This window comes from Gracilinanus agilis, chromosome 1 (assembly GCF_016433145.1).
Source record: "Gracilinanus agilis isolate LMUSP501 chromosome 1, AgileGrace, whole genome shotgun sequence".
Classification (NCBI taxonomy): Eukaryota; Metazoa; Chordata; class Mammalia; order Didelphimorphia; family Didelphidae; genus Gracilinanus; species Gracilinanus agilis.
Window position 1 is genome coordinate 505703167 of NC_058130.1, and position 72089 is coordinate 505775255.

The 72089-nt window shown below is 35.7% G+C and overlaps 1 protein-coding gene across 2 annotated transcripts; it reads right to left on the minus strand.

Annotated features, from left to right (window-relative positions):
• Positions 1–4305: 4305 nt before the first annotated feature.
• YTHDF3 (YTH N6-methyladenosine RNA binding protein 3) lies at positions 4306–51769 on the minus strand. 2 transcript variants are annotated; one of them, XM_044666113.1, is made up of 5 exons: positions 51470–51769; positions 50956–50980; positions 44860–44945; positions 38205–39806; positions 4306–5288 (listed from the first exon to the last, which is right to left on the minus strand). In XM_044666113.1, exons 1-5 carry the CDS (start codon positions 51491–51493, stop codon positions 5265–5267), a joined length of 1761 nt encoding a protein of 586 aa, XP_044522048.1. In that variant the 5' UTR covers positions 51494–51769; the 3' UTR covers positions 4306–5264. The 2 variants fall into 2 exon arrangements, with proteins under 2 accessions (XP_044522048.1, XP_044522055.1); XM_044666120.1 differs by lacking the exons at positions 50956–50980; positions 51470–51769 and adding an exon at positions 47041–47076.
• Positions 51770–72089: the final 20320 nt, after the last annotated feature.

Here is a 72089-nt window from a genome sequence, read left to right on the forward strand (position 1 = left end):
AGTTTTGCTACATGCCATTCTTCAGAAAAAAAAAAAAAAAGATGGGGAACTGGATTTAAAGTTAGAAGATGGGTTCAAATTTCAGCTTTCCCAATGAATTAACTTTAATTAATTTGCCAAGTAATGCCTATATTTATGATAAACTCTCTCTCTGGGTTTCATCTTCCCTATCTTTAGAGTTTGGATTAGATAATCACTAAACTCTCTTCCAGGCTCTAAATTAATGATACTCCAAGGAGTTCTTAACTTGAAAATAAGAAGGATCATTTTAGGGCCCTAAAAACAGATTTACATTATATGCATACCTATGTCTATATCATGGCATATTTGATGAGTACTGCGCAGGTGTGTGTGTCCCTCTCCCCTTGTCTGCCTCTCTCTGTCCATTTGTGTGTGTGTGTGTGTGTGTGTGTCTCTCTCTCTCTGCAGGAGAGACATTGGGTACATCACTTACCTTTCCATATACTCAAGTTACTCCGGTTTTAAGGCCATCTACAGTGAAGAAAAAATGACCTAGCCTCTGGTAAACATGGAACAAGACTAGTTTTGGCAGTGAGCTAGATTCTGACTGCTGTTATGCTGGGAGGTGTGGGGAAAGACACGAATATTAACAGTTCTAAGTTACTCAAATCCTGATTTTTCTATCGCCAAAACAATTTTTTCTATCCCCCAAATAAATATGTTACATGGCTTAAAGAGGTAGAACATTATTACTTATAAATGTCAAAAGAGTTTCCAAATTAAGGCATAATGACTAGAAAGGGGGAAAAAATTAAGATCAAGATGGGGAAATTTTTGTCTTCAGTTAATAAGATTAAAGAATTTCATTAGAAAACAAGATCTTATACCTTTGTTTGCAAATTTAGTTTCTCAAAGTGCCTTAAGAAAAAATGGCCCTTAAGAAAACACTCTTAACGGACATCATGTTAGTTAAACTTGTTCTAACAAAATCTTACCTTTTCAAAGCTATCAAAACTGGGAAAGGCTAATATGATTATTAATAAAGTTTAGGCTAATATGATTATTAATAATGTTTATTCCCTCCAAGTCAAATTTCCATTTTTTGAATGCTTCTAATTATAAATGAAAGCATTAAAAATCAATAATATATTCAAATGACATATATCATCTTATTGAATTTGTAGTAAATAAGAAAACTAGCTTATTTGTACCATTTGCTACGATACATATCATAAACTGGCAAGTCATTTTACTGAGCAACAGTATGATTAGCAAAAGTGAGAGAAAGAAAACCAAATGTAACAAAAATCAATGGTGAATCTAAATAGTGCTCTTTAGGTAGTAACTGTTCTTGCTATCTGAATGGCATGTAACTAGTTACATCAACTGGAAATTAGCATTAGTGACTGCCCTTAATAATAAAGTAGAAGTTGCACTGAATACAAAAATATTCCATATCTGTGAACAGATGGAAATATATCAAGTATAATGTATTGAAAAGCATTCCATGGAACTAAAATATTCCCAATAAATGAAAGGGATGGGTTAGATTGGAAAGAAAGAGGCTACTTTGTGTCAACAGCACCACCCCCTTGCTCCCCACAATGTTTTCTTAAAATACCTATCCAGCACAACATAACTGCTATTTACATGTATATTCTTATCAGTATTTTGTCATCAGGGCATAGAAGTAAGTGTGAGATAGGACTGTAATTTTCAATGTCGGTATTATGTGGAAGAAAAAAGAGGTTGAAATATAAAAATGGGTACATTTTACAAGCATGTTAAAACTGGGAAAAGGCTAAGCTAATCATATCAGGTTTTCTTTACCAGATCCTTTGCTTAAAAGGAAGCAGTTATATGATGCTAAAGAACTGAGTTTGTACTCTGTTCAAGTAATATGAAAGAAATTATTCTAGCAAAATTCTCAAATTAATATCACCTGAAAAAGCTATTTTAAAACTAAAGTTCATACTAGATTGTATATAAACTATCTGTTCTCAGAGGGAAATGCATAAATCAAAAAGCCATAATTCCATAAGCAAAAAACATTGCAAAATTTATTCATTGGGCAGTATCTTATATATTAACAAAAGAGAATATAGAAAAAAAAAAAGGCAGATGTGAGTAAACAGTTTTTATTGAAACCCTCAAAGATTAAAGAGGACCAAATGGTGAGTTTTGGTACCATAACAGAAATCCTCACCCAACTGTACCATCATTCACATGAATGAACAAACCCAAACACGACAAAATTCAAAGTCCCATGTTTTTCTACAAGAGAATGTAAATGAACTAATCATTTTATCATAACCTTTTCTTTAATCATAAGAAAGAGAAGGGAATTTACATGGCATAACAAAAGATATGCAAAACTTAATGAAAACACAAATCTCTTAAATTTCTTAAACTTATTTTTAAAGGATGCAAAAATTCATTTGAAAGTATTAAATTATTTAAGCTGATTCTTTTTATTGCAAACCGTTTAACATCAGCCCCACCCCCATGCATGGTATTCAAAAAGAACATAGTTCTTGAGTTAGAATGACCATAAGTTAAAAAATGTGGAAACAAATACCAAAACTTAAAAAAAAAAAAAAAAAAAAAAAAAGGCTGGGGCTTCTTTTGGAAAGAATCTGCAAGTACCAGTATGTATAGAGAAAGAATACTAATTTTGGTTAGTTATTTCTTTACTTTTAAATATACAAACTAGAACACCTTCCAAAATAAAATACCCACAGAAGGTAATTTTAATAAGAAACATTCAAACCATAACTAGGCAAAACATTAAACAAGAAATTTACTGGGCCAATAATTTTTCTGTATGCTCTATTACTTCAAATATTTGGTAAGTGCACTCCCATCTCAATACCCAGGTTCTCTCCCATTTGGTCCTACAATTAAAAGAACATTCAGTTGTGCTGCTGAGACAATCATCTATTAGCTTCACTGAAGGAAAATAAATCTTATAAGTACTATGTTGATAGACCAAGAAGGAAGAGAAGACGAGTGCTTAGAAGAAAATTTAATGAAGAAAAACAATTACCAATTGGGAGAAAACCCTACATTATAAAATAGAAAATTCTTATTCCAAAGGACTATTGCACCTATTTCACTTAACATTAGCAATCCAGGTTGAAGGCACTGCAATGTATTTCTCACTGTGAATAAATCTTATTTCAAACTATTTAATTACATATGACATTTGAGTCTGCTATTGCAATCAGCTGGCTTGCTGAAAAGTGCTCCCATGCTGATTTGTCCCACAGAAGTCTATGTAAATTAAACAAATTTGAACTAGATGTAGTTTTAAAAAACAAAATTTGTATTAAAGTGCCAGAAAGAGAGGCCCTCTGGGGGTAGAGAAGGGCTCAGGCTGTCTCTGAAGCTCTGAAAGATCAGTTCCTCAGACCATGCAGAATAGCATCAACATCCTGATATGATATGATATGCCCTACAGTATTACTGATTAAAAAAAAATAACGTTTGGTACCTATACCCAAATGCCAATTGCAATTATAAACAACTATAGTAGACACATTAGAAAAGGTTTCATGGCTTACTTTTTTAAACACTTAAAATGGATAAAATAGGTGCAATTTCCCTTTAAGAAAAGTGATTTTTTTTTTTTGTTATATGCTACTGAGATTTGAATGTTCTCAACACACTGAAATAACTAGACTGACTACTAAGTAGCTGTGAAATAACTAGAGTTACTTGCAAGTACTGTATCATTTCACTTGGATACAGTATTTGCACAGGAAGGAGAACTGTGCAACATAAAAATATTTAAATGAAAGCCTAAGAGAAACCAATGTTATATTTATCATTAAGGTTCAGAATTGAAGTGATCACTTTGGATCACAGTAAATAAAAACTTTCCAAACATGATGTAAACATATGTGGAGTAATGAGAAACATCAAGGTATTCAGATCTACTGTATTGCTATTGTCAGCCTTAACAATATTTTCTTTCTACACAGTTTTCTTCTTTTAGGACAGTAATCTCTGGTGCCAGTATATGTCCATTATCATCATGTTATGCAGTCAAATTAATACAGATGCTTGATGTTTTAAATTGTTTAAATCAATTTCTTTGAAGATATAAAATTAATGCTGATATGTAGCTAAAATTATAGAAAAGGTAAGATGTTAAAAAAAAAAAGATAACTACAAGAATACCCAGATATGCTATATTCCCCACTTATATAGCTCTGATCAATAAAACATCAACACATTCACTTAGATACTGATTTAATTCATGGATCAAGGCCATATTTCAAAGTATTTTGAGGATGCTAGGACATTGCAAAAGCTGGAGGAAAAAAGGTGAGAAACGGTATATGCTTGCTAAACAAGAACTATGTTTATTTAGCTAGTGAATCATCTAGGAGTAAATTTTTTACTTCATGATAGCAATCTGTCAGGCTCGCAAAGACCCAGAAATAAGAATTAAGGATTATTTTAAATGTAGTTAGAAAGGTCATAAAAAGTCTGATTAGACTGAGGTACATTTACTCAAAACTTTTGAGATTCATCAAGTGGTAGCAAACAAAATAATTCCTCAGACAAATGCACATTTTTCAGTATACATGTTTTAAGTTGGGGGAAGGAAAAGGGAAGAGGAAGAAGAATGTGCATTAATTGGTGACATCCACCAAGCTGCATATCAATATTCTGTTACACCAAACAATTTGAGACAAGGGAAATATCATTCTAATATAATTTCAGATTATATTTCGTTTGGCTAAAATATAGCTTAAAGTTGCTTTGCCATATTGAAAGTTTACTACAATAATTTTCACATGAACATTTAGACTTGAGTTTTACTCCAGGACTAAATATGGCATGATTTTGCTTTTAATCTGTCAAGTAGCTAAAAATTGACAATTAAAAAACTACGACAAAGAAAAAGTTGAAGCAGTGTGAATCTTACATCATTGAACCACTTCTAATGGTTGTTAGTATTTAACAAATTCAAAGAGTTAATGAATCCTTGCATTCATTCAGTCTCCTGTGCCTTAGCTAGGATGCATAATTACAAAAGACAGCAGATACTGGTAAAAGCTTCAGGACAGAAAGTGCTTGACGAAGTTAACAGTTCTCAAGTGTGTTTGGTGAGAGAGTATAAGGGCAGATGCGCTGATGAGAACCAATACAAGAAGAGTCAATTTTGTGTTAAAGTGTTCAAAGATGTCACCGTAAGCAGAAAAAAAAAAGCTTTAATAACGTCTTCTTAGACAAAGGAGGCATTTCCAGAGTCTACATCATTAGTGTTGTAATTCTAGCGGGCATCTCCACAGTTATTGTTTGTTTCTATTTCTCTCCTGAAAAGAAAAACACAAAATCAAGTTATAATAAATGCTTTCCATTTCAGTATGTGTAGTAACTGTTATTTTTTCCCAATTCAGTAATTAACACATTAAAACTGGGGCAGCTAGGTAATTCAGTGGATCAAGAGCCAGACCTGAAGATGGGATGTCCTGGGTTCAAATGTGGCTTCAGACACTTTCTAGCTGTGTGAACCTAGGCAAGTCACTTAACCCCAATTGCCTAGCCCTTATCACTCTTCAGCCTTGGAACCAATTCTCTGGATTAAAAAACAAACATATAACCAAATCCCAAAGATATAATTGCCATGCAATAATATTTAAGTGCATCTGTTTAACTAAAAGAATAGATACTGATAACAAGAGACTACTGATTTTTAAAAGTTTGATAACTATACCCAAAAACATCAATAAAAACTTTTAAAAAAATAGTATAGATAACCAAATTTGGAATTAGAAAAAAAAAGGTAGGTTCAAGTCCAGCCCTGATTATTTGTGTGATCTCATCACTCATGCGATGTATTTGTGTGAACAAGTCACTTAAAGTGAGTCTCAAGTAACCCTCTAAGACTAAATTGTAGAAAAGGTACTGATCTGCAATATTAGAGAGAAAGTTCTCTCATCTAGGATCTCCCAACAATGATAAATTCACAAATCCTATAAAAAACAAAATCAAAAATCATCAAAGCCTTTAATGTTACATTTATAATATAGTTCCTAAAAAACTAAATGCTTACAAAGCACTGTTTTGCTAATGTACTTTTAAGAACAAAAATATACTTGGGGGGGGGGGGAGGGAGAGATGAAGGAGGTGTTCATAAAGGAAAAAATAATATAAAATTATCTTGTAACAAAGTTCTTTGAATAACAATTAAAGTAATTAGTGAACAGAAAATATGCCACCATTATATTTGCATTTCGTAATGGAGATTTGTTTCTGTATTCAGTGCACTGTGAGAAAAAAATAATAAAGATATAAAACGGGCTCCAAAGAAAATTTCAATCATTTAAACAACAAATATGTATTTTTAGAGAAACCAATAAAATGGGCAAGGGGTGAATAAAACAAGTAGAAAGGCAACGTGGTAGGGAATTTCACTATATCCTGTTCTTCCTTGGGATCCTGTAATAAACATGTTATAAACAAGGTCCTCCCAGCACTTCAAGCAAGAAACCTCTACCATGAGGAGAAACCATTGGGTTATGTTAAAAGGCCCAGGTGCAAGGGGCAGGGAGGAGAAGGAGAATATGTCATTTGTAAGCTTCCTTAACATCATTACAATCACCTGTCTGCTGCTCCTCCCATATCGCATTGTAAATGCAGTCTCTGTACTAATTTTTACCATACCTAAAGTACTCTTCTTCACCTGTCTCTTAACCAAGCAGCTAGATGGCACAGTAGACTGAGTGCTACAGATCTGGAGTTGGGAAGACCTAAATTCAAATGTGGCCTTAAGACACTACTAGCTGTGTGACTCTAGCAGTAGTTGTTTAAATTGCCTGTCAGCTTCCCTTTCCTCATCTGTTCAAATAAGATTAATAAGAGCACCTACAGAAAGGGGGAGGGAATAAGTATTTATATAGTACCTATGTGCCAGGCACTGTGCTAAGAACTTTTTACAAATATTATCTCATTTGATTTTCACAATGACTCTGTGAGGTAAGTACAATTACTAACCCCATTTTAGAGTTGAGGAAGATGTGACAGAAGATTAACATCTCCAGGATCACATAGCTAGGAAGTATCTGAAGTCATATTTGAATTGAGTCCACCCGATTCCAGGCCCAACACTATACATACACCATGCCACCAGCTGCCTCTGACCTCCAGTGTTTGAAAGAGTCAAATGTAATAATATTTGTAAAGTGTTCTGTAAATCTTAAGAGGCTATATAGACATGCTAGTTGTTATCATTATTAACTCGCTTCTTTCATGATCAAAGTCACCTACCTCTGCAGGAGGCCTTTCCTGCCACTTCATTACTGGTTAATGTTTTACCCTGAAACTCCCTATACTCTATAGATCTCCTTCACTGGAAATGTGAACTACCTCAGGAGAGGGGCTGTTTTTGCCTTTCTTTATAATCATAGCATTTAGCACAGTGGCAGATAACTAAAAAGTCCCTGATGCTTACTGACTGACTGAAAATTTTTCTAGATATAATACACTGCAAAGATAAGGAATCAGTTTGCCAGAAGTGAAAGCCAAAGTGAATGAGATTTTGGCGTCCTTTAAAAATTAGTGAAAAAGGGGCAGCTGGGTAGCTCAGTGGAGTGAGAGTCAGGCCTAGAGACAGGAGGTCCTAGGTTCAAACCCAGCCTCAGCCACTTCCCAGCTGTGTGACCCTGGGCAAGTCACTTGACCTCTATTGCCCACCCTTACCAATCTTCCACCTATGAGACAATACACCGAAGTACAAGGGTTTAAAAAAAAAATACTAAAAAAAAAAAAATTAGTGAAAAAGGGGCAGCTGGGTAGCTCAGTGGATTGAGAGTCAGACCTAGAGAAGGGAGGTTCTAGGTTCAAAGCCAGCCACAGACACTTCCCAGCTGTGTGACCCTGGGCAAGTCACTTGACCCCCATTGCCCACCCTTACCACTCTTCCACCTAGGAGCCAATACACAGAAGTTAAGGGTTCTAAAAACAAACAAACAAACAAAAAAACACAAATAAATAAATAAATGGGGGGGAGGAATAAAGAGAGACTTTTCCATTAGAAATGTGTATGTGAAGATTCTTGATTGGTTGGTAGGAAATATATAACAAAAATCATTGTGCAATAAACTCAGAAATGATCAAAGATTTGAAGTTTTAAAAAGAATTCTAAGGGGCAGCTAGGTGGATCAAATGATTGAGAGCCAGGCATGGAGATAAGAGGCTCTAGTTCAAATCTAGCCTCTGACACTTCCTGACTGTGTGATCCTGGGCAAAGTGACATAAACCCAATTGTATAGTCCAGTGATAGTGAACCTTTTAGAGGGGTAGATGAAGTGAAAAATGTCCTTAGGTGCCCATGGAGAGAGGGGGGAAGAGAAGCAGCCAGGCCCCGCCTCCCTCTAGCTTTCTAGTAACAAACTCTGTGTTGGGGTGACTGGGGCAATGACACGCCTGTCTACAGAGAGGACTCTAAGTGCCCCACTTTGGCACATGCGCCATAGGTTCACCACCATGGATCTAGCCTTCACAGCTCTTTCTGCCCTGGAACTGATATTTAGTATTAATTATAAGACAAAGTAACGATTAAAAAAAAACAAAAAACCCTCTAAACTGAAAAAACAAAAACAAAAGCACCATGAAATGTTTTAAAATAAAAAGAAATGTAAAATGAATCAACATTGAGAATTTATCTTATATTTCATAAATTAACAGAAGTAACCAAAAGAAAACCAGAAAAAGTCAAATTGGAGAGACTGATAAGACAGATATACTAATATATATTATTGTTGGTTCTAGGAATTCATTCAACCATTCTGTATATCAATTTGAAATTATGAAAAAAAGGTAAAAAAAATATCCATATATACTCAGCAATTGTCAGTAGGCCTAAGTCAGAGATCAAAGAGAAAAACAGAAGTGCAATATATACCAAACTATTCATAACAGCATTTTTTCTGTTACAAATAAATAGAAATAAAATGGGCATCCATACTGGCTTCCCATAAAATGGGAAGCCAGAAAAACTTAAGTATAGTGGAAGGAATCCTGGGCTTATTCAAAAGGCTTTTGCTGTCATAGACCTGCTGAATTCAAGGCAGTTTACAGGCTGTGTAGTGATGATTGTGCTTATAATCAGTTTTGTTAATATATGTAACAAATTCATTTTGCATATAGTGAAGAATCTGTTTGCCATGTGGTCTATAGCTAGCAGTTATCATTACCCAGCTGTTGAATTCTCCTGTACTTTTCATTCAAATGCTAATTGATCTCATGCTTTGTAGAAAACCCCCACCCTAAGCTTAATAATATCACTGCTCATAATAAATTTCAAAGTGAAACAGACTGCACTCTCCCTTGGCAGAAAATCTGAATTGACTAAAGAATATTTAAGTCCCAGTATCAGACTGATTTGGCAGAGAAATTCAATATTGATGTTTTGTTAGGCTGTTGCATTTGGAATAACAACATTTTATAGATGACTATAAGAATTAGGATAGCGTACTTAATGTAATAAATGATATGTGAGTTAAAAGATGAATAAAGAAATCCTGGTGTTTTTATTTTGGTAATAACATGAGAAATCTGAGCCCCCAAATGGAAACTCTTCTTCCATCTCACTTTCAGGGCTTTCCATCATCCTACTCTTCAAAGGACAATGCCTTATTTTCTACTGCTGCCCAGTGTGTGCATTCATTTTGCTTCCTTCAGACTGTTTCAACTCTGTCTTGTTGATGTGATATGTTCATTCTTAGCTTGAGACTTTCCCCTATATTTATCAAAATTCTGACACCTGTCATACCTATTCTTCAAAGGGTTGTTATGAGGATCAGTGAGACAATTACAGCAACTTATAAACCAAATTATTCTTTAGGGATTAATTGCTAATGTTATTGTGTTAATGATATCATCTACCCTTTAAGGACTAGTTGGTTGGTTCATCATCATGAATCAATCCTTTTTCTGGGTACTTTTATTGATTTCCCTCTTCTCAAACAAAACCAAATCTTAAATTACATGGGCTAGCAGCTTAATGCAATTATCATTTATTAAACATTTTCTTTGTTCCAGACGTGCAAAGCGCTGGATATGAGACTTACATTCTTATGGTAGGGGGAGACAATTTATAAATAGGTACACATGATACACATCACAGGGAAAGCAGTAAAATTAATAGAAGATAAGATTTTTAGCTGGGAAATCCAGGAAGCTAAGAGGTTGAGATCTTCATTCCAGGTCAGGCAAAGAAAATGCCCAATCTAGTTTGTGGAACAGCAAGGGGACCCATTTCACTGGATCAAAGAATAAATGGTGGAGAATAAAATAAGGGTGTAAGAAGACTGGGAAGGTAAGAGGCTAGGTTATAAAGGGCATAGAATGCCAAATGGGATTTGTTTTTGACCCTGCACATGATAGGGAGTTTATTTGAGAAGGGGGTGACGTGGCTGAACCTGTACTAGGAAAACCACTTTGGTGGAACAGACTTGAAGCTGCCAGACCCACCAACAAGCTATTACATGATTCCAAGCATGAGGTGATGAGGGACTGCACAAGAGTAGTGGTAGTGAATTTAAGTGTGTGATTCTATAATAAATTTTGGTTGTTTCTAGCAATATGGATAAAAACCACAGAACAGTCATTACTAGTCTTCCAATTATATAGTATAAAATATGTTCATATAACTTTTTGGGGGAATATGTTCATATAACTTTTTCCCCCAAAAAGTTATATGAAAAGAGTCTAAGGACATCTACAACTCAATTTCTTACTAAGAAATCTATTTGAGCTAAGCCTGCTTAATGGGGGAAGTTATTTAAACATCTGTAAGTTTTTTTCTGCAGTACCAATGACAAAAAATTTCAGCTTTAATCAATAAATATTTGTTATTGAAGTGTCTTCTGCACATGAAAAATTTTCTTCATCTTGCACTGTAGCTCAATCAAAAAAGAACTTAGGTATCTACTATATAGTTTAAGCAGTGTTTAAGACCCTGGGGCTACAAAAACAAAGAAAAAAAATAGTTCTAGCCCTAAAGCAGCTCAGCTTACATACAATTCTAAATTCATTCCAAATGAAAAACAGTATGAGAACTGGACAAAAAAACAAACAAACAACCCAGGATGGTGCATCTTTCTTTTATTGCCTAGACAAAGATTAACTGGCTACATAACATAATAATTTAAATTTCTTGTGTTAACTGACAGTTGCGGAATCCTAATTTTAAGATACATTTGAGAATACTTTGTCAGTTTAGAAAACAATGCTGAAAACATATACCTAAAAACAAGTTTACTGCTTACTGTACCTAAATTAAACCTAAAGATATTTTTTTTTTACTTCTGTACTCCTAATATAGCAAAAGAAAAAAAAGCAAGATCAGCCTTGGTAGACAAAATAAATTCTCACTACTTCAACCTGTGTCCTATAAAAATCACCTTTCTCCAACAAAAATCACTTTTTAGATAGATATATACATATACATATACATATACATATACATATACATATACATATACATATAATTTATAACTGCAACCATGGTGGGGATGGGGAACAAAAAATGACAAATCTGTTCAAAACATGATTGTACTATTTGAGATTATGTGCATGGGGATATGGGGGGAGGGGAGAAAGGAGACATTTTTTCCTTGGAGGGTAGAGGAGAAGGTTGGTGATATATAAACAAAAGTATCAATAAAAATCTTTTTTAAGAAGGCTATTTATTTAAATTTTCCAGTAAGGCTACTGAAAATATTTTGAATTTATAATTTTAAAGTTTGTGGGATGTTTTACAAGTGTGGCCATCAATACGTTCAGCTATTGCAATGTTTTCTAGGGAAATAGCCTAAATTTTATGATGGAAGTAAGTTTTGGTATACATCAAAAAAAAATGTTACTTAGAAGCTTTCTGTTATCTCAGTAAATCTAAGTGTCTATTTATTAGCCTCACCCCATAGAAAAATAAAAAATGCCCAAGTTCCTGGAAGACAATGTTCCATGAGTTACTAAAACACAGTAACACATTTTGGCAATGTTAAGTAACTAAATAGACTAGCAATTTAAATACAGGACAACCTTGGAAGAACAGATAAAGTGGGCAAATTTGTAACTTTCACAGTAACCATTATAATTATGTCACATTTATTTTTGGCACAAGTTAAAAGTTTTAATACTTTCTAGAGTGTCAGCATTTGTCATCATTTTACTTCAGCAGCAAATGAAATTTTTATTTTTGTTTTATAATAATGTGTGTCCCTGATTTATTTGGCCCCTGGAAAACTGATCACCAGAAGAACTGGTCAAACAAAACTGTCGTATTCAAAGCCTTTACTTCATGGTGAAATTTTCCAAATGATATACCCTTGGAGAAGCTGGGGTCAAGTTTATGACACAATGAATATTGGGAGATGAGCATGAACTATTTCTGAGCATAATTAATAACTCTAGAAAAGTAAAAACCTTAGTACAATAATTTACAGTTGTCTATCACTTACAATTTATGAAGGAAACAGATGATTAAGTGACTTTCTCAAAAGTACACAGAAATTAAAAAAAGCCTGGGATCTGAACTTGGGTTTTCTGATCCCTAAGTTCAAACATTTTCTGCAATTCCGTGCTGTTTCTGTGACATAATTGATAAGACGACTGACCGTGCTGTCAGTCATATCCAAGTTCATGTACTGCCTCTGGCACATAATATGATCAAGCAACAACTTCTCAATGTCACAGGAAATTCTTAAAAACTAAGTTACAGAACTGTCAATTTGTATTTCCTTTTATTGATAAAAATCACAACGCTAAACCAAAAAAGTTGTTAGTATTAAGTTATTTTAAAGGGGATTTGGGTGGGTTTGTATTATTTTTTATTTTGAAGTTTAACTATAATGATAAAGCTGTAAAAATTGAAAAGGGTTGTTAGGGGAAAGGGGACAAAAGTTCGGAAAGCGTTAAAGAAGGGTTCCATGTATTTGTGGCTATATTTTAAAAATATCTCCGCTTAAGGGGGCAGCTGGGTAGCTCAGTGGATTGAGAGCCAGGCCTAGAGACTGGAGGTCCTGGGTTCAAATCCGGCCTCAGACACTTCCTAGCTGTGTGACCCTGGGCAAGTCATTTGACCCCCATTGCCTACCCTTACCACTCTTCCACCTATAAGTCAATACACAGAAGTTAAGGGTTTAAAAAATAATAAAAATAAAAAAAAATATCTCCGCTTAAAGATTCTATTTGTTTCTACCTATTTAAGAATAAATATGGCCAACCCTGGGTAAATTCCTGCTTCCTTTTTCTTTACTCTTTCTTTCCCCTTCATCTTGCAAAAAAATCTCTTCCTAATTCCAAACAAATGCCCTCCTACTTCCTATCAATTTTACACCATAAAAAAACAAGGTTTGATTTCAGATCAGCACTTGCATCTCAAGTCTTACCTCTTATTAAAATTTAGGGAGCTGTTGCTATGTAGGAGTACTTATGTCACTTGTCAATAACTTCATCCAATCCTAGAATTTTTAATGATCCTAAGATCTTTCCTCTATGGCCTGGGCCTTAGATTAATATCTGCAAAACTATTGGGGTAGGGGGTGGGGGTGAAGTAGGGGAAAGAAAAGGTATTGAACACCTGGCCTCTAAGGTCTCTTCCTACTTTTATATCCAGAATCCCTCTTATATTATACTTAGCCATTCTTTAACAGCCTCCTTAATCCTTAAAGTCTTTATAAGAAATAAATCCCTGATCAATCCTAGGAAACCTCTTCTGTATTTAAAATTGGGAGAGGTAGGGAGTAGATATTGCCACTTTAGGAACATTTGTTATTAAGAGTCCTAAGCATCCATTATAGTTTTTACTTCTAGAATTAAAATATATATACTTTTGACAAAAAAAATTTCATCCTATCACATTAACAAAATTACTGTAATCACACCACTAACCTTTTTTTTAATTTTCCACACAATTAAAAATAAAATGTAAACCAGCATTGCCTCTTATTTGTATTTTAATTATCATCTGCTTTTAGATGAGTGCACAGAACTTAATATTCAGTTTATAATAGTATTTATCTTATTCAATAACCAAAAGTTGACATGGGATGAAAATAAACGAAGCTATAAAACTTGGAAATGAATAAAGAGCCACCTAGTAGTCCTATAAAGCAGTCATCTCTAGTTTAAAATCCACAATTGCTTACAAAAGCAAATATACAATTGAATAAAAATTTCTAAGAGTTCTAAAAAATATTCTTCATAGATATCATATGATTTCCTTATATCATTCATAAAAGCAGAACTGGAGGGAATCTTCTCTATCTGAACCTTTTACAACTAGAAAGAAACTGGCATTTGAACTTTTTGTGCCACAGTTTCTTTCTAGTCATCGTACAATTATACCATGGCCGAGTTTGGACTCCATAGTCCCTAATATGAATGCATTTTCTATTATCTTAGTAAACTTGAATTTGTTAACAGCTTAATAAAAAATAATTAAGCTGTAAATGAGCTTGGCTAGTAAAAGGGATAGAAAGCCAGCTCTGGAAGTCAGAGCCCAATTTCAAGTCTTATTATCTCTGGTACACAATAACTGTGTAGCCATAAGACAAGTTTAGGCAATTCTTTTAAGACTAAGCAACAAAACTGCAGAGGGAATTGAAGGAAATTTCAATTCAAATTCCAGAACCAGGCCCAAATTTTTTTGAAGTATTATCTTGGCACGGGCATTTTACCCCCCAAAACCCAGGCAAACTGTAAACAAGGAAATTCCTTTGCTCCTTTCAGTCCTTGTGATTCCTAACCCAAAAACATCTGATAACTTCTATAAGACCCTGAGGTTATTATCATCTTTGATCATCCCTAAGATTGAGATGGATATAGAGATGCACCTCCAGGCTACACCTTGATACCATCCTCAGGCACCTATCTGTTCCCTAAACTATGAGGGGGCTTCAGGCAGACCCCGGTCAAATGACCAGCCACCGAATGCCTGAGTGTTTACCACTCTAGAATCACATCTATACCATGACACAACATCACATCCTCACTGTTGTAAAGAATATAAAAATCCTAGAACTGAGGCATTCTGGGAGCAATCCCCCAGAGTTGTTCCACTCATGCTGACTTGCTGCCCAAAAATTCTACATTACTAATAAATCTCTCTTTTTACTTTTAAGCTAAGTTTCGGAGTCTTGCATTCTTGCCAAAAGTATCCTTCCCGAACCCAGGGGTTCACCATTACACCTCACAACAACCTAACTGATAGAGAGACAAAGTACTATCTTTCAGCAAGCTTTAAGCTTGAATGACTTTGTTTTTAAAAAGATGAATACAATGTTGGGGGCAACTAGGTAGCTCAGTAAATTGAGAATCGGGCTAAGAGATGAGAGGTCCTGGCTTAGAATCTGTCCTCTGCTTAGCTATATTAACCCTCAATGCCTAGCCCTCACTACTTTTCTGCCTTGGAACCAATACATAGTATTGATTCTATGATGGAAAATAAGGGTTTTTGAAAAAAAAATGAATACAATGTTGATTAATTTCATTTTAAAATCAAACAGCTATCTGGTATTTCTTTTTCTGGAAAATAATGAGGAATGTCTATTTGACAAATTTGTTATAAGGTACTAATAACATCGTCATCTTAAAGCTAAGTGTATAGCAAATGTTTAAAAAATTAACGGATAATGACACTAAGAAATTTTCCCCCTATTATTTTTTATCATTTTCAAAATTACAAAGATTGAAAGGAAGAATATGTAGAACAGGATGCATGGGTAGTTTTTATATGTATGTAGATGTTGTGGACTTATTTCAGGTAGAATGAAAGAGAACACTACCACTAGAAGAGGACCTGACCTTTTATGAAATTTCCCAAGTTCTATAACTTTCTGATCTTATTATCTTCCTTACTATAAAAGTGAGAATAATATACTACATTAAGGATTCTTAATCTGTTTTGTGTCACACACTCCCCTCTGGCAATATGATGAACAAATGGATCCCCTTTTCAGAATAAGAGGAGAGGAGATAAGCAGTTATATAGCACCTATTATGTATAAGGCACTGAGCTAAGTACTTTACAAATATTATCTCATTTGAGCCACACAAGATAAAGGATTACAATGAAAACCAACTATACTGAAACAGCTATCAAAGAATTAAAAAACAAACATGGGGCAGATAGATGGCTCAGAGCCAGGTCTAGAGACAAGAGGTCCTAGGATCAAATTTGGTCTAGGGAAGTGATGGGCAAACCACGGCCTGTGGGACAGATGTGGCCCTCTGAAATGTTCTATCCAGCCCCAAGACATTATTCCTAATATGACAAATACAATGAGTAGGATACAATACAATGAAACTTGGAAAGAGTTGCCTTAGAAACAGACTGACAGATAAGCATTTCCTTTCCTTTGGCCCCCTCTTTAAAAGGTTTGCCCATCACTGGTCTAGGGTACTTCCTGGACTCTGGACAAGCTACAACCCCAACTGCCTAACCCTTAGCATTCTTCTGCCTTGGAACCAGTACTTTGTTCTGATTCTAAGACAGAAGGTAAGTGCTTAAAAAAAAAAAAAAACCATCAAGTTCTTTTTTTTTTTTAAACCCTTAACTTCTGTTTATTGGCTACTTGGTGGAAGAGTGGTAAGGGTGGGCAATGGGGGTCAAGTGACTTGCCCAGAGTCACACAGCTGGAAAGTGTCTGAGGCCAGATTTGAACCTAGGACCTCCCGTGTCTAGGCCTGACTCTCAATTCACTGAGCTACCCAGCTGACCCCTCCCATCAAGTTCTTTTAAGAACTCACACATTAGATGATTTCTAGGATCCTACCAAGAACAAAATTCTACAATCCTAAGTAGTAATTTGGAAATAAGTAGCAGAGAAAAAGGAATAGCCTTCAAAATTTTGAAAGTTTAATATGTCATTTTGCAAATTAGATTAATTTTAGGTACTTTCGACAGGCATTCATTAAACACCTATTATGTATAGACCCTTGTGCTGGACTATGGATACAGAGATGAAATAAGATAAGACACAAGGCAAGTCACTTAACCTCTGATTGCCCAACAGAAGGATTCACAGAAGGAAACCACTCTAGTATCTTTGCCAAGAAAACCCCATGGATGGCTATGATCCATGACTTCATAAAGAGTCAGACATGACTGAAGAGCTTGAACAACAAAAATGTGATAAATACAAAGATGAGATCATAATGTCCTGTGAGAAATCTAAAGAGTGAGAGAGTAATTTATGCAAAGTTAGAGAAAGCTTCACTGAAGAGGATGGTTATGAGCCTTGAAGGAATGGACATTCAGTAAGAAATGCTTCAGAGGTTAAGGAGTATGAGTACTAAAAAAAGTACAGTCTGATCCTGTGATAAAGAAGTCATTAACATAGAGGAAGAGAAAAGTTGGGATCAAGCCAAATTGCAAGGGGATGGGGAGTGAATGTGAGAAGTGGAGATGGTACAAATAAATCAGTTTGGCAGGAGAGAGAAAATCACAGATTGGTGGAAGATGGAGAGTAAGGTCATGAATGAGAATGGCAGAAGTTTTTTACTTAAGGAAAGTGACCTGTGGAGGTCTTTACCATACATCTTATGATAACAGGGAAGAAGTCAATAAAAAGGAAAAGTGAAGATGTGGTAGGAGAATCAGAAGACAATGATCAAAGATAAAGGAGTCATACCTTTTTTCCTGTAAAATCTGAAGAAAGGAGTGAAAAAGGATAAATTTTGACTAGTTAATGAGGTGATAATTAGGGCAGGAGAGTAGACTGAAATACAAAGATGATCTTAAGAACTTGGTATATTGGATAACACATTGGATTTGGATTTATGAAACCAGGGCAAGTCTCTAAACCTTTAGAGTTCATTTCATCAGTAAAACAGGAATAGAAAGATTTGAACTATTTTATGTCCCAAGGTTATAAAATAGTGTGCTATGAACTTTAAATAGCTGAGTTATTACTACTATGTACCACCAAGGTAGAATTTATTTTTTAAAAGTTTACTTCAAAGAAAAAAAGAACTTGGAATAAAAATATAACATATATTTTTTACTTTAATGAAAAAAGGTCTAGAAATACTTACTTTGGTAAAGTATCTTATAATTTTTTTATTCTAAGAAAATTGGGGAGATATTTTGAAAAAACATTTTTAAAACTTTGAGGTCAGAGAGGATCTTGGATACTAAATCTCTCTTAAAATAGAAAATGTGAAAAATGATTAAAAAAACAAAACATTTTAGGGGGTCTTCTGGGTGGCTCAGTGAATTGAGAGCCAGGCCTAGCAATGGGAGGTCCTGGTTCAAATCTGGCCTCAGACACTTCCTAGCTGTGTGACTAAGAAGTCACTTAACTTCCATTACCTAGCCCTTACCACTCTTCTGCCTTAGAACCAATACACATAGTATTGATTCTAAGACGGAAAGTAAGGGTTTAAAAAAAACAACACTTTAGGGGCAGCTGGGTACCTCAGTGGACTGAGAGCCAGACCTAGAGACAGGAGGTCCTAGGTTCAAATCTGGCCTCAGACACTTCCCAGCTGTGTGACCCTGGACAAGTCACTTGACCCCCATTGCCCACCCTTACCACTCTTCCACCTAGGAGCCAATACACAGAAGTTAAGGGTTTTAAAAAAAAAAACCCAACACTTTAGTATTAAAGTATATATTAATGTATTTTATATAATAGCAATTATAATAACATTAATATATATTAAAGTATATATACATTCAGAATTTCATGGGTGAAAACAAAACCCAAATTTTCTTTAATTCTCTATCACAATTCTCAAAATGATTCTCCAATCAAGCTCTCAGTCACTTCCATGAGTTTACCAACATCTCATTATGTTGATCAACAAATATTTATTAAAGGCCTTCTATATCCCAGGTACTATACAAAATAGTAGATACCAGCTCAATGAATGAAACAATCCCTATTCTTAAGGAACATACATTCAAAAGGAAAAAATAACAAGCACATATAAAAATATGAATAGCAAAAATATCAAGTTAAGAAATGCAAACAAATACCAAGTTGGTAAATACAAAGTAGTTTTGAAGAGAGCAACAACAGGTAGGACAAGGAAAAGCTTTTCTTGCAGAAGATAATATTTGAGCTACATGTGAAAGGAAAAAAGGAAACTACAAGGAAGAAAAGCAAGAAGGGAAGTATATTCCAGTCATCGGGGTCCAAAAACTCAAGAGATAAGTGTTTGGTGTGAAGAACACAAAGAATGCCAGTTTGACTGGACTACAGTGTAGGAAAAAGAGTAATGCCAAACAAGGCTAGAGAGACAAACTGAAGCCAAGATGCAGTGGGCTTTAAAAGCTAAGTTTATCTTATTTTTCAAGAAAAAGGAAGCTACTGAAATTGGCCCAGTAGAGGAGTCACATGGTCAGACCTAAACCTAAGAAAAACTACTTTCGAAGTGGAATATAGGATGGAATGTAGTGATGAGGCTGTTAATAATAATCTAGGTGTGAAGTGACAAGTTATGGTGAAAGCTACCTGAGTAGAGAGAAGAGCTGCTGTGGAGTAAAGAAACCACAGTGTCTTTTCAATGACTGAATATGTAGGGTAAGGAAGTCCAGAATAATGCCAAGATTATGGCCTTGAGGGGCTAGAAGTATTTTCAAAGACCAGGGCAAGTTAAGAAGGAAAATCTGATTGGGGATTGAATTGCATTCAATTTGGGTATAATATGCTTCTGGATTAATCTCATTTAAAATGTCCAGGAACTAACAGCTGACAAGGAACTGAAATTCAAATGGACCTTAATACATAGGTCCTAGAAAGATCCAGATAGAGATAGTAGTTAAGCCTCTATTAACTAGGAGAGAGAAGACAGGCACAATGGATAGTGAACACTGGGCTCAGAGTCAGGAAGACTGTAGGTGAAATTTGGCTTTGGATATTTACTAGCTGTGTAACCTTGAAATAAGTCAGTTAACCTCTATCTGCCTCAGTTCCCTCATCAGTAAAATGAAAATAATAGCATCTATTCCCTAGGGTTGCTGGGTAAATACAAGAATATTTGTAAAAAACAAACAAAAACTTTAAAGGGTTATATCAATGCTATCTATTTCTATTATTACTTTATTATTGAAACTGCTCAGCCAGAGATTATTATTTCAACTGTTAGGCCTGAGTGATGTCCATTAGTACCTATCCTTCTTGGCCATTCTGCTGCCTTTGCTACCCCTCCCCCAGATACTTTTTATTCTCCAAGTTTTCTTCCTGTTGATTTTTCTAGGTTTTCCTCCTAGCTGTCAGGCCATGTAATCTTCTTTGTTGGATCATCATTCCTTTTCTATGGCCCAACTGTAGGAGCATCCCAAGGTTCTTTAACTGTGGCCTTTTCTCTCTTAAGGATCTCATCAACAACTTAACAGATATGCAAATGACACAGATTTCACATATCTGTAAGGGTAAATTTTAGGGAAAAGATAACTAACTTTTTTTCCATTAGTGAAGTTTAAAATACTGATAGTGTGGGGACTGGGTGAATCCAACTGACTCCATCTTGTAAAATTGACTCTACTTTGAAAGTTAAGATTTCATTTTCTGCTCTCTCCTTCCCAACTGTGGAAACTTAGCAACATCCTGTTTTTTTGAATGTGGGAAAATCCTAAAATTCATTTTTCCTCTCCTAACTTAGAAAGTTCCTAATATTTCTTTCAATAAGAAATCTTATATCTTAATTTATATCCTGTTAATTGTTTTTATAGTGTCTAGAATTTGCACAAAATTTGCAAATTTTGTGCAAAAAATATTTGATTGTGAATCAAATATTCAAGATCTTAACCCAGAATCTCCCTGTGTAGGTTTGAGAGTCAACTCTTAGGCCAAAACACTATCTGACTCTTGTAAAAACAATAACTTAGGTTTATTTATATTCAGGTAAAAAGGAATGATGGAAGACCTGGGGAAAGGAGTCCCTATGCTTAAAATTCTTATTCTTCACCCAAAAAGCCTCTCCGGGTTCCTTAGAATTCTATTCTTCATAGAATTTTAGGATACACTGTTTCTATACTGCCTTACTACAAAAATACCCTAGCTATCTAATCTGACTAAAAGTCCTCAAATTGCTAATAAACAAGTTAAAACAGTTTATCCAGATAAGAGAGCTTGAACTTTGATAAGTTCAACCTTGAAGGCCAGAGGCCAAGATGGCTGGGCTGTTCTCACTGGCAGGGTTCAATGAGTGGCAGCTCATTCTCATAAACAGTCAGGAATCTCTCAGGAACACAGGACCTCACAGGATCACAGGTAGATAACAACTGGAGTCATAGATGGAAAAGATTTCAGGAATCTCTCAATAGCTGGAAACAAAGGAAGCTCCAAGTTTTAGGGAAAAGGTAAGTCACCTCCTTCAGGATTAAAATGAAGGGCTCAATAGGAAGTGAACTCTCAGCTCTCCTGGCAGAACGGGAACAATGAATCTCCAACTGTCTTAGGTTCCTGGTTTTATCCCTTCCCCAGATTCTGGAACAGCTCTTTTAGTTCTGTGCATGGGACCAGACTATTTTTGCAAACCTATGCCATTGCTATTTCCTCCTTGCAAAGGCTTTCTCTCTCTCAATACTAAGTATTATTGTAGCTATTTTACTAGGCTATGTAAAAGCATGATTCTCAGTCGCCTTTTCTTTATATGTAATTTTCAATAACAAACATATTAAAAAAACATAATAAATCTATAGGTAAGTGATCCATGTGTGAATATGAGAGTTCATCCAGGGATTAAAGAGGATAATTGTGCAAACCTAACTGACTCCATCTTGTAAAAACTGATTTCCTTTTAGACACTGCTCTCTTCCTTTCCCATTATGGGAACTGAGTGACATCCTGTTTTACATCTGGGAAAAGTCCTGAAACTCTGTTCCTCCTCCCAACTCATAAAATTCCTAATCTTTCCTTCAATTAGAAATCAGATTATCTAATCTTATTGGTTTATAACCTGTTGACTGTTTTCTTATAATGTATAAAATTTGTACAAAAATTAGAATCCTGACTTTAGTACCACATGAGAGTCTGGTTCCAATTCATTGTGCAATCATATGCTTTACTAATAAATTAATATTATTAAAATAAAATCTTACACACCACAATAGGACATCAAGTTGGAAATGCTCAGGAAAATCAGAGCCCTATATTGTCCCATTTCTTATTGGGATGTTTCTAATTTAAAATTTTCAACATTTCAAAAAGAGTTCTATCTTTTCCAAAAAAATTTAACCTTCTTACTAACTTCCCATCTTTCTAATCATCTTTATCAATCTTTAATCAATCATCTAATCAAACTTTAAATGCAGTTACCAAATCTTGCAGATTCCACAGCCACAAAATATCTTGTACCTATCATCTCTCTATCTGCAATACTTGAGGTACTCAACTCTTCTAATTTGGACTATTGTAATAGCCTCCTAATTTCATCAAACTTCTTACCTCAATAACCCCCCCAAAATTGAAAATTGTTATTTCTGAAAGCACAGAGGTCACTGACATTCTCATTCTCAAAAATAATTTGTATAATATAAAGTATTGATTGTTCTTCAAAATTTTGATAGAATTCTTATTTATCCATTTGAACAAAAGTGGTTTTTAAAAAATATTTCAATCAACAAACATTGAATCAGGGCCTTCTGCTAATGGAAATATAAAGACAAAGAATTAAATAATCTATTCATAGTCAGATTTTATATTAATGGAAAAGACAAGTGCATAAAGTTAATAAATATAAATATGTACAAAGTACTAAGTAGTTTTGGAGAGAGGGCACTAGCAATTCAGAATTAGGAAAAGCTTTATGAAGAGGAGGCTGCTAGAGCAATGTCTGAATGTTACATAGAAGCTTTATGAGGTGGCCAATTAAAATACATTCCAGGCTTCACAGAAAGCCAATGCAAAAACTAGAGAAATCTCTATCTCTAAAGAAATTATTAATATTTCATTTGAATACTATTTTTCTAGTAAATAATTGTAAAGTGCAGATAATTTTTTAAAACTTGTACTGTTGTGATTTCTCCCTATTCACTGTTAAAATTTGTTCATTTGATTCTCCCCACTCCCTTCTTTGTAATCAGATCAGCTAAACAGTTATTATTGTCAAAGCTAGTTTTTGACTGCCAATTTACCTATTTCTCCCCTAAATTTCAATTCCTTTTGTAATCTTTAAATAATTTAATGGCTTTCTCTTTTTCTATTTTGTTAAGCTTAAAGACATAATTATTCTTCTGAGGATTGCTTTTGGCATATTGTATTATCATTATGAATCATTATGATCTATTTAGTTATTGTTTTTATAATGTGATTTGGTGATAATTGTTAATTAGAATTTCATCAAGTCTCCATTTAGGCCCATGTCATTTGCTTATGCTGTCAATATTATTAACTACTTTTAAACATTTACTTGCTATTTTGCTGTGCGCCCTAACATATAGCCTGTATGTGTAAAAGTTTAAGTATTGAGATACAATCATATTTCTTAGTAGGGGGTCCCTTTCAGAAGATGCTATAATTTTCCTAACTCTACAATCTCCAACAGTTCAGTTCTACATTTTCCCTTGTCTTTATCTTTGTTAAAAATTATCTTTCTCTGAGAAGAAACATTAAAATTGCCTATTATTATATTACTTTGGGGGAGAAGGGCCAATCCAGTTATTTTTTCCTATATTAATTTAGATGCTATGCCATCAATTGGCAAATATATTTAATAATGTTGGTGGTTCATTATTTAAGGGTCCTTGAGGTACAATGTAGTTTCTTTCTAAGTCAGAAGATTGATAAGGGTTAGGCAGCTGGGGTTAAATTATTTACTGAAGCTCTGAGTTTTTATTTTTGCTTCACCTGATAGAATAACTGAGATGCTTCCTTGTTTGGATGTACATTGTTTGAATGCACAGTAAATTTTGTTGCAGTCTATCATTTTAATTTCATTGTCTTTCGGTTTTGGAATTGATTTTTGGCAACAAATTATAAGATTCTATTTTCAGAGATACTCTGCAATACATTTAAAGATACAAATATCTAACTGCCAAATCTACTGGCCTTTTCTCATTCCTCATTCTCCTAGATCTCTCTACTTTACACGTCCCCTTCTCATTGATACTTCTGATTATCTTTTAGGGATGTCACTTTCTCCTTGTTTTCCTGCCTATCTGACTTCTCCTTTTCAGACTCCTTTGCAAGATCCTAGTCTAGAACACATCCTCTAACCATAGGGGGTGTCTTAGACCTTCTTCTTCTCCCTCTATTCTACTTGGTGATTTTATCAACTCCCATGATTTTAATGACTATCTCTATGCTAACAATTCTGAAATCTATCTATCCTGCCCCAAACTCTCTGCTGACCTCCAATCTCACATCTCCACATAACTTTCAGGGTTCAAACTGGATATTTTTATCCAGTAGATATTTTTAATTCAATGTGTCCAAAACAGAACACATTATCTTTCACTCTAAACCTTCCCTATCTCCAACCCCCCCCCCCCCATTACTATAGAAAGCAATACTATTTTTCCAGTCCCTCAGGCTCACAACCCAGGAGTCCTTCTGAACTCCTTCTTCACTCACACCTAAAACCCCCCCATACATAATGTTTTTGTCAATGTCTTTCGCTTTCACTTTTATAACATCTCTCAAATAAGCCACCTCTCTCCACTTTATACAGCCACCACTCTGATGTTGGCCTATTTTACCTCATGCTTAGATTATTGTAATAGCTGCTAGTGGTCTGCCAGCTTCAAGTTTCTCCCCACTCTAATCTACTCTCCATTCAGCCACTGAAGTGACTTTTCTAAAATGCAGGTCCAGAGGCAGTCTGGAGTCAAGAGGACCTGAATACAAATCAGGCCTCAGACATTTCCTAGCTATGTGTGATCCTGGGCAAGTCATTTCTAGCAAATTGGCATATATGGTGAAAAACAAAAATGTTAAAATGTTGTTATGACAAAAAACACTAATGTACTAACATAGAGCTATGAAATGATCGACTGTTTTATAAAATAGTGTGGAATTATGCAAGAATAGTGACTAACCATTTATCCTAAAGAGTTCTCTGTATATACATGCTAAGGAGATCAATAACCAAAAGAATAGAAAAAGGGGCTTAGTGCCCTTTAAGCACTAGGTTAAATGCTTAAAGCATCACTTTTTTTTTAAATAGTCAAAAAACGAGGGAGGAAAAAAGTAGATGTTCGTTAACTCCTAAATTGCAAAATAGGTAATATGTAAGGATGTAATAGAACATTATTGCAATTTAAGGAAATGGAGATGGGTGGGTGGAGGGTGCAGCTAGGTGGCTCAGTAGATTAAGAGCCAGGCCTGGGGATGGGATCGGAGGTCCTAGGTTCAGATCCAGCCTCAGACACTTCCTAGCTGTGTCACAGATACAGGGCAAGTCATTTAACCTCTACTGCCTAGTCTTTTGTTTCTGCCTTGAAACCAAGAGAAATTATTGATTCTAAAATGAAAGGTAAGGGGAAAGAACAACCTGAAAGGTAGTTAGAGTGCATCTAGGTCACTGAGGTGAGAGGGGAACACAGCCAGCAAGAGGCTACAGCAAGAAATAAGGAGCAAGCCATGGCAAGTGTCTCCCCACCCACAATCTACTGTTCCAGGTTCTGAACCTAGGCCCAAGCTAATATCCAGACCCAGAATCCCTGCCTGGTTCAACAGAATTCTAACCCAACACACAACTCTTAAAGTTCAAAACAAACCTGTAGTGACAAAAGGAATGCCAGCATGGAGCAGTTTGTACTGCATCTGTGTAGGCCTAGAGCAAGGCCAGGAAACGATGGTAAGCACCTGCATCCCAGGTTCGGGCAGTCATTAGACCTGGAGCTGGGCCCCAATCCCCAGGGTGCTGGCTTGTGGGAGTCCCGGGGCAGAGCAGATGTGTCTGATCTGATCAAGTCCAAAGTAAGACCAAAAGCCCCTGCCCAAGCCTAAGGCTAGAATTTAAGCCATCAGCAGTAACAGGGGCTGACCAAATCATCAGTAGGAGGTGGCACTCAGAGCTCCTAGCCCACAGACCATCATACCACCTTGAAGAACTGAAACTTGAAGAAACCCAGAAATAAGGCTAAGGGTGGCATCAAGGAAGAACTTAAGTTTAAGACAGTGCCCTATCTTCCCTGAGAATAGTCTACCTTTAAAATAAAAGTAAAGAAAAGGCTGGAAAAATGAGCAAACATCAAAAAAACTAAAAACTAAAAAATCACCACCAAACCATAAAAAATTTTTATGAAGACAAAGAACAAGGCAGATACAGAAGGGGAAAGTTAAAGCAAAGCAAGCACACTTTGAAAAGCTCCAAAGAAAAATAAGAATTGGACTGAGATTGTGGAAGAGCTCAAAAAAGATTTCAATAATCAATTAAGAGAGGCAGAAGAAACATGGAGGAAAAAAATGAAAGCACTGCCAGAAGAAAAGGACCAAATGAAAGCAAAAGTTCAAACAAAAAAAATTTCTTTAAAATTAAAATTAGGCAACTGGAAACTAATGACTTCACGAGACATCAAGAAATAATAAGATAAACTCAAAGGAATGGGATCCCCCTAAATCCCTCCAAAAAACAGAAGAAAACATGAAATATTCTCACTGAAAATATAACTGACCTGGAAAATAGATCAAGGAGACATAATTTAAGACGTATTGGACTACCTAAAAGTCATGATTTTAAAAAAAAAAAAGAGCAACATCATAATACAAGAAATTATCAAAGAAAATTGCCCAGATATTCTTGTATAAGAGTGAAATAGAAATCGAAGATTCCACAGATCACTTTCAGAAGGAAATCCCCAAATGACAACTCCTAAGAATACAATAGCTAACTGCAAGAACCCCCAAGTCAAGAAGAAAATACTACAAGCAACCAGAAAAAAAAAAAATTCAAATACCATGGAGCTAGTCAGTATTACATAAGACTTAGCATTTCCATATTAAAGGAATGGAAGGTATGGAATATGATATTCCGGAAGACAAAAGACATAAATTTACAACACAGTCATCTATCCAGCAAAACTAAGTATATTCTTTCAGAAGAAAAAATAGTCATTCAATAAAACATTTCCAAGCATTCCTGTTGAAAAGACCAGACCTAAACAGAAAATCTGACACCCAAAACACAAGACCCAAGAGAAGCCTAAAAAAGTAAATAAGAAAGAAAAAATTTAAGGGGCTGAATAAGGTCAAACTCTATGTATTCCTACATAGAATAAGAATATATGTAATTCTTAAAATTTATCAGTAGTAGAACAGTTAAAAGATGTACACTTAAGACAGAGGGTATGGAAATAAGCTAATTAGGATATGATATGGAAAAAGAAAAAAAATTAAGAGGTGAAAAAGAGGATTACAATGAGAGAAAAGGGAAAGGGGAAATAGAATGGAGTAAATTTCACATGAAAAACTATTACAGTGGAGGGGAGGATAAGGGTGATGATGGACAATTCTTTACTGGCTCAGAGAGAGAGTAAGACAATGGAAGGGGATAGTAATAGGAAATGGGAGGAGACGTGATAAAAAGCAAAACATTGGAAGGGGGGAACAGAGTGAAAGGAAAAAGAGCAGATCAAAAGGAGAAAATAAGATGGAGGGGGAATACACAGTTGGTAATCATAACTGTGAATGTGAATGGGATTAACACCCATAAAATGGTAGAGGCTAGCAGAGTGGATTAAAAAACAGAATCCCACTATATATTGTTTACAAGAAACACATTTGAGGCAGACACACACAGAGTAAAGGTAAAGGGATGGAGTAGGATTTATTGTGTATAATCTGAAGTAAAAAAGGCAGGAATAGCCAACATGACTTGAAACAAAGATAGATCTGACTAAATGAGGTAATGAAGGAAATTTCATTTTGATAAAAGGTACTACAAATAATGAAGTAATATTAATGCAAAACATATATGCACTAAATAGTATGTAGTCTCTAAATTTTTAAAGGAGAAATTAAATGAACTTCAGGAGGAAACTGACAGTAAAACTATAAATGAGGGACCTCAACTTCCCCCTTTCAGATCTAGACAAATCAAACCAAAAAAAAAAAGAAAATAAAGAAAGTGAATGAAATCTTTAAAAAGTTAGAACTAATAGATCTCTGGAGAGAATTGAATGGGAATAGAAAAGAATATGCCTTCTTTTCAGCAGTACATAGCTCGTACACAAAAATTGACTATATTCGGGCATAAAAACTTGATAACCAAATGCAAAAAGAAGCAGAATAAATGCATCCTTTTCAGATCATAATGCAGAAAAAGTATAATCAATAAAACTGAAAGAGAAATTAAAAACTAAATGGAGACAGAGAAAAAAAATCAATAATTTAAGTAATGAAAATGATGAGACAAAATATCAAAATTTATTGGATAGAACCAAAGCACTATTTAGGGGGAATTTTTTAGCTGTAAATGCTTACATTAATAAAACAGAGAAAATGTAGATCAATGAATTGGGCTTGCAACTAAAAAAACTTAGAAGAACAAAATAAAAATCCTCATTTAGAGACTAAATTAAAAATCCTAAAAATTAAAGGAAATATTAATAAAATTTAAAGAGTCATTGAACTAGTAAATAAGACTAGGGGTTTTACGAAAAAAGAAAACAATAGACAGAGTATTGGTTAATTTGATTAAAAAAGGAAAATCAATCAGTATGAAAAATAAAAAAGGTAAACTCACCACCAATGAAGAGGAAAAAAGCAATCACTAGGAGCTATTTCGCCCAATTATATACCAATAAATCTGAAAATCTAAGGGAAACGGATGAATATTTACAAAAATATAAATTTCCCAGACAAAAGAGAAAATAGAATCCTTAAATAATCCTATCTAAGAAAAAGAAATTGAATAAGCCATCAATGAACTTCCTAAGAAAAATCCCAAGGGCCAGATAGATTCACAAGTGAATTCTATCAGACGCTGAAAGAACAATTAATCCCAATAGTACATAAACTATTTGGAAAAACAGGCAGAAGGAATCCTACCAAATTCTTTTTATGAAACAAATATGGTACTGTTACCAAAGCCAGGAATAGCAAAAAGCAGAGAAAGAAAATTATAGACCAATTTCATTAATGAATATAGATGCAAAAATTTTAAATAAAGATACTAGTGCAAGGAGATCACAATATATTAGAAGGATCATTTACACCGGAGTTTTACATGAGGAATGTAGGACTGATTTAATATTAGAAAAATGATCGGCTAAAATGACCATATCAATAACAGAAATCATATGATTATCTACACAGATGCAGAAAAAGCCTTCAACAAAATACAACATCCATTCTGATTAAAAACAGTAGAAAGCATAGGAATAAATGGGTCACCACTTAAAATAAGTGATATCTACCTAAAACATTCACTGAGTATCATCTGCAATAGGGATAAGTTGAAGCCTTCCAATCAGATCAGGAGTGAAGCAAGGATGTCCATTATCATCACTATTATTTAATATTGGACAATGATTATCTGTACAAACTTGGCTACTTTCAGCAATGAGCTGATCTGGGACAATCCTAAAAGACTGATGATGGGGAATGCTATCCACCTCCAGAGAAAGAACTCTTAGAACTGATACATTGTGGCACACTCAAATGTAATGGACTTCTCTACTAGCAGCAATGCAATGATCCAAAACAACTCTGAGAGTTTTATGAGAAAGAACGCTATCCACATCCAGAGAAAGAACTGTGGGAGCAGAAACACAGAAATAAAACATATAATCACATGGTTCGCTGGGGATAGGATTGGGGATTTTGACTTTAAAGGATCACTCTCTACTGCAAATATTAATAATATGGAAATAGGTTCTGAACAATAATACATGTAAAACCCAGTGGAATTGCTTATTGACTCCGGGAGGGGGGAGAGAGGAGGGGAGGGAAAGAACATGAATCATGTAACCATGGAAAAGTATTCTTAATTAATTAACTAAACAAATTTTTTAAAAAAGAAAAACCTCTTAAGAGTCATCTTTCACATCTGTGTATTTATGGTTTTATTTTGAGGTTTTGATTATGAATGACTTTGCTCTTACAATAATGACCAATATGGAAGTAAGTTTTGCATAACTATATAAGATTTTTTTAAAAAAAGTTAAATAATCAGCCACATAACTTTAACCTTACATATTTCTATATTAGTACCTTTTGGGGAAAGGGAACAAAAGCTACTCTTTTATTTCTCCCTATTCAACTCTCAACTGCTACTCCCAACATCCAAGTGTTCTGTTCCTAATTTCCTTAATCCTAATATAGCCAAAAAAAAAGGGGGGAGGGGGCTGCTTCCCACTTTCTTGTATTTAGCTTAAACTATCAAGGTAATAATGAATCCATCTGAGATGTATTAATTTATCTCTTTCTCTCCTTAAATTTAAATGATTTCTCTGGCACAAAATGGGAGAGAAAAGGAATACCAGGATTCACTTCAAGTTGTTCTAGTTACTTTTATTGTTCATTAGTTTTAGTCCTATCCAATTTTTCGTGACTCCTAGGGCTTTCTTGGCAAAGATACTGAAGTGGTTTTGCCATTTTATTCTCCAGATCATTTTACAGATAAGGAAACTGAGACAAACATGATTGTGTGATTTGTCCAAAGACACACAGCTTTTAAATGGTGAGATCAGATTTGAACTCAGGAGCCTTCCTGCCTCCAGGACCAGCATCTTATTCACTGTGCTACCTAGCTGCCTCTTTCGATTACTACTGAATTCATATTTTTAAAAACTTTCTTCTTTTTTGACTGACTTTTTAAAGTGGGTATTTAAATTAAGTTAATTAAAGTGACTATTTAAATTAGTCTAAAAATTAAACTTTTTCCCATGCCTATACAAATAATCTTAAAAGTTATATGAAATAACAAATGAATGACCTAAAATTTATAAAATTTAGTAATATTGTTCACAAGAATTTCATACTATATCATCTTCTTTTAATGATCTAAATCCCCAACTCCTGTCTCCCTCAAACCTAACTTTTTCTTTTCTTTTTTGGGGGGAGGGGTGCTGTGTTTGGGTAGTGAAAAAGTGGAGTAGAAACAAGAGGAAGAGTCACAGTTTAAAATGAAATATAGGGGGCAGGTGGGTGGCTTAGTGGATTGAAAGCCAGGCCTGGAGATGGGAAGTCCTGGATTCAAATCTGTCCTCAGACACTTCCCACCTGTGTGATCCTGGGCAAGTCACTTAAACCCCACTGCCTACCTCTTACTGCTCTTCTGCCTTATTACCAATACACAGTATTGATTCTAAGACAGAAGGTAAGGATTTTTTTTAAAAAAGGAAATATAGCTTCAATAGCACCACATTCCAACCAACAGAAGTGGTCTATCAATAAGTTCTGCAAACATGAAAAGAGTAAAGATGTTAGCCAATTGGTGAAAGGCAGTATGACATAGTGGACAAAGTCAGGCAGATCTAAGTTCCTATTAAAAGTGTTCAAGTTTCCTTAACTTCTTAGTGTGCCTAGACAGCTCTTTTAAGAATTTAAATTGTGTGAGGGTAGCTGTGTAGCTCAGTGGATAGAGAGCCAGACCTAGACAAATGACTATGAGCAAGGACTCAGAAAAGGATTAAGAGAAAACTGAATGTTTTGAAAATGCTTTTTCAGATTCAAAATTAACTTTTGTACTTTATCCATTTTGCAAGGTGAAAAGTCTACCTATAAGGTTGTCATCTAACAAAGCATCTGACTTTTCTCTTGTAATTCATGATAGGGTAAGTGCTGAGGATGAATAACAACTTCAAGTGTTTAATTCAATTTGGAAAAATGTTTGATAAAAGAAATGCAAAATGTATTAAAAAGCTCTGTTCATTTTAGAATTTAGTAAGAACATTTAAATGTTTCTTAGAAACATATAATGCATATGTTTTTTTATAAAGTTAAATTCTGAAAGTTTACTTGTAAATTGCTCTTTTAAAAGTGTAAATACATTTCTCCCCCCTAAGTAGCATAAAAATAAATTATTAGGCTAGGATCTTTATGCAAAAATGCCAATTGAACCCATAAATGTTACTAGTAAAACAGTACTAATAGTAGCCAAACAAACCCTTTCTGCTTAAGCTCCTACAATTTTAATAAATCTTGAATAAATGGACAAGGTTGGGTGGAGGTTCTCACAAGAGGAAAGTAGAGTATTAGGAGAAAAAGGCTGAAAATAGTTCCAGGAAATTTGTCTGGCAAGTTAGAGGGTTACAGAGTGACAAGAGCCATGCAATTGTACGGCTTTTTGTAAACCAAAAACAAGGAGTTAAAAGTGAGAAAATCACTGTTTGTGCTAAGATCTCGAATTCCAGCTCAGATATTATTTTTTTTTTTTACCTTAGGTGAATCACATAATTTTCCCAGACCTCAATTTCCTCATGAGGATGATACTTGAGACTACACATTTCACAGTTATGAGGAAAGTGCTTTGTAAACAATAAAAGCATTATATAAATGTCAGCTGTAAGACCACCTGTATGTAATTAATGCTACCTATCACCATCACCAACACTGAAGTTTGGCCTTGAGTCCCTCTATTCTCAACAATTTTTACAGAAGCTATAATTTAAGTAAAAACCAGGTCATTTTAAAGTTAGTTTGTCCTTAAAATTAAGGATATAATACTAAAGTAGAAAGATAAGTTATGAATATAGCATACTTTCTGCAGAGTGAAAGGAGCAGAACTAGAAGAACATTATACACAAAGACTGATACACTGTGGTAAAATTAAATGTAATGGACTTCTGTACTGGCAGCAATGCAATGACCCAGGACAATTCTGAGGGACTTATGGAAAAGAACGCTACCCACATTCAGAGGAAGAACTACAGTAGTGGAAACACGGAAGAAAAACAACTGCTTGAACACATGGGTTGATGCGGACACGATTTGTGATGTGTAAGAGGGAGATTTTAGCTATTTTATAGATATATATTTAAAGTGTGGCCACCAGGAATCAACAATTCAGATTGATTCCGTAATTAAATCAGACCCAAGTCAGCATCGGGTTAAGGCAGTTTATTTACAATTAGGAAGGTAAAGTTTTGGGAATAAAGAGAAAGGGAGAGGCTAGTCCAGGCCTGCAGAGGCCTGGAGGAGAGAGAAGGTTAAAAGGCTAAATAAATTGGGCTGCAAGCCACAAGGCCTAGCAACCAGATAGGCAAGTGCCTACTTAAGGCAGAGTTTGGAAGCGCCTAGGTAGGCCAAGGAAGTCAGCCTAACTTACCCACCTGACAATTCAGAGTGCAAGCGGTCTGTGGTCTCAGGAGATCCTTCAGCACCAAGTTCAAAGTGGGAACTGCCTCCACAGGAAGTAACCAACATACTTAAAGAGATAGTGTCTTTCGTCACTTCCCGTGGGTCCACCTTTAATTCAAGTGGACAAATGGCAGTCTCTACATTGCTTTTGGATGCAGTCCCTAGTTCTTGATTTGTTACTTATTGTCATGTGTGGGTAACTCATCTCCCCTCCCCATTAAGGGAGGTGAGGATTACATCATTTCTATGCCTAGGATGAGTAGAGTTTTGACTATGAATCGGCTAGAGTTAATTCCATTTACACAGATGTACTCTTAATGACCACCCTAGAACAATTATCAACAATATGGAAATAGGTCTTGGTCAATGACACATGAAGAAAGGAGTGGAAATGTGCATCGGCTACAGGGAGTAGGGGCGTGGGGGGAGAGAGCAAGAACAGGAATCATGTAACCATGGAAAAATTTTTTCTTAAATATGTAAGGATGGGATTTGTGCAAGGGGGATGGGACAAAAGGAGCCAGAGAAGGCAGTTGCTGACAGTTGAGACCAGGGAGAATTCTGGGAATTTCTCAAAGAGGAGAGAGGAGAGGTCTTCCAGCGGAGGACTGGGAAGAGGGAGGAGGTGGACATCCCAGCTCGGATCCAGTCCTGAGGGCTTCCTGAAGATCTTTCTTTGGAAATTGAAACCCTGATTCCCTGATCAAAGCCATTCCATCGCATCTCTCCCATCAAGACTTCAACCATTGAGTTAGCTAAATTTTTGTACTCCATTTTGGGAACAATCTCTTAGTCTCCTTCTCCCATTACCCAAACTTGCTGAGAGACCCCCTTTCAGTCAAAACTTAATTATAGAAAAGGATAGAAACAGAAGGAGGGAGGGAAGAAGCTTAGGAGTGAGAACCCCAAAGGTTCCCACCCAAGTGACGGACCCCATAGAAATAAAGAGGGCACCCCAAAATCCCTCTGCCCTTCATCCCTTTCCCCAATCCCTGAATTGAGAATAATAAAAGCCATTCATCAGTTAAATAGCATTCCAGAGTGCCTGAGAGACAATGAGGGAGAGGGGAACCACAGCTTGATCTAGCTGCCTCCACCTTGAAGCCAGACCACCCGCTGTGAAATTAACTGGGGGGGGGGGGTGTTGTGTGAACCCCATCCTTATTCAGAATCGGATTGGGGTACCACATACCTGGTCTTATAGGGAAGCCTCGCCCCCAACTCCTGTAGGGTGGCACGACCATCCAGGTCACCCAGTTTTGCTTAAAGTCTCCCAGTGTATATTCGGCCCCAGGGGAGAGCTGGAAGAGAGACCCGCCACATAGACTCTCTATCTCCCATCTAACATCCATTTCTTGCTGGCCCTTTTAATTGTTACAAATATAAGCATGCCTTCACTGTGCAAATGGGTACAAAATGAAAGATATGCTATCTTTGGAATAAAAGGTTATAAATTTTATGATGTTACTAATTGCTACTTGTGTGACCAAGTCACTTCTCTGGGCCTCAGTTTCCTCATCTGTAGCAAGAGGTTGGGCTAGATGAACTTTAAGACCTCCCAGCTCTAAATCTATGATCTTCTGCTTTAATAAGTGACACTGTGATACTATATATAAGCATTGTGCAAAGAGCTGGAGAAAATGACAAATATGAGTGTCTTTGCCCTCAATGAAGAGGTTATTTATATCACTGAAGTCACAAATACAAAGTATCATATGAGGTAAAATACAATAGTAACAAAGGAACACAAAAAGGTCTCAAGAAATTCATGGAGGGAGAGTTCACACAGAGTTGTCAGAGGGATGATATGGTAAGGCCTCTTGGGGAGGTGGCACCTAAAATGATCTAAAGAGGAATTGCAAGGAGGGATGAGCAGTATGTTACTGTTCTGTATGGGAGAGGCTGAGCTAACAAGCAGTCAGGGAGGGAAAGGGAGAGATTAGAACTTTAACTGTATAGAGAGCAAAACCATGAAAGTGATGTGTTTTCTTCAAACCCAGCTGAAGGGCCACTTTTAATTTTTATAAACCCTTAACTTCCGTCTTAGAATCAATACTATGTATTAGCTCCAAGGCAGAAAGCAGTAAGAGCTAGGCAATGGGGGTTAAGTGTCTTGCCCAGGGTCACACAGCTAGGAAGCATCTGAGGCCAGATTTGAACCTAGGACCTCCCATCTCTGGGCCTGACTCTCAATCCACTGAGCCACCCAGCTGCCCCGTCAAGGGCTACTTTTTAAATGTAGCCTTCCTGATTCTACCTCATAGCTCCTACTTGTTGTCTTCACCTCGCAAAATTGCCCTGTACATATTTGTGAATACATGTATATGTAGGTATGTGTTTATGTATGTGTACATACACAGATTGTTTTCCCTTATTTAATGTAAATTACCTGAAGGCAGCAACTAATTTATTTTTGCATCTCCAGGACCTCTCACTAATACACAGTGTCAACACATATAGTAAGTATGGCCTTAATCAGTGTTTGTTGACAGACTTAAAGCCAAGGGAGGAGCAGAAGCAAGTGCCCACTATTCTAGAAACATGACACTGGAGAATCATCAGAGGGTCTTAACCTAGGCTTAGATGGGGAAAAAATTCTATCATTTTCACTCATTGAAATTTAGCATTTCCTTCAAGTATGAATGTATGCAACAATACATAGAGGTCCATCAGATTCTTCATACCATCAATGGAATCCAAGACACACAAAAAATTAAGAAGCTCTAGTCTAAAGGGATAATGAATTTAAGGAAAGGTTCTGTATGTTTTTTAAGAACAGGAAGATCTCATCCAAAAGAATGTCAGAGTTACTGTGGAAGGGAAAAAACATACTAATGCCAAATGGGTACTAAGTCAGGTTGTGTAGAAACACATTTGTTTTGGGGTAAGATGGCTTTTAAGCCATGGTCTCTACAGACAACATTCTCTGATAAACACTCAAAGAGCATTCTTGTTCATTTTATGTATATAGGCTTTATAACTTTATATTGGTACAAAAAATACTAAAATAAAAATTCACATACTTTTGAGTTGTTTAAAAAAAAAAAAGAACAGGAAGATCTGAGCAGTTTTGTAGGAAGGAACTACTTATGGGTGGGACACAGTGCATGCATGTAAGCTCAAGTATGATAAAAAGGAAACGAGTTCCCGTACATTAGAGGAGATCGGATGAGGGGCACCAAGAGAGTGATAGCAAGAAGGAAAGATCATCTCATCTTTTGAGATTTGAACAAAAGAGAGAAGGATGAGGACAAAGACCTTCATGGATGCTAAGAGGACATGCTAATGATGACAGCTGCTATTTATATATAACACTTTAAGGTTAGCAAAGTCATTTATATTATTTCATTTGATAGTCACAAAAACTTCTAAGATAGGTATGAAAGGTAATTACAGATGAGGAAACTGGGACAGTGAAATTATGTGATTTGATAAAGGTCACATAGCTAGTGTGTGTCAAAGGTGAGATTTAAACCAAGGTCTCTCCTGATTCCCAACTCAACAATCTTTTCATTATATCTTAAGATGGTTTCAACCTTTTCAGTCAGATGAGGTCTTTTTATTTGGTGGGAGGTGACAGGGAGAATGGGAGGTAACAGAAAAAGAACAGTGATGTGGTTTAGAACAGTTGGGACTGTGAATGAAATAAACAGAAGGTTGTTCAGTAAGCAAGGGTCTCAAATGAAATTAGGTAACAAGAATTTGCAGGTATCCTATTCAAATACTATTTTGAGATTTCTATTCAGTAGTACATCAAGTGCACTTTTCATATACTGTATGGCTTGAGTGTTATGGAGTGGAGAATTAAGAGTGGGAAGAGAGGAAGGACAAAGGATTTGGGGGTGAGATTTTTTTCTAACAATAGTTATGGAGTCAATGAAAGAGGGAAAAAGTGAAATCAACAGATGGATAATAGAATGAGAGAATAGGGAAAAGTAAGAGTTAAGCAGAAAGATCAGATTCAGAAACGGCAATGGTAAAAGGATAGGAGACCAGAGTTTCAAAGTTTAGGATTTTGGAGGTAGATGGTTTCAAATGATGGTAAGGCCTAACAAATGAGTACTCTTGTGTATGACTGAAGTAAAATTGTCAGAGGTCATAGAAATTGAGGGTTGATGAAACTAAGAGATCATAATGTCAAAGGATGAACACTGATGCCATCAAGTACGATGGCCAATAGTAATAAAAAAGATGACTAGTCTTAGAAATGCTGAAAATAAAATATACTGTTGTTATTAATCAAATATTTTAATAATTGCCCATTTGTCAAGGAAGTCTATAATGCCCTCAGTGACCATTTCAACATCATTTCCTGGTATGACAACAAGTAAGGTTATAGCAACTATTAGAGACCTCATGATCTACACGGCCTCCAAGGAGTAAAGTGGAAAGTCATAGAAGGAGAATTCTATGTTCTAGACTATTAATAAAGTCACTGAGGGGAGGAGAAAAGATATAACAAGAGAAAGTTCCAGCAGAAATGTGAATAATTGAAGTCTCCCATTCTTATTACTACTATATACATGTCTCTGTACCAAACTTGTGATCTATTTCACAAAATTTTTATCTGTTTCTTCTTTCTATTTAGGTGGTCTGTGACATAATCTTAAGGGCAAAATCACTTCTCTCTTCTTTATCCATTACCCAAAACACTTTTCTTGTCATGCTTCCCTTCCTATCCTCTCATTTCTTGTAAAGCAAATAATTATTTTGTAAACATTAAACCAATTACCACATCTTCAAATGTTCTTTCAGAAAATCATGTCATTAAATGTTGGGTTTGTACTGTCTTTTAGTGGGACACATGCATGCAAATTTAAATAATTACATAAAATTTAGAGCTTTTATTTCATAAATTATTACAACCTTAACTCAACACAAAAATCTGTGAATTTTGGAGCAAAAGCTACATATTCTAACCATCAGTCACCAATAACTTCACAAACATTGTTAAACTATCTTAATATGAAAATCCTGAATTCTTTTTTTTAATCTATTTTTAAAATACTGCACTTATCATCTTACCCTACGCATGGCTTCCTCCTCCTCTTGACGCTTTTCATAATGTGCAAAGTCATCAAAGATTGAGGTGGTATGCTTGAAAGTAGCAATTATTTTAAGCACTTGCTTAGCTTTTTCTAGGGGTACTTCTTGAGTGTCCCTTGAATTGGTAACTGGTTTGTTGTCATTATTTTCCAAACGAATGTGCCGCAACTGGTTATTGGGAACATCTTTGACAAAGATCCATTTAACATCAAACTTGCCCTTCCACTTATCCTGAGACCAGACTCCAGCATATGCATTGTAGTCCACAACAGACTTCATCTCAGCCACTCCACAAAAGTGTCCGCTCCCATTCACACTGAAGAGTAAATAGAGTGGGCCTTTACCATTCAGAGAACGGTAAGCTGCATCCAAACGCTTATTACCATGTTCAGTACTACACCAGATAGAATACTTAATGGAACGATGGATATCATCCTCAGAATAGCTTTTGATTATAAACACACGCCCATTCTTCAGGTTCCAATCAAAGTCTTTGGGATTATAGTTATTTATGGCCTTTAGTTTTTCCAGTACTGGGTGCACCTCTACTCCAGATGGTGAAGAGCTGACAGGAACAACACCTAAACCAAAGTTTTCACTGCCTGCTCCACTGTTCTGGTTGAAACCTACTCCTCTATTACGAGGAGCTACCCAACGATTTTGCAGCTGCTGCGGTTGCTGCTGCTGCACTTGGTGAGGCTGGGCCTGTGGCTGAGGTCCTTGTTGCTGCTGTGGTTGTGGTGGCTGAGGCTGCTGTTGAGGCAGTTGGCTTTGCACCAATGGTGGTGGTTGAATTAATGGCTGAGGCTGCTGGATTATAGTCTGAGGAGGCAGAACTGGTTGGGTGGGTGGAGCTTTTACCACTGACCCTTTGTCATCCCAAGTTCCAATATTCATGTTATGTTTTATAGGAGGTGGTGGTACAGCAGATCCCCCAATTCCCACATTGCCCTTAGGTTTAAGTTTCGGTTGAGGTTTGGCAGGCTTTCTGGCAATGGCAGCCCAAGAGGTCGGTTTTGGTGCTGAACTGCTAACTGGGGGTACACTATTTGCTGCAATGCTTGTCATACCTGTACTGCTCAAAGCGGAACCTACAGTTTTTGTTACAGCAGCTGTCATATCACCACCAATTTTCAGTCCAGTCATGCCTTGCTCAATACTATTAATGCCAGGCACCTTACTTAAAGTATCATTGCCAAATCCAGCCTGTCCATCAGTTATGGCTCTCCCAAGAGAGCTAGGTGGATAACCATAGCTGCTACTATAAGCAGAACTTTGTGTTGATTGTCCCTGAGATCCACTTGTCCCCCATGTAGAGAAATCTGCATTCCCAGGAAAAAAGTTAAATCCATGCTGACCAAGGAATGGGGGAGTATTTCCTAAAGCCCCAGGTTGACTAAACACACCATCAGGTATATAATGATGTTCACCATTGCTCATTTGTCCATAGGTTGTCAAATATGGCATAGGCGGGTCTCCAGCTGTGGACCATGCTGCTTCACCAAGAGAATACGGAAATCCAATGGATGGAGCATAGTAACTAGGCATGTATGGATCTGACATTGGTGGATAGCTGTTACTCTGAAAAAGAAAATTCACAAATCAGTAGTGAAATGTCTCTTTATTTATAGGTTCACAAATGTCAACAATCCAAGTTGTTTCAAAAAATACATATGACTAAACTCCCTTTTGAGAAACACAGTACAGAGAGTTCTTGCTTAAGTGGACCTTTCTGCAGACCTTCCCCTCCCTTGTGGAGCTCCAAATGGGCCCATCCCTTCCAAGACTCTATGCCCTACAGCTCAAGTAGCTTCAGGTCCTGAAATGTCCCCACAGAAAGAGCAGAGGACCCCTGACTCTGGGCTACATGTGGGCAGGTCTGCTTTTACTGCCATAGCCATAGGGGAGTCAAATTTGAGAAATATAGATTACGGGAATCAAGAATTATCTGTATATAAAAAATGAAACTCTTCCCCAAATTAGGAATTATTTATATTTTTAAAAGCTGCTTTACCAAAGTATTTCCTACAATGATCTTTGAAATAGGAAATTCTCCCAGGGCATTTAATATCATTTGATTTGCAATATGATGACTTAAATGCAGACAAGATACATTTTATAATGTAGTAGAAAACACATTCAATGAAGTCAAAAGACTAGTATTATAATCATAACTTTGCTCTACAAGTTGGGATCAAGTCACTTAAAAGTGTCTTAAAGTCTCAGATTTCCTAATCTATAAAATCCTAAAATAAGAGGACCAGTCTGGTGGTATACAGGAATTAATTCTAGATATTGACAGGAGCTAGGTTCAAATTCTGACTGTCATTTATTAACAGTGACTTTGAATAAGTCACTTAACCTCTCTTTGTGCTTCAGTTCCACACTGAAAAAAAATGAAAGATTGAACCAGATGACCTTGCAGGTTCCTTTTATTTCCTATCACATAATGTTGCTTTAAAATTCAGACAGATAGAAAGTTTAAAGGGTCCCTGGAGATAGATCATCCAACTTAACACTCTTCATTTTAGAGATGAAGAAACTGAGATCCAGAAAGATCAAGTGGTTTATCCCAAAGTCAGAGAGATAAAAAGAAGTAGAGATAGGATTCAAACTCAAGTCTCCTGATTTCTGGTCTCATGTTCTATGAATAAAATGAGGCACTCTGATTAAAGGCTCCAAAGATTCACGAATACTTGTTAGTCATTTTTTTATTTAATTAGGTAAAGAGTAAGATCTTTCCAGGCAACCTAATATTCAGAACTCAAAAATGACTACAAAGAACTATAATTTCTTAATGATCAACATATAAAACAATAACCGACACTTTCATTCAAGAAATTGCTAAGAAAAAAAAATGGTAAGGTTTTAAAGAAAAACTTAGAAACAACACAGGAATACCAAACGGAAAAGAAATATTCTGTGCCCTAACTTATTATGCTTAATTTCAATAAAATTTAATTAAGAGTTGGTCATTTGAGATATTTCAAATTTAAATTCAAATTTTGATATTTTAGTGTGAGAAAAATTTTGTGACAAAGGCAAAATTGAATATTATAAAAACTAATGATCATAGAAAATTTCAGTACCTCACAACCTCAAAGCCAATCGTTCTGAAAGCAGGAATAAAGCTGAGGACTTGACATAGGGTTGCTCTTTCGGATTATAGCAATACAAATATTTCAGTGGTTCAAAAGAGAACTAGGCATAAATGAGATAACCAACAATCTTAGTTTAACCACATCCTCCCTCCAAATCATTTCCTACTACTCTGAGGCTATTGAAATCTGAAGTCCAGGGAACAAAAGAGCTGGCACAGTTTTTAAAAAAAAAAAGGGCAATAGTTATGAATAAACAAGTAAGAGATAAATTCATGGGTTTAGGAAAGAAATTTCATTCAGTTCATATTTCTAGAAGAATAGCAATGTTAATTTTTTTTCTCATTAGGGGTGTTCTGGAAAAAAAAAAAAGGTGGAAAATCCTCATCCTACAATACTCTAGATGTTTGAAGCAGTACAGGAATATTTCTCATGTTTCCAAAATCTAGGACTGCATTCCTACCTTTCAAAGTCAAAGCAAAGTCTGCATAAGTAGGGGAATAAATTTTAAAATATAGTGTCATTATTGAAATAACTACTTTTAGAAAAGCAAAAATTGGGGAGCTAATTTAAATTCCTCACCTTAAAAGTAGATTCTGAGAAAAATCTCCCAACTAAATGATAGTTTAATTTATTAACAAAATTTTCAAAAGAGCCCTAGAGATTACCTACATAAAAAACAAAATTAGGACTATAATCCAAGTTCCATCTAATTAGGAAACATAATTCACATTCTATCAAATACCTACAAATAAACAAGAATGGAACACAAACTGTTATCACAGATTAATGGTGATATAATATAACATTTCCATTCATTAGTGATAGAAAATAATATAAACATTATCTTGCACTTTTTTCATATGAGTATAAATAATATAAGTAAATAAATTTCATATGGGTATTATGTTTACTTGAGAGTAGCATGCTATATTAATATAAACTAGTTATTAGAACTTCTTAATTTCATGTTAAAAATGTAAAAATGTGATTTACTACACTGCAGCTAAAAACTTTTCATACAAGTTATCCAATAAAATAGATTGTATATTTTTATTTTGCAAATCTCTAACATCTTATATTTGTGCTTACGTGCCAGTTGACAGTAAGAACTTTTTAATCCACTATTTTAACAATTAAAAATTTTTTTGGAAATTATTATATTTGAATAATATTGAATCCAAATGGCTGATTAAACATTTTTCTCTTTGCAACAGAGGCAGTAAACTGCACAAGCATTATGATGCACATACTTTCAGACCTGGTTGGTCCGTTTTTGCATGTTTATCTTAAAAGGAAAGCTCCATGAAAGAAGAGTAATTGAGAAGTGCTAGGGATATAGAAAAAAATTTTAATAAACAATTTTAAATATTACAAAATTTCAAATATGATTTCCCTGAGACACTGAAGTGCCCTTTGAACTAAAGATGGAAGATTATTTTCAATGTCATTTTACTGTTACAGAAAACATGCTGTGGCCAGAAAATAAATAAATAACCAAAGTCATGACTTTCTTGGATAGTAATTTTCTACTAAGCAGAACACTTTATTAAAAGAGCTCCAGATAAATGAGTTTATTATGAGAATTTTTCTGTGAAAAATGTTATCTAGGAAGAAGGTAAGAAATGTGGACAAATTTCCAGAAGTCTACAAAAGAAAGCAGAAAAAACTGCTGTACTACCTTGTCCGGTATTTACTCCACAAAATTATTGAATCAAGTGACATCTGTCTGTCATAGTTAAATACAATTTCAATTTTTGAATCAACTTAATAAAAAGGCATTTCATCATAATTACATAGAAACCAAATTTTAAGATAAAGTTAAAGTTTAAAAAACCATGTAAAGTATTATCTAAACATTAAACCCAAACTATTTTAATCACTTATGAAATAGATCAGTTCTAAATTAAGTAAAATTTATTTAAATTATTTTCATAATAAATTAAATTATTATCCAAGTAGACTATTAGTTTGCTTTTCTTAATCAAAGATATATTATTGATGCTTACTACAAACTATAATAATAATAAATTTCATTTTCAAAAAATATACACTAAATAATGAGTAAGAAGTAATAGACATTTATAAAAGTTAAAAACAGCTCACTATGAAAAACTAGATACCAGCTTATTTGGGTGACTGATTTCACATTCATACCATCTTTCTTACTGTAGACAAGAGTTTTTATCTTAATAAGTAAAAACATTAAAATATTCTATTAAGATGGACTAAAATAAATTTCTCAAGATTCTAGGAACATATCAATTTTCTAGCAATGAAATTAAGAACTACTCTTGGGAACAGATAGGTGGTTCAGTATAGAGAGAGCCAAACATATAGAAACTGAAGGTGCTGGATCCAAATATGGCCTCAGACACTTCCTAGTTGTCTGATCCTCCAGAAGTCATTTAACCCCATTTGCCTAGCCCTTGAACCAAAACTTAGTATCGATTCTAAAATAGAAGTTTAAAAAAACAACTATACTGGATTAACAGAAATATTTCAGTTGGGAACAAATCAAACGATACTAAAATTATTTAAAGAAAAAATGAAAAAAGTACCATCATAATCAATAAAAATATGATATTTTAAAAAATTTCTAGGTTCTGATTTCTATAGTCAGAACAAAATAATAAAATAAAGTAATCATTCAGAAAATCCCAAGATTTTTTTCATTTGAAGCATCTACTGTTTTGTAATTTTCTATTCTATTTTTTTGTATAGTAAGGTCAAAGTGGTATTAAAAAATATCAAATCTTGTATTCCAGCCTGTCTCCTAAAAAATTTAGGATGTAGAAAGCCCTTCTTCTGCTTTTCTCCAAAATGGTTCTCAGAATCTGAGGTATGTCTAATAGTATATTTTCTAGAAGACAACAATTCCTGAAGTATTCTTCTTTATAACACAGGTGATAAAACATCTAGTTCTATAATGTAACAGCAACTCAAATTTTAAATTAATGCTACAGATTTTTCACTTATTAATCTATTCCCGTCTGTGTTAATAAAAATTATTTCAAAAAGTAGGGGGCAGCTGGGTAGCTCAGTGGATTGAGAGCCAGGCCTAGAGAAGGGAGGTCCTAGGTTCAAAGCCAGCCACAGACACTCCCCAGCTGTGTGACCCTGGGCAAGTCACTTGACCCCCATTGCCTACCCTTACCACTCTTCTGCCTTGGAGCCAATACACTGTATTGACTCCAAGACGGAAGGGTAAGGGTTTAAAAAAAAAATTATTTCAAAAAGTCTACAAGTAAGGATAGATAACTCAGTAGATCAAGAGCTAGGCCTAGAAAGGAGAGGTTTTAGATTTAAATCTGGCCTCAGACACTTCCTAGTTGTGTGACCCTGAGCAAGTTACTTAACTCTATAACTGCCTATCCCTTATTGCTCTTCTGCCTTGGCACCAATACAGAGTATTAATTCTAAGAGAGAAAGTAAAGGTTAAAAAAACTAACATATAAAAGTTTATATTCTATATAAGAGAAAATTGATGTCAGAAGACTTCCAGATTACTATTTTAGAAATGAGTACACACTTACCTGATTTGTCTGGCTACTTAGGTATGGCTCAAAATCATCATCATTCACAGCATCTTTCTGATGAATCGAACCATTTTGTACTGAAACTAAAAAAGTAAGACTGATAAGCTACTGACAGCTTTCAAAGAGTAATAATCAATATCTAAAAATATTCACACAACAATCAAATGTATTCACTCTTGTCCAGTTCAATTCAGGAAAAAAAAAATCTATGCTGCATCCATATTCAGGCTTTGAAACACAAAAGTATTTAAGTGCCAGAAACAACCAAAAAGTAGCTTATAATCTGAAATCTGTCCCCCTGCCCTCCTCAAGGATGAAAGATATTAAATGCATACATGATATAACTAAAAGGACTATGTTCTGCCTTCCTTCAAATGATAATATAAAATACTAAATGGAATCATAAATAAAATTTAAAAATTAATAAAATACCCCAATCACATTATTGTATTATTAGATTTGAACTGAAGTTAACCCTAAAAACCTATTTTAAGTAAGCTGCATTTTGACTTGTTTGCAGGGGAAGCAGACACTAAGAGTAAACTTCATGTAGAACTTGAATCAAGACAAAATAGAACTTTCTGAAAATAAAATAACATTTCTCTCCAAAGCTATTACTTGACTAGACCCAACATAATAGGGAAAACCCATATTTAAAAAATACAATGGACTAAAGAAAATTTTCCTACATTTTAGAAAAAAATAATCTGAAAATCCCAAAGAGTAAGTTTAGCATAGTCAAAAAGGATTTCACAATAAAATAGAAGCAAAAATATCAAGAACTGCTTATAACAATTGCTCCTATAACAAATGCTTACTAAGCCAGTTACTTTTGTACACTAATGTCACAATGATTTTAATGTCTGGCTTATGAAGTCAAATCTTTAAAATCATAAAAAACTAGGACACTAGCTAAGAATTGAGTTACTAGGTAAAAATGAGAACAGATTATTTATTGAATATATCACGGCACAAACATTTCCTCTAAACTAAAAACTAGGAGGTTGGTACAATGTATCCAACACTATTGCCACATTAATCCAAGTGGTGATCACCTTTCACTCTGAATCTTGTTTATATGAAACTATAAGGTAACACATAATCAGTGTCTCATGGGAGGGTTTCTCAGCATCATAACAATAATAAATAATAATAAAGTTTGGGTAACTAGGACCATAAAATAGGAATACCAGCAATGTTAACTGCTTTGAGTTCTTAAGGGACATCTCTATGGAAGGATTTCACATAAAGGTTGACATAAAAGTTGAGACAATCTTGGCTTTACAGCAAGGGTAGTTCAACTAACTGTACCTATATTAGCAATAGAATCTAATTCTAATAATACATATGCTATATGTAGTGTAACTGTTCAAAAATGAAAGGTTTTTCCTTGTGTCAGATCTATACAAGATTATACCTCTCCAGTAAGAGATTTAGTCCCATTTTTAATTTAAAATTTTAATTAGATCACCAAAATATAGATACTTTATTCTAGACATATTGCATAGTGATCCAAAAAGAATCTATTCTGCTACTACCAAGAAGTAGTAGGTTATTTCAAAAATCAAATGATTTCAAGCAAATAGTTACACATTTCTATAATTTTCAGTGTCTAAAGAAATAAGATTCCAATAACTCTCATAAATCTCATTCAGAATTTACACATCAATGTAAAGAAGCTTTTTCTTAAAATTAACTTAAATATTTTCTATCCCATTATTTTAATCCATTTCTTCATCTTCCTCAGTAGATTTTGAAAATATTAAACATTCTACATATAATAGCAATCTTCAAATCCAATTTATCTGAATACAATCAATGATGATCTTAGAATGATAAATACAATATCTACAAATTACTAAAAGTACTATTCAAAGAATGTCAGCCTGAAGAAAAAAGTTTTATCAAAAATAATTTACTCACACTGACAAACAATTTACATAAAATTAGAATATGAATTCTACTTTTCACTGAATCTCAGTCATTTAAGGTTAAATCAAAACCCTTAATATGAATACATTTCTGGAATAGTCTTAAATCTTTTGGTTTAGTTTTTGAATATTACTTAACTACAGTATTTTGAGACTGAAAGCTTCAGGTCATGAAATAGTCATGAAATCCAAAACAGTCCCGTAGTGCCGAAAACCTTCTTCAATGAAAAGAGAACAGATGACTTACATGATCCTTCGCCTGCTTACTCTGCTCTATGAAGCAGAGTCAAATCAAGATAGAACATGGGCCTTAGGAGCCAGGTGATCTTTGTTCTGGTCCTGACTACACCAAGAAGTTAGGAAAGTCAACACATCTGTGCATCAAGTTTTCCCACCTACAAAAACAGGGATAATACCATATACCCTCTATCTCCTCATAGGAATGTTCTGAGGATTAATAAAAATGAAATATTAATAAAAATAATGACAGTAAAGTGCTTTGAATTTTTTTTTGGAAGAGGGGAGGGGGAACCATTCAAATACAAGGCTTACCTCCTTTCTGAATTCAAGTTAATTTTCTAAGGACAACAATTATACAAATGCTCATGTACACATCTTGCTGGGGGAAAGAATATACTGTATATATTTGCCTAATTGAAAAACAATAAAACCAAAGGGAGAGTTGTAGTAGGAAAAAAATTAGAATATCCTGAGACTCCAAGAAGTAATTTGACACTTGGTCCTTCCCCTACTTTTTGCATCATCATCAGACTGCCTTTAAGGGAAAGTGACAACAAATCATTGCTCCATCATACAATTTTGTTATTTGTTACCAGAAAATTCAATGATGAAGAAGGTTCAAATTATTAGCAAACACTTGATATTTATCCTTGAATTTCAATTAAATATCAGTATTCTCATCTTACCAAGGATAATCAAAGGTAGGCCCTAGATTAGCTAACACAGGTATAAAATATGTTTAAAGAAAATCCTAAACCAAAATTGAAACTTACAACAAATTAGAGGTGATATATTGTATTAGCAAAGACTTCCTTTACAAAAGGAATTACGTGGAATTCCTTTCAAATGATATACATAGCACAAGTGTTTCCCTGTTTCCTAAATTCTGTTCAGAGCATCACTTAAGAGTAATTTAGAGAAACCCAATGCTAAAAATATAAAGAGTCACTGACAACTGAGTATTAATCAAAAATTAAAACAAAGCATCTCTAGTGATTTGGAAAATGATTCTATTTTTAAAAATTCAATTTACACAAACTTGTCAGGAGCATTATCTATTACACAGAGCAGGATACATATGTAATGAACACAGGAAATTTTCCATCAATTGTTTTAATTTGTTCCTATTGTTATATCCTGAAGAAGAATTTGAAGTTTCACTTTTTAATTCATTAGAGTATATAAAATTAAATACTTTAATACTTTTTAAAATCAGTTAGGGTAGAGTGATTTCTTGAATTAAGCTCACTTAAAAATATCCACTGGATTTTTCCCACCACCATAAATTATTATTTTGTTAATAAGGATAAACTCTAAACCTCAAAGCACTTTACCAACATTATTTAATTATTGCATGTATATAACTAATGGCTGCTATTTTCGTATGTATTAAACTAGGTTTGCAGGTTCCTTCCCTCTTAAGCATGACAAATGTGCTAGGTGCACATATACTACTTACATATCAACTTTAAATTTTCAACATTTTACAGGCAATCCAATTTTTCCTCTCACTGATAATCATTTTTGCACTATAGATAGAGGCAGTGAAGAGGAAATCAACAAAACATAAAAAGCTATGTTTTCTTATAGACGACATGAAACATATGTTTTCTGACAGGCATGTTGTACCTCCCAATTTATACAGCAGAATCCAGAGATCAGACTAAATCTGCTGTAAATACAATAATCCTCATAACATACCAGGGGGATTTCTAACTAGTATTACTATTTTCATTTTACAGGTGGAAGGGAAATTCTGACCAAAAGGTGAAATGTGTTCAAGCTCACTTGGCAAGTCAGTAGCAACAGCCAGTATTAGAACTCAGGTCTCCTGGGACTCCCAGTCCAACGTTCTATCCATGGATGAGACTATGAACTGAACAGTAAGGGGGAAAGAAAGAAAAATTCTTGGATAAAGAACTACCCAAGTAAGCTCTCTGTGTGTTTTTAAAGACAATATAAAACAAAGGTATCATTCAAGGATTAAAATCAAGTGCAATTAAAAATATTTACTCCAAGTGTCAAAATAAAATGCAGTTTAGAACCACAGGAAAAATAATTTTGATCTAAGATACCAAAACTACCATTCTGACATCTTTTCCATATAAACTGAAAATTAAATTCACTGAATGCAGTTAATATCCCTTTTAAAACATGCTAAGAACAACTGCATATACATTATAATCCTGTTTACTTACCTTAACACCGTAAATACAAATATTTTGCAACTCAAATATCACTTTCCCCATTTATCAAGCCACTTATGCCAAGTTTAAAAAAAAAACATACAAATTTCAGTCTGCATATTTTCCAGTAGGCAAGACTAGTAAAGAATTATTAATGAATTACTGTCATTCCCTCCATTTTCTAAAATTCTACTATTAAAAATAAATAAAGATCCCCTCAGTTTTCAGTAAGATGGTATGCTATATTAAGATAAACAACATGTATCTTACACTAAAAACATTATAAATGAATTGAAGGAAAATGTAATTTTAACCTCAAAAATCAATGTGTGTGGATGAGAGTGGGGAAAAAAAATGAAGAGGGGAGAGGAAGGAGGAACAGGGAGGGAAAGAGAAAGAGAGACAGACAGACATATACTCTCCAAGTAGCTGTAGTAGTGCTAATGTTTTTATACAAAACAGACCAAGAGTAAAAGTTATGTTAAACACCAATGACAATTTTATTGTTCACAATACATAAGTTCAGGTAATAGGTGATTCTCCTTAAAAAAAAGGTTTATTTTAGGATTTCATATAAATGAATTATTACTATTAAGATACCAAAAAAAGTTTAGTCCAAAAATGAATAAAATAAAAGTGAAAAAACATATTGCCTAGAGAAAAGCAGGTCCACGTTTTAGAATTAACCAGGTTTGCAATGGCTGATAAGAAAAATATATTTCAAGATGAATATAAGAAACACTGGAAAGAAGAAAATGAACTTGTATGATAGTTTAATTAGAGGAATAAAAACATGCTATTAAAACAAAATAAACAGGAAAAATAACTTAAGTTTGAATAAATTCAAATCCTATAGTAAAACTAAGTCGGTCTTGTTTTGATTGAATTTTAAAAAAAAAATCACTTAATTGATCCTTTCCTTTGAAAAGTGTTCTTTTTTCCATACTCATGTCACATGATTTGTCATACTGTTTTGGTCAGCTGACTGCAAAGGGCCATGTTAATAAGTAAAGAAAACATTCCTTTAAGAGGGGAAAAAATACATTCCATAATATATAATGATTGTCAGACTTTCAGGGTTCCCATCACTTTATATAACCAATATCCTAAGTTTTTCAAAGAGGTCATAAATTATTTCTAAATGAAACAAACCTTCCTCATAGACCAAAAATTTATTCACACTAGACAAATTCCATTATATAGTGGTGACATACTACTTCAATTCTGATTTCTCAAGAGTTGCTGAATTGTAGTAACTGATTTTCAGTACACTTTGTAGTTAAAAGCATAACAATTTTCATTAACATGTCGCACTGAATGTTAAGTGGATAGAAACTGTCCCATTTAGTCTAGAGATACCAAACAAGACATCAACTTTAAGAACAATCTTGTCTACAAAGTGCAGGAACTCTGTGGCATAGTTATATAACGCAATACATAAGAAAACGGATTGGCCAACTGAGAATTATCAGGGTCCATAAATACCCTTTTCTCTTAAGAAGAAAAAGGCTATGGTTTGAAAACTGTTCTGCACTCTTCTGCAAAAAAGGAAATACAAGGCGGGAAAATGCTGAAAGTCTGGATGGCATTTGAACTCATGAAAGTTGCCCTAAGTCGGATAAGTACATTACTATTTTAAGTGTACGTTTTAAAGAAGGCAAAAATAAGCCAACATTCCAGCCTCAAGATTCACTCAACAGGAAACAATATTTAGGTAAAAAACAATTCAAGCTCACCTTTATTTCCTTGCCCTTTAGGTCTCTGTGTAACAAGATGAAGAACGGGTTGTAGTGAGGGAGAGAGGAAGGAGGGGGAAAAGTGTGTTAATCAAAGAAATCACCAAACCCAAGTTATTTTTTAACTAATTGGCGTAGAAATAATACACCCCACCATCCCCCACCCTCCCACCATCTTTAAGCCAGCTACCAACCACTCTTGACCAATCTCCTAAACTCTCTCCTGGTCTATACAGTGTGTCCCCCAGGCCGAGTCCTAGAGCCCAGACGTTCTCTTCACTTCTGCACCGAACACGCGATCACTGCCACGATCTGCGGCCGTGGCCCAGCGCCTACACCCCAGCAGACTCCAGCCTCAAGCAGCGGCACAGCTGGCAGCTGCTGGAGCCCCGCGGGCAGGCAGCACCGTTATGAGGCCAGCAGCAACAGGGAGGAAAAGCTGGATCTCCACGCAAGGGTGGAACACTGGGGTTGGTTTGGGGCCTCGTCCAGACGGAGGCCTCAGCTTCCTCACCTGATCCACGCTAGTGGCTGACATTCTTCACCGCAACCCTAGAACTGCTGCTGCTGATGCCGCCGCCGCCGCCGCCTGGGCCTCTCCCGTGCACTCCCAGCCGTCGGCCGCCGCCCTCCGCCAAGTGATTGTCCCTATCGCCGCCGCCGGCTGCGAGGCCAGGAAGAAAGGAGGCTTGCACTGGGGAGACGGAGGAGGGGAGCCCCTGCTTCTGCTTGCTCGTTCCTCTTCTCTCGCACTCCGTTCCTTGGGTCCACAATGGCGGACAGACTCCCCCGTCTCACTTCCGCTACGAGGAGCTCTGACCTTCCGTTCCCCACTCTGACGTCCGCGCTGACCTCTCTTATTCCCTCCACCCTCCCGCCACCAAGCCTTGCTCCTCCTCTCTGCCTCCATATCACGTGAGCGGGGCTCCACAAGGCCTTATTTCCGGAAGCGGAAACGGAACCTTGCCCCGCCAGAACGCACGCGCAGAGACAGATTTTCCCCCCCACCCCCCACCCCCCACCCCTTCCGTGAGGCCGGGTTTGATGAGGTGAGAAAGGAGCGGAATGCTCTTGGATTTACTAACGCCTTTCTCGGTGTCCGGAAAGAAGAGACTCAGGGAGATGATTGAAGCACGCGAAGGACTTGTGAGAAAGACCCTTAACGTGCTGGTGCGCACGCGCTGGCGAGGAAGCAGTTGCTGAATCTGTACTGTGTGCAGTCAGCTGTCACCCGGGGATTGTGTGGCGATGCGGGGCGATAAGAGACTTCCAGTCACTAGTTTAGGCCTATTAGAGGGGACTGGGCGAGGGTCGTGGTCCCTGCTGCTGGAGCTAAACTAGGAGGAGCGGCTCGGGTTCCCTACCCCCAACCCCTCCGCTCCTCGGGTAAGTGGGTGTAGACTGGGGGATGGTCGACCTCCGTAATTTTTTTATTATCAACTCAGAAAATCATTCTGGGGTCAGTGCTAAGGGGCGCTGGGGCCTGGTGGATGAATGCTTCAGGGGATCCCCTAAATTAACCCTGAGATCACCTGCATTGTTCATGCTCATTTTCCTTTTCATTGGGCCCCAAACACTTTGTGCATGTTATAATTCTTAAAGAATGGAACTACCCTGTTTAATCTTCCCCTAACAGTTTGAATTAATGATAACACTCACTAGGACACGTGTGGCATTTATAGGCATGTAAATGAATGCACTTATAATTTACCTCATTAGATCTGTACAACAATTCTGTGACATTGCTATTATTGCTAAGCCCCATTAAGGTGAAAAAATTAATCTCCTGGAGTGATTGTATGGATTCGAGGTTATGATTATGTAAAATACGGTGATTGGTTCCAGCATAATGGAAATATGAGTGAATTGGAAATAATGCAACCGAAAAAGGAAGAATTCATTATCAATCTATGTGTACATATTGAGTCTTTAATCTTTTTTGTGTATGTCATTGGCTGTCTTATAAAACCTAGACACCTTTTTTCAATATGTTTTAGACATCCAGGTGGTGCGATGGATAGTGTTGAAGGTGGAAGCAGAAAGACCTAAATTCAAATCTACCCTCAAACACTGTGACTCTAGACAAATCACTTCCCTTTCTCAATCTGAGTTTTCTTGTCTGTAAAATGAGGTTAATAATAGCACCAGCTCCCAAGGTCTTTTTGAGGATCACTGTATTTGTGTAGATATTTTAAGCATGAGCTGCCTAGAGAAAACTACTCATTGAACTATAATTTATTTATAGTGACTGAGTTTTTAACTCATTCTAACAATCACTTTCCCTCCCTTTGTTCCCCCAGATTTAAATTACTTTTCTCCTCCTTTGTTGTATTAACTTGTTTGATGGAAGAAATACAAAGTTTAGATAATAAGGCACAGTCATTCCCAAAAGGATTGATTATGGGAGGGGCAGGATTGATTTGTTTGTTGTGAGCAAGAGGGAGTGTGTGAATCCCTAAGCTGCTATAATCTTTTATTTTCTGATTTCCGACTTTTAATTTTCAGCCTTCCTGATTCTGGATGTGGCACACTGCCCCCTCCATTTTTAGCAAAATGATTGTTTAATTATCTAGTAAAAGGGGACTTTAGTCAGATGAGCAGGATTAAGCTACCTCATAATGCTGTTGTGTATCATTCCTTTGTAATAAGAACTATTTGTCTGCATCTGAGAGCTCATCATCCCTGCAGAATGAGGAATTTTTCAACCACAGCATTTCTTGAAGACTTGAATTGTGAAGGGTTATAAACTGTACCCAAGTGGGGAAAGTACTCAAAATAATAAAATCATGGATACTTGAAATACTAAAGTAAATTTTGTCTTGATTTCAACATGGTGGTCCAACCTACTGAAATCTTTCTAAATCCTGATTGTGTCACTTTTTTTATTAGTTTTCCTTTTTTTCAGATTTGCTTGCCTTCTCCATTATCAATCTATTAAAAATAGACTAGATATACAGGTTATCCCAAAAGTCTTAGTGCTATTGAAGCATAAAACTGCAGGGAGACTTTGGGGACATTGTGTACTACTTTAAAGTTAATACCAAACTCTTAATAAAAAAAAATGTTTAAGTATGTTTGTAATAGGTCGTTTTAGAAACCACTTAATCCCATAGAATATTTCAAATTCCCATACTTAGAAATATAAGCAGCCTTTAATTTTGGATGATTAGCCAATCATATCCACTTATAGCAGCATAGAAATAATAGCTACATTTTATATAAGATGTTAAGGTTTCCCAGAGCAAATTATGTCAATAGTTTCATTTGATTAGAACTTAATGCTTTTTCTGGTATTTTCTTGCTTAATATACCCCTCTGTCTCTTCTGTCTCCCAGTCTTAGTGTTACTCCACTGCCTATCTCTCTAGAGTTTGTTATTTACTATGAACATAGTCCCTATATAATGGTTTTTTGACCAGGCATGAGAAACACTGCAAAAGTTTGGAGACTGAAATGGAATATTCCATTTGAATGAAAAGACCAGGTTGTCAATACCATAAATTTCATGAAGATGAGTAAGAATAAAGCTAAACATACAGGCCAGGTTAGCCAAAGATGGATTAGAATTGGCAAATATAGGATTTTGTGTTTTATTCCAGAGGGATTAGGGGACCACTGGAATTTATTGAGTAGGGGAGTAGCAAAAGCTTTAGAAAAATCCTTTATTAGACCTGTATTGGAGAAAGAAATAACTGAGACACAAAGACCAATTAGGAGGGTACTTTACTAGTACAATTAACAGATGGTAAAGGCCAAAATTAGGTAGAGATGTTAAGAAGGAAGGAACAAAAATATCTGCCTGTGGATTGGATATTTGGGATTAGGGAGGGTTAGGAGTTGAGGTTTATCCCAAGATTGCAAACACTAGTAACTAAAACATAGTGGTGAACTCAAGACTAAAAAAGAAAATCTCCTAACCTTTCTCCCCCAGGGTTTTGGGAAAGGATAATGAATTCTGTATAAAACAAATTGAGTTTGAGATATTTCCAGAATATCTCATTTGAAGTGTCCAACAGGTAATTAGTTGGTGATAAGATACTAGGACTGATGTAACTATGTTAAAAACGAATATTAATAAAAAAAGATACTAGGACTGATTACATATATTTGGGAGTCATCTGCAAATAGATGACATTTGAACCAAGGAGAGTTGGTGAGTTCCCTGAATATGCTAGAGAGAAGAGATGGGACCCCATTTAGAGCTTTGGGGTACACCTATTGTTAGGGAACATATATGATTGATAAGCAAGCAAAGGAGCCTAAGAAGAAAGGTTAGACAAGGGGAAGGAGAGCCCAGGGTATCAGAGAAGATAATTTGGTCAATAGCATCAAATGCTATTGAATAGTAAATAATAATTGTAATAGCCTATTCATCAAAGTTTTGATTAGAGAAGAAAATCAAGTATTTGTGAATTTGAAATGTAACAAAGGAGAGAAGGAATTTAGTAAATGGCTTCAGTTTTCTTAGTAAAGGATGAAGTGAGCATTTCAGTGATGAGAGTTGGGAGTAGTGTGAGGAGAGGCTTGGAAGAGCAGCTGTGGAGAAGGGGACAGAGAATTAGAAGATTAAAAGAATTGTGTTGTTGCCAGTAAGATTGATAACCTAAATACATGGTGGACTCTGTTGCCATAGTTGTGATTTTTTTTTCTCGACTCATTCAGCAGAGTATGAATAGGAAGGGAGGAGGTAATTGAGATTCAAAGACGAGATGTAATAAGGCATGAGCAGTGATATGACAAGGGAGCCAGAACAATCTAAAAGTGAACTGGTTAAGTGAAAGATCAAGATTAAGATATGAAGAAAATAAAGCAAGGACAGGGGTGGGAGTTTGGGAATAAAAAAAAGCAAGGTGGAAAAATTAAAGGTCATAGGATTGGGAAAAAATATAGGAAGAGGTAAAGTATAAGAGAGCTGGAATAATAAAAGGTTAGGACTATAATTTACAAAGATGTTTCTTGGGTCTTGGTCACAGAAGTGGAACACTTGTGGGAAATATTAAGATCAGAAGTGTGGCCATCCTGGTATGTGATAGGTGAAGTGTGGTACATTAACATTTTAAGAGTTGAGGAACTGAGAGGCCAAAGTGTTTGAAGGAATATCAACATGTACGTTGAATCATGCTGGCATAGGGACAGGAATTCACATGGAGAAGAAATTCTGAGCCTGATTAGTGGACTCTTGTGAAGAGGGGAGAAACATCCGGAAGCTGACAGGTAACTGCTTCCAAGTTTTGTATTGCATGATGAATTTGATAGGTTAGACCTTAAGAGAAACTGCTGGATGATAGTAGTATAAAATCCTGGACATGACAATAAGGTTTAGTTATGAAAAACACAGTGAACTACTATTGCAAGAGATGGCTAGGAATATTATGTTATAATGGTAGAAGAAGAGAGACAACTTTCTGTAAATACCAGATGATAGGAGTGTAAGAAAAAAGAATTAAAATTAAGGGAAATTTGTTAATTATGAAACCAGAATTCAAGAGAAAATATTAGAAGACTCAGGTAGTACTAAGGCAGGTGGGTAGGAGAGAAACTTTAGGTAACTAGAGACTGAATATTACAAAGATGTGGGAGAATAGGAGATGATAGGCATTTGCTAGTTGCAGAAGTGTATCCTAGAAACTCTTGAAGATAGAAGATGAATAGAATGCTTCCTGATTTAACTCCACTTCCGGGTGCCTTGCCTTATAAGTTTTTGGGGAAAGGAACCCATTACCTGCTTACTGTGCTTGTAATTCCTAAAAATGTACCTCTAAAGTGCTTATAATTACACTACCCATTCTCCACCTCTAAGAAATGGCACTTAACTCCTATTTAGCTCCCTGGCAAATCTGTTACTCCATTCTCAGCCTCACCAGGCTGTTCTGATGTTTCTGCAGGCTGGTGTGAAGGGATTGGTTGTATTTACCCAAGTCTAGTTTGCTTTTCTGTGCGTCTTATTCTTAGAATACATGGCTTCCTTCAGATCTTAGCTTAAGGGCCATCTCCTACACAAGATCTTTCCTGATCCTCTACTTCCATTGCTAGTACCCCACCAAAATTTTATATTTACTTTTCATATATTTTATCTTAACTTATATGTACATGTTTTTCCTTAAATAGAATATAAACTTTTTGAAAATAGGGATTTTCTTTTTTTCCTCTCTATCCCCAGGGTCTAGAACATAGTAAGCGTTTAATAAACTTTAATGAATGAAGAGTAAAGACCTTGTAAACCCTGAAGGGCTGAATATTGTTATTGTTACTTTCCTGTTTCATCTCTTGGCTCTGTACATTTTCTGTCCCCCATGCCTAGAATGCTCTCCCTTCTCTGTAACTACCAACTTTCCTAGCTTTCTTTTAAGTCCCAACTAAAATCCCACCTTCTAGAGAAAGCCTTCCTCAATCTCTCTTAATTCCAGTGTCTCCATCTCTCTGTTAATTATTTCCTATTTATATTTAGCTCGATTTTTATATGTATGTATTTGCATATTGTCTCTTCCATCAGCTTGATTGTAAGCTCCTTGAAGGGCTAGAATTTTCTTTTGTCTTTTTTTCGTGTCCCCAGCACATAGCACAGTGCCTGAAATAAAATAGGTACTTAATAAATGTTTATTGATTGGCTCATGTTCCTGGTTCTGTTTCTACCCGTTGAAATCAATAAACATTTATGAATTATGTACTACTATTGGCACTAAGTGCCGGGCATTATACTAAGCACTGGAGATACAAAGAAAAAAGTGTAACAGTCTCTACTGTGAAGTACATGTTAGGAGAGACAACACATAAATATATAAATATGTGGAGAATAAATATGAGGGAGGGAGGGAGGAAGAGAGAGAGAGAGAGAGAGAACCATAGCAGTAGGATTAAGAAAGACTTCATGTCGATATTAGAGCTTGAGCTGTATCTTAAAAGAAGTTAGATATTCTTTGAAAGGATTGCATTGTAGGTGGAGAGAATAAGTAATGACTGGTATAAAGAATGGCACAGAGATGAGAGAGAGTAATCATGAGCAATCATAAGAAGACCAGTTTGGCTGGAATATAGTGTGTGTGTTTGTGTGAGTGTGAGTGTGTGTGTGTGTGTGTGTGTGTGTGTGTGTGTGTGTGTGTGTGTGTAACAAGCATAGAAAGAGAAGTTGGGAATGGTTTGTGCAGAAGGGCTTTAAAATATAAACAGTTGATTTTTTTATTTTTTCCTAGAAGCAATAGGATGCCCCTGAAGTTTATTTGAGTAGAAATAACATGGTCAGATATGCAATACAGTTAAATGACTTAGGCAGGCATATATGTGGAGGATAGACTTGTAAAAAATAAAATTTATATATAAACTTTAAAAATATTATGGTTTTGTAAGATTTATTAGTAATCACTAGAAAATAATACTGTGTGCCATGCTAGCTTAGGCTGTTCAAACAGCCAGCTCCACCATGCCACCACAGGAAGGAAAGAGGGCCCAGCCATGCAAGACCTCATAATATATCCCCCTGTCTATGTCAGCATTTAATGCAGGAAGACAGTGGGCTCATGGGAAATGTAGTTCAAAGACTTGAAAATTTCTAATAACACATTACCCCCTTGAGATCCAGAGGAAGACATCTCCCCAATGGATCTGATAAACATAACCAACTTTTAAATTACAGTAATTTGGGGATAAAAGAAAAGAGGACAAAACCAATGATTCAGTGATTGCTAGGCACACTGACAAAAAGCCAATTGGGGGCAGTCCCCTTCGGCATAAGAGTGCATTCAAAACAAATGCATTCAACCCCCCACAGTTAAATCAACTACACCCCAAAGTTCATTCTAGATCTTCTTGATACAGAGAAGGGTCTCTACAGGCATCTTCATAGTGCCTTCTCCAAACAGTTCACTTTCTGGATTTGGGGAGGTAGTAAGTTTCTTATCCTAAAATTACTCTCAAAAGAATTTATTATAGGATAATAATACATCCCCACTAAGGAAATTATTTTTATTTTTTATAGACTGAAATGGGAAAAATTGAGACAAGGAACTAATTGAAATTTACTAAAACAGCCTAAATAAAAGATGATGAGGGCCTGAATTTAGGTTTTGCCCAAGTGAGTAGAAAGCAAGGGATAGACAAATGATGTTATAGATGTAGATACTGAAAGGTTTGCAAAGGATTAGAATGATGGGATGAAAGAGAATGAGGAGTCAAGAATTATATCAGGGTTATAAACTTAAATGACTTGAAGAATGGTGACATTTGACAGAATGGGAAAGTTTGAAAGTACAGTATGTTGGAGGAAAAAATAATTTGGTTCTGTTTTAAATGTATTGAGTTTGAGATTTCTTTGGGACGTGTAGTTTAAAATGTCCAGAAGACTGTTGTACAGAGACCATGACTTGAAATAGAGGTCTGTGAATCATCTGCATAGAGTTGATAAACCTCTGGAAAGTAATGAAGTCACCAAGTGATAGAGCATAAGGAAGAGGACACAGGAAAGGCCAACATTTGGGAGATGATATTGGCGATGAGCCAGCAAAGGAGGCAAAGAATAAGCAGCCAAGTAGGTTTCTTTCAAAACTCATCTCCATGAGAACTTTCATGATTCTACCCTTTCCATTCTATTCCCATTGCAAATGAATTTCCTTTGGTAGAACTGTAATAGTACGTTGTACTTCTTTTACAAATTTACTTTCTTTGGTATTTTATCATGGCTACTTATGTATTATGGCTTTTACCTGTTGAACTGTAAGCTTCTTGAGGGCAGTAACATTAGGTTTTTTATCTTTTTAACTCCCTCGGCAACTGTATTAGTTCATTGTATACTGGAGGTACCCGAGTCAAATTTGCTGACTAATTGTCTTCATTTTCCTTTTCAAAATCTCACCCCTTATTTGGTTTTCAAAATATAAATCTAAGATTTTTTTTTACTTCTCTCCTTCATTCTCCCACTCTAATTTAGTATATAATCAGCTTTCTGATTCTTTCCCTGTTTGGTCCTCATAGTCTACTACTTCCTTCATTTTATAGCTTTATCATTTGGTGCTTGGATTACTTTGATAGCCTCCTTGCTGGTCCTCTTACTTCTCTAATTGTCTCTCCATTTTCGTGCTTTTCATAGGCATCTTAGTACATTAGACTTTCTTCCTGAACTTCAGTTGTGAATTCGGTTGCTTAACATCAGCTGTTTGGGGGAACTGAGGAATTTATTACTACTGACTTGATTGAGAAGACATTAGAGTGGTGATGAGAGAAGCTATATACCTGGGGAAATTCATGCCATCCTTCTTTTCCATATTTGATATATGATTAAGCTAGGTGTAATAGTGGAAAGAATACTAGGCCTGGAGTCAGGAAGAACTGATTTCAAATCCTACCTTAAATTTTATTTAACTAGCTGTGTTTTCCTGATGAAGTCTTTCTTTCATCCTCAGTTACCTAATCTGTAAAATGATGATAACATTAGTACTTACCTCAGTGTTATTAGAATCAAATGAGATGAAGATCTTTGCAAATCTTAATGAGTACTATATAAATGCTAGGTGTTACTACTGTTGTTATTGTTATTATTAACTTTGTCCTCAGCCCCTTGTTTTTGTTTTCTGTTCACTAAATTCATAATAATACCTAACTGTAGCTCTGTCTCACAACCCTACTAGATGCTATTACTGTCTTCACTTTTCACATCAGTTTTTAAATACAATACTATTGTTTACATAGATTCCATCTTGCTATTCACTTTACTGTCTATACCCTCACCAGATAAAATTAAAAAGATCTTTCTTCCACAGGCTGAATTTATATTCAAGAAATTAGTACTATTAGTGTTAACAGTAATAGAATTAACTCACAGGCTCACTGACCATATGGATATCCTGGGTGATATTATTTTCCCCACAAACAATTACAAAATGTAGTAAATGTTCATTTATCATATATTAGGGGCCTCCTATATACAAATCAGTGTGCAAGCTATTAAATTACTTGTTTTGGTTTCATAAACAGGATTGTCAAACAAGCTTCCTATACCACCTTATTAGATCCTGGCACTGCCAATTAGTACAACAGGAAGCATCTGTTTTTGAAAGGCATTGTCTATTGGTCCCAGATCTATGAAGTTCCAAAGTATTAACACATGCATCTGTTCAGAATGGGAACCAAAGCTGAGACAGCATCTGCCTCTAGTTGCCAAGTCAAAGGGAGGAAATAATAAGCGCTAACTACGGCTTCAAGGCAGCTTCCTGGCTTCATATCCATTTTGTTTTCTACATCTTTACTTGAATCTTCCATATCCTCTCTTTTGAATAAGAATTCACAACTAGCCTCCTACCAGAGATCCTGTAAACACTCCCATCCAACCTAAGTTCTCCCTACCACACATACAGAAAGTAGACCTGTTGTTTGTGCTGCATGTGGGCTTGTGAAGAGTTTTCCAAGAATGTCCCCTCCTCATTCTTAATGTATTAAAGTGTTTTATTAAAGGTCATGATTATAAAAATACTTTGTTGGAGGATACTAAGAATAGATTACTGAATTCTCCGAAACACTAGTGATTGTGAGGCTTTATTTGAAAAAAGATTTATATGAACTCAGCTGTATGAAACTAACCTGATTCTTCAGTTTTGTTCAAAACAGATTTAAAATGTCATAAAATTTGAAGAAATTTGTTACTCTGTATATTCAAATGACTCTTAACCTTTTCCCCATAAGCCATATATCTATGACATATCCAATTTTTTTTTTCATGCTGTTTTTACTAGGTAAGTGCAAGTATACGTCTCAAAACAGCAGTGATGAGCCAGGGTATCAGTCTCTCCCCACTAATTTCATAGTATCTGTTGCTGTCAGAAATAAAAAGACAGTTTTCTTTAATTACAACTTTGGGATGGTTTTTGAAAGCTACACAAGATTGCTCTATTGCTCTGGAAGAAACAAAGTACTTTGCAATATTGTTGGGGATTTATCTAAATTTCAGACTCAGGTTGAAGACTCAGGGTAGCTCTCCCAGGCACTATGGTTTCAAATTCTCATTCTTTTTTTTTTCTTCTTTCTCTTTTATGAATTTTGTGGCTCACTAGTTCTTTTTCATTTAAATAACAATAAATTAGTTCAATTGTGTCTCTGGCAAAGTAGAGGTCTCAGAGGATAGATTCCACTGGTTTCTGTCCATGGATAGCAGAAGAGCAGCACTTGGCATATCATAGTGGTAATTTGCTTTTGCCAGGAATTCGGAATGCTACCTAAGCTTTTGCCTTAATTCCATTTGAGGCAATCCCTCCCTTAAAAATGAAAGACTGTTGGTTGAGAGTAAGTTGGTTAGAGAGTGTAGGATATAGGTATAGTGAAGTATATCTGTTACATTTGATATTTTACAGAAAATAGACTTGCCTATTAATTTAAAGAATTCTAACTCTGAATCAAGTTCTAAATTAGCTTGCTATATAACTAATACTTGAAAAATAAAAATCATTAATCTCACATTGTTCCTATTTCTAAAAATAATATTTGCTGATTTTTAAGGCTTTCAGGATTCATAATCATGTCACTATAGTTTACAACATTTTATAGGTATAAAAAGGTTACATTTTTAAAACCATCTCCACTGGGATTCTTTTTTTTTTTTTAAGTTTTTATACTGGTAAATAACACTTATGTATCAGTAAAAACAAATTTGATTCAGGTAAAATACATTAGTATTTCCCGTTTCATATCACTTTGGGAACTTTGTTATCCTCCTGCTTTTCCTCACTTTTTAGAATTTTAGCTAAGTTGAGAGTTAAATAGAGTCAGTTGGGGAATTTAACCACCATTTAGAAAATGTTTCTATTGGAGAAATGTAATACAGAATATTGTGGCAACAAAGTCCAACAAGAAAAACAGCCACAGTGGTTACTGGTTACCTGCCATTTGGTAAAAAGAGAATGCTGTGATTTAGAAAATACTTTTCCTTCTGTAGAGAAAGTAGAGAGGAGGAGGAAGAGGGAGAGGAGGAGCAGAGACTTATTTCATGGCACAAAAGAGAAGGGCCTAGATGCACTTTTCTCACTTCATTAGCCAATAATCCCTACATAGAAACCTGAAGAAACATGCATAGTGCTCAATATAATAATAATAATAATATATAATATTTATATGGCATTTGAATAGTTCTGAAAAGCCCTTAACACATATTAATCTTATTTTATCCTCACAACAGTTCTGAAATAGGTGCTATTATCCCCATTTTATAGATAAGAAAATAGACTCAATGACTTGCCCACATAGTCAATGAATGTCAAAAGTAGAATTCAGATTCAAGTCTTTCTGCTTCTAAGTCTGGCACTCTCTCCACTAAACATTTAGCTGCCTACTAATGATTAACTGATAACTTACAAGGAGAATGAGCCTATCCATAAAATTTCATTTCTCCTATTGCTTAAGGCCAAAGTCTCTGGGCAACTTATCTTAAAAGGCTCTTTGTTAGGAATAGGATCATAAAGGCCTTGAAGAGATTTCAGAAGACATCTAATCCAATCTCATTTTACAGATGAGAAAACAATCCTAGGATGATTAAGTGACTTGCCCAAAGTCATAAATATTAGGTGTTAGAAATGAGATTTGAACCCAGGTCCACCATATCATTATGCTGCCTGATAACATCAAGGATTTTGAGTTATGAGATCAGTTTGAGCACTGTCAAAGGGCTGTTAACAACCCCTATTTTGCAAATGACCCACTATGGGTTGATCTGAGGAGTCAAAAAATACTAAGGTTATAACTTCCTCATTTGATCAAATGTTTATTTCATGATCTCAAGAGACTGTACTGTATCAGGAATAAGAATTGTTCATTATAATCAAAGAACATTAGGTTTGGAGTCAGAATCAGAGTAGAAAGGAACTTCAAAGTATATCTAGTGTTCCAATCTTATCTTCAACATATTTGACAATTTATTATACAATATGTATTTTTTTAAGACCTCTAATGATAGTGAACCAACTAACTCCTGAGGCATCCCATTCCATTATGGAATAATTCTGCTGGTGAAACTTATCTTTACATCAATTAAATTGGCCTAAGGCCAAGAAGAACAAATCTAATCTCATTTCCATTTGGCAGCCTTCAGTACTTGAAAACATTTTCTAGCCTTGACATATCCATTTCTTTCAACCATTTCTCATGAGGCATGATCTCCAAAATATTCACCATCCTGATTGCCCTCCTGAACTCTAGTTTCCCATTGTTCTTCACTTGAATCCCAACTGTGCTATTTACTACCTGGAGTGCCTTAGAAAAGACATTTAAACTCTCTGGTTCTCACTTTCCCCAACTTTAAAATGTGGAAATTGCACTCAGATTCATTCCAGAGACTGGAACTAGATACTCCTTGACTCATGAATCTCTTGGCCCCATCTGTGAAATCAGTTGTAAGGGTTAAATTTAATAGTTGGACAATAATTTTATGAAAATATGTGGTTGCCAATATTTATTATACTTTGAGTCAGAAATTTATTTACAAATGGAGAAGAAATAATAAAGAAGAGAAATGTGAGGGGATTAGAGAGGTTATCTAGTCTATCTTAATCCAGGCAGAAATCAATTAGCTCTCAATCAGGAAGGCTAATAGTGAGTAACCACACGGCTTCCTCCAAGATGGCAGCTAGTCTCTCCAGAAACTAGGAAATGTAACGATTAAAAATTATAAAGGCTGATATTACTAGAGAAATTAATATTTTAATTAAAGCCATGTTGATAGAAATAATCAACCATGCGCCTGTAAAAAATTCAAATCGCCACCTCCGCCATTTTCTTCCATACCTTCCCTACTCCTCTCTGCCTCCCCGGGAGCCCACTCAGGTAGCAAAAGAGGCTGTCTCCAGCCCGCCCTCCGAATTTGCTATACGTTGTTTCCCGTTGTCTCGAGTTTAGCCGGAAACTCATTGGATCACGGGGAATGTAGTCTCAAAGTCCCCACGGTTTGTAAGATACTTTTTAAATGGCACCTCCCTGAATTCCACACAGAAATGAGACAGCCTTTCACTCACCCCACGAAGTAGTCCACGAGTCAGAGTCCAAGTTGAAGCCGAGTTTAGGAATAGAAATAGAAATAGAAGCCAAGCTCCAAATGCCCGATCCAAGCCACAGTCTCCAGTGAAGCTCCCTAGAAGACTCTCCAGTCAGAAGACTATCTCCACAAAACTGACTCAAGCCAAAGAATTCATGGCTTTTATGGTGACTTTTTGTCCCTGCCCCTCTTCACAGGGACCAATCACAGTTTCTAAACAGTGCTTATGGGAATTAGTTCTCACTTTATGGAGGGGTGAATACTCATCCAAAGGGTTTACAGATTCCTGGCTGATTGAGTTTCTGAGGGTATAAACTGATCATAGGATTCACAAGTTTGGGACTGAGTTAAAAGGGGGGAGCTCTCTAAGTAAGTGATTTGTGAGTTCTCTAAGTACCTTGCTAGCTTCTCACCTAGTAGTAAGTGGAGTGTTCACTCTTTTGTTGATTCAATTCAAAAGTAGACAAAGGAGTGTCCTGTCTTCACAATTTAAGTAGGGGTACTTAAGTTAGTGTTAACTAAAGCGTTGACTCAAAATTGACAGAGGGAATAAAGAATTCCCTTTTATAAGTGTAAACTCAGAAAAGAGAACAAAGAATTCCCATTCACACTATACATACACTGAATTCTGTCACCATGTGCTGGCTGCTATTAACAATAAAGAGAATACCTTTTTATTTTTCATCAAGGTTGCAGTGAAGGCAACCATTACCAAGGATCAAGGAGGCATTTAATCCCACCAAAGTTTCAGCCATAGCTATAGCACCTACCTCTCTCTCTGGGAATTTGTAGAGAATTAGAGTGAAATCAAATGACTACGTATTAGCTGAACAGAAATCTTCACCACACAACCCTCCAGTCCATCATCAATGTTACCTTTTCTTGACACCAGCCTCACAAAGATGTTAATGGAAAGGCACAAAGAAAAGAAAATCAAATCGGCTAGCATTTATTAAGCACTTGTGTGCTTAATATATTAATTTATTAAGCACTATATTAATCGTTGGGAATAGAAATAGGTGGAGAAAGATAATCCTTGATCTCAAGGAACCTAATTTTGATGAGGGAGACAGCAGAAGGAAACTGAAAGATGGGAAGTGAGGGTGGATGTGAATGAAAATCTACCATGTCCAGAAGCCCAAAGTAGAGCCTGCAGAGGAATGAGATGTGACTATCCTGGACACCCTCCACAAATCAGGATTCTGGGGAAAACCATCTAGATCTAAGGGAAAGGTTAAAGGAGGCAGGAGACTTACACTGTGAATTTGAAGGCTGGAGTGAGCTTCATAATGAAGAGCTGGGGAGTGGTAGTAGAAGCCGGGAGTGTACTTTGGAGAGAAATAAAGTGGCTTCCCCAAGATCATACTTGCCTTCTTCACATGACCTTCCTTATAACCATTACTTTGTGTCTCTCTGCTCTCCCTTGTGATCAGATGAATATGATAACTAGCAAATTCCCACTTCCTGACCCCTCAAACCCTATAATTCAGAGTTGGCCATTGCTGAAATGAAAATCCCCACCCCTTGTACCTCTTCCCACATTTCTTATCCTTCTAACTCTTCTCTTTGCCTCATTACCTCCCCTCAGCCATCTCCTTCACTATTTCTTGTCAAAATTTTCCATCTTGTGCACACATTTCCTGATCTATTAGATAAGAGTTTTGAGCATTTTATGAAGTTCAGTCACTCCTTGGCAGTGGCAGGAGCTATTGAAGAACATATAGCAGTGGCCTAAGTGCAGAAAGTCATAGTTAGAGGAACCAGAAATGTCAAAGGATAAGACATGAAGAGCATTGATAGAATCAAGGTCCTGGAAAGAAAACCACTCATCCTTTTAGTACTCAAAGAAGCATCTGAGTTACTTCTTATGATTGCTTTGTCATCATCACCATAGCAAGAATTTATAAGCACCTCCCCTGTGCCAGACACCATGCTAAGCACTTGACAAATATTCTCTCACTCAATCTTCACAAGAAGCCTGGGAGGTAGATGCTTTTATTATCTCCATTTTACAGGTGAGGGAATGGAGATAAATAGGCAAAGTAACTTTGTCTAATGTCACACAGCTAGTGTTTGAGGCCAAATCTGAACTTGGGGGAGCAGCTGGGTAGCTCAGTGGATTGAGAACCAGGCCTAGAAACAGGAGGTCCTAGGTTCAAAATCTGGCCTTAGATGCTTCCTTAGCTGTGTGACCCTGGGCAAGTCACTTAACCCCCATTGCCCAGCCCTTGCCTTGGACCCAATTCACAGTATTGATTCTAATGCTAAAGGTAAGGGTTCAAAAAAAAAAAAAAAGACATTTGAACTTATGTCTTCTGATTCTAGGCCCAGCACTTTATCCACTACACCAGCCAGCTGCTTTTCATCTGAAAATCGTAGGATAAGTATCTGAATGGATAACTAAGAGCTCCAGAAAGGTCTTCTAGAAATAGAAACTGACTCTCTGCTCTTGACATTTGTCTTTAGTACAATGCTCCTTTATTGTATTTGCTAACACAAGGTAAAGGGAAGGCCTTTGGGTATTGTGCAAATAGTTTGTCCTGGAGGGCAACTTTCCTTGTTCCTCACTGACTTTTCCCAGAGATACATAAAATACCCCTTCTCTGCTGCTTCTGCAGCTCAAGAAAGACAAAACTAGTGGAACTTCTCAAGCCCACTCAATCAGAGAGATACAAACACGCAACATCCATTTGCTGGATATATGATAAGCAGACTGAACCCCCAAAGATCTATAAGGACTTATATAATAGAATTAGAATCCAGAAAGCCCCCAAATCCTTGTAAGCTGATTCAGAGACTATTTCCCGAATTCTGCATGGATTGATCTGGTCTAGTTTGCTTCCACAGATTAAGGCTGGCTATTATCCAACTGTTTGTCTCCTCTACAAGATTTTAAACTTCAATTTTGGACTAGGTATTTATTAAATGCCTATTCCAAGCATATACTTTTGCAGGCATTAGAAGAAAAAGCATAGAAGTAGGTACTATTTTTCCAACCTTAATGGAATTTATGGTGTAGTAAGAAGATAAGATACATTATTCAGATAAATAAAATATGCAATAAAATATGATAACTTGTTAGAAAGGTATAAAATTGAATGCTATGTCAGTTCCAAGTTGGTAACAGATTAGTGTAGGGATTGGGAAAACACTATTGGATTTGATTACTAGTGAATCATTGGTAACCTTTGATAGAAGGTGGACACTTATAACCTTGAAATTTGCTTTAAAATGTTTGAAGAGTGTGAGGATGAGTTTATCAAAGATGAATATCAGAGAGGGAATGATTCCTGAATTAGAGTTCTGAAGTGATTAAGAGAGCTAGAGGGGCAGGATAGGTATCATACATTTGTTTTCCCAACACCTGTCATACTATCTTATAGCTAGTAGTCATTGAAATAAATGTCTGTTGAATTCACCTATCACTGGATAGCCTCCTGCTGGATATAAATATTATAAGTAATTACTGCACCCTCCCACCCCCGAGGGTTGTTGCTTAATTTTGTACTCATTACTACTTACCCTAGGCTTTGTTTTAGTATCATTAGATGTGATTTCACTCTATATCTGGAGGTTCACAAATAGAGGATAAATATTATAATTATTTTTGAAAATTCAAGAATACTAAAGAACAAAATGAGTCAACTGTAAGTTCTATGTAGATAGGTCTCAAATCTGTATCTCTAGTCCTAATTTCCAGTAAGAGGATTAATATTTTCTAGTTTTTCCCTAGCATAGTTCCTCTCTTCCCCCTCAGCTTGGGGTAGGCCCAGGCCCCTCATTTTTTTCTCCTGCAAGTCTTAAGTGGCCTAGACTCCATGTAGCCTGGACTTTTTATGCCCTTTGGTAACTAGGAAGCTACTCCAGGGAACAATGGATCAATCAATTTCAGACCAATTATATTAACTTAGAAGAAAGGACATTAGATGTTTATCAATTATATTATTAAAAACCTTCACATTAGTATGTTTCAAGGTTTGCAATAAGACTGAGATGACTATAAATATTATATTCATTTTTCAGATATGAAAAGTGAGAAACTTAAAGGTTAAATGAATTGCCAATAATCATAATACCTGAGGCAGAGTTCATCCCATGTCTCCAGACTCTAAAACTAATGTTCTTTGTGCAATTACAATTCCTTATCTAAAATTTATTTCCCAAAGGGCCATTAAAATAAAATAATAGCTTATATTTAGATAATGGTTTACCTTTTTTTGAAGTGTAAACAGATTGACAATGGCAAGTTGAAGTCCCAGAGACTGATTGCTACATCTCTTCTAAGGGTTATAGGAGAATCTAAAAGACTAGAAACCCTACACCAGTGTTCTTCCCGCATTTATTATTAGACTATCTTAATTAGATTTTAGAAAGAGGCATTTATATAGAATAAGAACAGTTGGCACAAAACCACCCTCCTAAAAGTGACACCACTCTTCCATATATATGGTATAGGGAATAAATCAAAACTTCTATAAGTCTTCTTTCTAGAACCTTCAAATTTTTCCTTTTGGTATGATACAGTTTGCTGGGTTTCTTTTAGAGTCCTGAAGCTATCTTCTCTTGGTTTAGTTCCCTTAGTTTGTCGTTGATTTGTACAAACATTGCTGCCAACCCTGTACTTGGAACAGTGCTAAAAGACAAATGAGAAGTCCAAGTCTTCTGACACTCGAATTTATAGAAGCATCCCTGATCAAGGTATGGGAGGATCTGCTTCTCCCTCAAGTAATTCACTCTGAGGAGGTTGTCTGGAACTCATTCCTGCATGCTTACATTCTGAAATGCTTTTAATTGATTGATTGAATGGAGATGTATGGGTGTCATTTACATTTATTTCCTACCTCTAATTGATTTAGTTGAACTGTTCTACTTAGTTACTTGATGTGGGATAGAGTGATTCACTGATTCAGTAACCCCACCACTATTAAAGTGCTTTCACATACTTTTTCTTTTCATCTAAACAACTCAGAGTGGGGTGTCCAGGATAGTGAGAGAACTGGAGATCATAACTATGCTGATAATTCATTTGTTTCTAGCAACATAAGTACAGTAGGATTTTATTTTTCATTCATTTAGAATCAAGTACCCACAGAACACCCTGTGATCTGGGTCCTGAAAGTTAAAATTATGTCATTTCCATCCTCAAGAAACTTGAGAAGTGAGAGATCAGAGGCAACATATTCATAGATAAGTCAATACAGAATATAGGCAAAGTAACCTGGGAGTGAAAAGGATAACACGGGGATCATTACAGGCTTCATAGGATGTAGCATATGAACTGACCTTTGAAGAAAGCTAGAGTTTGTAAGAGGTTGGAAAGAAAAGGGGAATAGGTTCCAGTTCTAGGAATTGGGGGGCTGGAACAACACAATATGTGCAAAGACACTGCAAATGAAAGGTTTATGATGAAAGAATTTGGACACTCAGTTTTTATTAATATAAATGTGAGTTCTGAGTGTCCCTAAAGTGTAGATTTTTTTACCTATTTTGAGAAAAATATAGTATCAACCGTTGATCATTTTATCAGCAGCAACTAGCACATAAGTACACAAGAAATGCTTTCTCATTCAAAGACAGCTAGATAATGAAGTGGATAGAGGGATGAACTTGGAGTCAGGAAGACTTGAGTTTAGATTCTGCCTCAGATACTTGTTAGCTCTATGACCTCATTTAACCTCTCGGCCTTAGTTTCCTCATCTTTAATTTGGAGAGAACCCAATCATCTACATCACAAGGTAAATGTGAGAATTATGTGAGGCAGGGGTCAGCAACATATGGCTCTCAAGACATATCTGGCTCTTTTGAGGGCCAGATATGGCTCTTTCTGCAGCAGCCATAAAGCCAAATTTTTTTCAGGCACTGTTACAGGAGCGCGCACTGAGCATTGTACTGCTCTCATGAAATTACATTTTAAAAAATGTGGCATTTATGGCTCTCATGGCCAAAAAGGTTGCCAGCCCCTGATGTGAGGTAACCTGTATAAAATCAAACCCTAAAGCATCAGATGAATGCTTACTATTAATACTTACTTGCCTATAGAATTAAAGTTGAATTTAAATGAATTTTTATTCACAATATGTCATTTTTTAGAGTTCTTCAGGAGTTTGAGGGTTATTTCTACAACTGATATAAAAACAAGCTTGTTTTCATTCTTCAGAACCACTAGGTGGTGCTACAGTGAAACTATTGTTTATTGTCTTTTACATATAAAATAATTCCCAACCTTTTTTTCTTTCCTGTAATTCAAACTATCTCACGGGCAAAGCTGGAAGGACTCCTCAGTTCAGTCCATCCTCCACTCTGCTGTCAAAGTGATCTTCCTAGAGCAAAAGACTTATCTCATCACTCAATAAACCCCAGTGGTGGGACCTTATCACTGCCATAATCAAATATGAAATCCTTTGACTTTTAAAGTCCTTTATAACCCAGCTTTTCCCCACTTTTCCAGCCTTCTTACACCTTTTCTAGCCTTGACAACCACTTCATGAATACAAAAGTAACTGACTTTGGCTGCTAGCCAAGAACATTTTCCTAATACAATGAGCCACACTTGACAATGAAAACTGGAACAGAAATTCCCTCTCCCACTTGCTGAAAAATCCAAGAGAGAAGACATATATACCAAGAAAAAAGGCCCAAAAAAGAGAAAGAAAAGAGAGGTTTGTGTAAGTTTTTTAGCTCGAGTCCATCTCTGACTCTAACCAATCAACTACCTTACAACTAATTGCAGGGACTAAGGATCATTCCAGGGTGGCTGTTATCCTAGCCTTGTTCAAGTTTTTCAGCATTTATACAATTCCATAGGAGGGGCTCCTGGCAGACAAAATCAGTGCTTCCCAATTGAATATGTGTTATTGCAAACAAATTGACTTATTTGCTTACACTATATTAATCTCTCTCCCTAATTCTGAATAGTTCTCCAGAAAGTTGAGAGGTCTTGTCTACTTGTCTGTTTGAGTGCTCCTTATTCCCACATTCCTCTGTCTTCCCTCAAGTGCCTTGAATTGAAGTTGGTCAGTTTTGAATGATCTTCTGAGGCCATACAAAGAATCCTGGCAAGAATCCATTTAGTACTGCCCATAGGCGATCTCTAAGTTAATATTTTTTTTTGTGTGGGGGGATTTGTTTATTAT

Bases quoted from the DNA above. Each gene is read 5' to 3' on its own strand.
- YTHDF3 (XM_044666113.1), bottom strand. From the start codon at position 51,493: ATGTCAGCCACTAGCGTGGATCAG. The intron at 50,981-51,469 runs GTGAGGAAGCTG...CTTGTTACACAG, and splicing joins CAGCCACTAGCGTGGATCAG to AGACCTAAAGGGCAAGGAAA. The intron at 44,946-50,955 runs GTGAGCTTGAAT...TTACTTTTTTAG, and splicing joins TAAAGGGCAAGGAAATAAAG to TTTCAGTACAAAATGGTTCG.